The sequence below is a fragment of the Lynx rufus genome, unplaced genomic scaffold (genome assembly GCF_022079265.1).
Source record: "Lynx rufus isolate CCGP_SWC_20201006 ecotype Redwood Valley unplaced genomic scaffold, mLynRuf1.p SCAF_20, whole genome shotgun sequence".
NCBI lineage: Eukaryota > Metazoa > Chordata > Mammalia > Carnivora > Felidae > Lynx > Lynx rufus.
The window spans coordinates 24,298,919-24,371,007 of record NW_025814835.1 but is presented as its reverse complement, the minus strand read 5'-3'; the positions used below and the strand labels follow the sequence as shown (position 1 = coordinate 24,371,007).

The window sequence follows — 72,089 nt, the reverse complement described above, 5'->3', positions numbered from 1 at the left end:
GGGGAGGAAAGGAAACTGGGTGGGTGAGGAACGTATTCAAGGTCCCTAGCAAATGAGGGCAGAGATTAGATTTAGAACATTGCAAGGTTTAGGGAAATGTTTGTATTCAGTCCCTGGGGTATGGTTCTCTGAGCAGTTGGTGAGTCATCCATGAAGGTGCTGATTAATACACAATGAGATTTGACTAGCATCGCACACGCAATGCCAAAGAAAGTCATCTTGTGGACAGATGGCCGGCCTGTTAGTATGGTATGCAGAAGGGTGAGTTCTGGCCCAGCAGCCAGGATGGCCGGGTTTTAGCTGGTCCTGCCCACTGTGCATCCTCAAGGGACTCATCCACTCATCTGTTTAAGCCTCATTGCCACCTCCGAATAGTGATAAGCACATCAAACTTAGGGAACCATAAGGTCCTTTCTAGCTCTAAAGCTGTGATTTGGAGAAATTCATTCACTCAATGAGTAGACCTTCTGAGCAAGTGCCTTTGTTGCATCCCTAGGAAGTAAAAAAGAGCCTGAAGCCCAAATGGGAAGGGAAAAACTAACACATCTGAAAATAAAAATTAACATCCAAGTTGGGAGTAGAATAGGGAAGGAATAAAATAAGGCCAACTCATGGAGAGTCTGGGGAGTCAGGCTGTGAAATCCCACCTTGACACAGGAGAGGGAGAAGAGGAAGGAGAAAGAACAGAGAATATTGGACTTTGGATTTTTTTTTTAATTTTTTTTTTATTTTTATTTTTCAACGTTTATTTATTTTTGGGACAGAGAGAGACAGAGCATGAACGGGGGAGGGGCAGAGAGAGAGGGAGACACAGAATCGGAAGCAGGCTCCAGGCTCCGAGCCATCAGCCCAGAGCCTGACGCGGGCTCGAACTCACGGACCGCGAGATCGTGACCTGGCTGAAGTTGGACGCTTAACCGACTGCGCCACCCAGGCGCCCCTGGACTTTGGATTTTATAGAACCTCCCTTTTGTCATCTGAGCCTCGTAGTACCCTGAGAGTTGTATGAGATACAGGGACAGAGCAGGCTCATCTAGACATGAATAAAATATTTTAGGACCCCCCCCCCGCCCCTAACAATAATGTCCTGGCTACAAATCTTGATAGGGGATAGATTCTAGGTCCCTTTCTGGACCATTAGACATTCTGGACCATCCTGAAACTCATCCTGACTTTTCACTAGTGCTGGTTTCACACTGCACCTCCCCAGATTCCAGCAGATCAAGAACCTAAAATGAGAGAATTAAATGCTTGTTAGACTCTTTATTTTTTAAGTTCTATTTTATTTTTGAGAGGGTAGGAGCAAGAGAGCATGTGTGTGAGCACAGAGGGAGAGGGAGAATCCCAAGGAGGCTCAGAGCTGTCAGCGCAGTGTGAGGTCATGACCTGAACCGAAATCAAGAGTCAGACACTCAACTGCCTGAGTCACCCAGGTGTTCCTGAAGTTCATTGCTTCTTTCCACTACCCTGACACAGGGGCATGATATGATAACAATGCTGTTTTTGAAAGAGAAGTCAGGCGGCCATTGGTAAGAATGATGAGCACTGGGAAGAGGAGGGAGACAAAAATGTGAACAGTTAGCAGGGGCAGCAATTCATAAGGGCCAGGGAAGGGTCTTGGTGATACATTCAATACGGGGGATGAAGGAAGAAATCATATTCAGATTCCACTGTTATCTATTGAGCATTTATTAGATTTCTAATTGTATACTTGGGTGCTTTGACACGCCCATTTAATATGGACTTTAGAACAACCATGCAGAGGTACGTTTTATAAGAGTCATTGAGAGAACCACCTGTGGTCTCTGGCTAACAGGTGCTAGTGTGGAATTTGAATCCAGCTGTCCTAACTCCCAGTCCCATGTTTTCTTCATGACATTATGGATCTAGAGACGTGGCATTTACATCTGTGTGTCACATTTGCACAGGGGCCGTGCTAATCTCTGTATCATTCCAATTTTAGTATGTGTGCTGCTGAAGCCAGCACTAGAGATGTGGCATTTGCAGTTGAAAGGAGTGGCTCACAGAGGGTTTGACTTTTGGACCCACAAATAGGAGTCATAGTGAGACATCCATCCAGTTGGAGATGTTCTGTACTGACCTGGCTCAGTCTTGCCTTCCATCCTAACTCATAAACACAGTCTCTCCACGGGCCTGTGACCTTCAGTGCGTTTCTCCTCCTGGATTGCGCTGATCCTACCGTCTCTGACAAATGCTCCACTCCACGTCCCACTTTCTGCCTGTGACTCCCCAGTTCCCCAGGTTTCCAGTTCTCTTACTCCCATTACAAATGCCTTTGACTTTTTGGAAACATTGGCCTCTTGATCTGTTTCTTTTCTTCCAACCTTTTATTACTTCCTCCAGGTTTCTCCATCTCCCCAAATGACCCTAGACTCCATGGCCGATCCTCTAGATCCTGCTCTTACCAGCACCTTTGATTCCCTTGCACCCCATCCCTCTGTAGCATCTCTCTGACAACACCCCAAGCTTAGCTTAATGTTGTAATCCACCTTCATGCTGACCTAATTGCCAGAAAACAATTTCTCGGCCTTGCAGAGAATACTGTGATCTCCAACGTCAACTGGGCCCTCAGTACCCCGCTCAATCCTTTCCCTGCCTAGAGCCCCTCTCTGTTGCCTCCTACCTCATAGAGAAAACCCCCAGATCACCACGCATGCTCTCCCCATCGCCCTGCTATCTGTAAATCTGTCAGTACATACCCCTCCTCCCTGCTTGTCCTCCCACAACAGAAAATCAGCCATCCCTTCTGCCCAAGGCCAGGCCCCAGCCTCTGCTGCTCCCTCAGGACTCTGCTTCTTCACAGCACCATATGTCACTTCTCCAACTCTGCTGGCCCCTTTCAGCTTCTAAACCTTCTCCCTCTCTCCTCCTTGACCTCCTTGACCTCACCATCGTCTTAGCCTTTGTCCAACTTCTCTTCCCCTGCTTGTCCAAACTTCTCAGAGGAGTCAGTCTCTACATCCTTACCTCGCACTTGCTCCTCAACCCACTGGATTCTGACTTCCACATCCAACTAGCTAATAAAACTACATTCCTATAGAGCTTAAATGCCCTCCTAATTGGTACATATAATTTTAATCTTCCTGGACCTCTCTGCTCAACTGAGCCACCCAGGTGCCCCTGTCTTAACCATTTTTAAGGGTAAGTTCAAGAGTGTTAAGTATATTCACATTGTTAGGTAACCATCTTACAAAATTGAACCTCTGTACCCACTGAACAAGTCTACATTCTCCTCTGTCCCTAGAAGACACCTTCCACTTTCCATGAGTTTGACTACTCTAGATGCCTCTTGTCTTTTTGTGACTAGCTCACTTCACTGAGCATAATGTCCTCAAGGTTCATCCATGCTGTCGCAGGTGTCCGAATTTCCTTCCTTGCTAAAGCTGAATCGTATTCCACTGTATGGACAGACCACATTTTGTTTATCCATTCATATGTTAATGGACATCTGGGTTGCTTCCACCTTTGACTAATTGTGTGCTATGGACATAGGTGTACAAATACTTCTTTGGGACCCTGTTTTCATCTCTTTCACATACCTACACAGAAGCAGTATTGCTGGATCATATCATCTCCTCCATTTTTTAAAGTTTATCATTTCTTCCTTCCTGAAGCTCTCTGCTACACTGTTTCCATGAGACACTGTCCTCACTCTCACTCTCCATTCTTTTTGTGGCCTTCCTTCTCCTTCCTTCCCCATCTCCTTTGAGACCCTTTCAGGGTCTCCCTGTATCCATTTAGAAAAACAAAAACCACCTTTCAAAGACAGAGCGTTCGATACAGATTGTTGGTTCCACAAACACTGGAAAGCTGAAAGAATAAGAAGGGGAATGGTGGGGTCCAGCATTCCGCCCAAGTCAGTAACAGAGGGATCAGTAATTCCCACTTGCACCAAATGGCTGAGGAACAAAGGAGAGGTGAGGTTGTCCTTCACCACCAAGGCTGGGGGCCAGAAGTTCTCGGAAACCCCTGCTCTGTGGCGTGGTACTCAGACCCTTGTCTGTGCTGCTCAGCTGACTGATGCTAGGAGCTCTGAGTGAGGCACCTCGGCTGGGGCTGGGAGTGAATGAAGAAGGCTGAAACTGGCACTGTGGCCGTCCTCTGTGACTTTTGTGACTTGGGTGACTGCGATAACGATTAGAAGCAGGAAGAAAGTCCATTCTGCCTTCTTCATGCCTTCCTGTTTCCCTTTAGTGGCTCTACAGGCAGAAGTCAGTGGGAATTCATCTGGCAAGGAAGGCTGGCCGTAGCCTGGAAGCACAGTAGAAGGGTGAACGGGGAGCTGAGAGACAGTGCACAAATGACCAGCCTGGGGCTCTAACCTGGGTCCACTGTACTCACTAAGTATACTTCCTAAGTGGCCTAAGCTTTCTAGGTGTAAGCTCTCCCAGTTGCCATGGCTACTTGCGTGTAGGGACATCCAGACCCACCCATCCGATGCTCACCTCTATACTGTACAGAACTTCAGATGCATTGCTTCTTCAGTGGCCTTCCAGAAATCTCCACCCTTGTGGCTTTTGAATTAAACAGGCTAAAAACTGGACTTACTGTCTTTCCTCCTCGGTCTGCTTCTACTCCTCTGTTCTCTGTCTCAGCTGGTGGCCCCACCTATGCCAGTGAGCTTCTCCAGAAGCCTGGGGGGGGGTCCCCCTCAGTTGGCTGGCTCCTTAGCCCCCCTGCCCTCTGCTCCATCTGCACCACTGTCCCAGCTCAGGCCTTCACTCAGTCCACCCGTCCACTCCACAACCTCCTCAGTGTTCAGCTGGGTTTTCTTCTTGCTTGGCTGACATACACACAGCTGCCTAAGTGATGGCCTCAAAAGCCCAAAATGGCCACGTCTCTCCCTCTATTAAATAAAACTGTTTGCTAACTCACTATAGTCCTTCCCTGGTCTGGCCCTGCCTTCTCTCCAGCATCACCTCTTGCCCCTCTCCACCCTGTCGCCCACTCTAGCAATTCTGAATTGCCTGAGCTATGCTATTTCTCCCATTCTGTTCCCTCTGCCTGGAAAAGCTTTCCTCCTCCACACTACCTCTGAGCTAACCCTACTCATCCTTTCAAACCCAGGTCAGATGCACCCCTCCTGCCCTGATAATCCTCCCCAACATGGAGATAAAAAATACTTAAGTCACAAGATATGGCAAGCTGTGAGGCATGCAGAGTGGTATCTCCAGGCAGCACCAGGGTCATAGCCACAGCTACCACTAGACTCCTTAATGGCCCGGTCCTGCTTCCTGGCCACATGCCACTTAGGCCCCCAACATCCCAGCACTTCTAGGCCATTGTCCCTCTACCTTCTTGTAAAAGCAGCTCCTCCTGTGAAGTTTCTATCTATACCTCTCCCTCACCACCGACATCCAATCACCAGGCCCCATAGTTTCTGCCTCCTACACATTTCTCAAATATGTCTGCTTCTCCCCATCTCTGTTGTGGCCCCCAAGACCAAGCCATCCCTAACTTCCATCTAGGACGTGGCTATAGATTCTCTCCTCATTGGCTCCTGCCCCCTCTCCAGTCTATTATCCCTCTGTAGCCAAACTGACCTTTTCTGAATGGAAATTTGATCTTGTCAGCTACCAATTTAAAAACTGTTGGATTATTGGCCTTTTTTTTTTTTTTTTAAGATAAAGACTAAACTATTTAACTGCAAGGCCCTGCAAATCACCGTGTGCCTACCCCTCTCAGCGCATCATCTTAGCCCTTTGGCAAAGCCCTTTGGCAAATTCAATCAGCCCTTTGGCAAATTCTCCTTCCTCTGAGTCATCATATACCTGACTACTCTTTCCTCACTTTGCCTATTTTCTACTCAGCTTCAAGCCTCATTGAAGTCTAGCTTAAGTGTCAGCTCAGGAAAGCCCTCGTCAATTTCTCAGTTTACTAGATCTCTCTATTAAACGCTCTCTGGCATTTTGTGCTTACCTCTTAGTAGTACCTGTCCCAATTGTAAAATTGCATGACCCATTTAATGTCTCTTTCTCCCACTTGGTAAGACTGTAGGCTCCATGAAGACAAGGACCAGGCTTGCCTTGCTCATTCTTACAGTCTTAGTACCTGGCTTTATTACTGATGCATAGTAGGCCCTTGCTACTATTTGTTGATTTAATGAATGTGAATGTTTGTTGAATTAAAATGAGTAAGTTCCCTCACCCCAATCCCAGATGGGGTAGGTGTCTCTTCTCCGCAACCCCGTTATACACTGTAATACTCATTTCTATTATTGCACTGACATAAGTATCTGTACAGGTGTCTGCTCCCACCTCTCTTCATTCTTCAGTCTTTCACCTGTTACCCACTCGGCCTCCTGAACACTCCCTCAGGGTAGAGACAATTAATTAATCAAGTGTTCATTTGAAAGCAAGTAGGCCCTCTAAAAGTGTTTCCTGAGTGAATGGAAGCTCGGGGAAGAAAGGCTAGGATCAAAGGTGAAAATTCACAGCAGAGGACACAGATACCATCACAGTGGATTGGTTTAGCTTTGAACCTCAGGGATCACCCTTCATAACGCGGCAGCAGGAAGAAGAGACAGCAAAGGTGAGGCCAACGATCCAGAGTATTATGCCCAAGAAGCCAAAGGAAGTGTTTCAAGAAGGAAGGGAAGGCCAGTTGGGTCAAATTTTGCCGAAACAATAAGGAAGTTGAGGACTAAAAAAAAAAAAAAAAGTTTGAATTTCACCGAAAAAAAAAAAAAGAGGATGTTTTGCACAGTTTTAATAAAGTTATGGAGAAGGAAGCCAGACTATAGGCTATAAGGAAGGGACTGGTTTCACAGGAGAGAGCAGAGCTGCAGGCTGTTTGTTAAAGGGCTTACCACCTCGGAGGCAAGTCAAGCTCTCCCATTTGGACAGAGTAAAATGAGCTCCAGAATGTTCCTTCTCACATTTTCTTCTCACTTCTCCTTTCCTCCCTAATAAGTACACACTGGGCTGAATTCATGACTGAACAGTTTGATTTCCCTTTTCTCATTGTTGGCATGTTTTTTGAATGTTATTTTCACAGCTGGCATGAAATAAAATTCTATTCCTTTTCCACACTTACGTAAGGATGACAGTTGCTTTTCATATCTTCTTCAGAAAATGTGAGTGAAATATAAAAATACGACACGTCGCTCTCTCCGCCATCTTGGAACCTGTGGAGGTGTGCGGGGGGCAGGACTCCTGAAATGACAAATATGTCTGGAAGGCTGTGGTCCAAAGCCATTTTTGCTGGCTATAAGTTGGAGTCTCTGGAACCAGAGGGAGCACACAGCTCTTCTTAAAACTGAAGGTGTTTATGTTCTAAATGACACTGGATTCTATCTAGGCAAGAGATGGGCTTGTGTGTACAAAGCAAAGAACAGCACAGTGACTCCTGGTGGCGAACTGAATAAAACCAGAGTGATCTGGAGAAAAGTAGCTAGTGCTCATGGAAACAGTGGGATGGTCCCAGCCCAGTTCTGAAGCAACCTTCCTGCTAAAGCCACTGGCCACAGAATCCGTGTGATGCTGTACACCTTAAGGATTTAAACTAACTGAAAAATAAATTAATAAAGGTGCAGAGTTGTTCTCTTGTATTTTTGTTTAAAAAAATGAACAAGTCATTTTTCTTCACAAAAGGAACTCGGATACATTCTTCTACCAAGAAAAAAATTGTAAAATGCATTTAAAAAAGTCATCACGGTAGGCTTTCAAAAATATATTCTAGAGCAATTACTCCAAGAGTAAGAATGTCAGTAATAAAATTACTTCCTTAATGTGTCTCACAATGTGTGCCTCTAGCACAAGGAAAGAGGTGAACAAATTCCTCTTAACAAGGGATAGTAGATGATAAGGGGAGTTTTCTAAGTCATCAACTTTGGATGCTGAAATCCAAACTGGATTCGGTGAAATCCAACTGGAAATGTGGCCAGTTTTCAACTTGAAGGCACCCTCTGCAATGCTGACCAGGCAAACCCACATTTGTTTCACCAGGCCACAGGAATGCCCGGGTAACACTGTCCAAAGGAACACTCAATAAATTGAAAGGGAGTAGAATTTACTGAAAGTCACAAAAGACCTGTTGACAGGGAATGTCTCCACATATCCTTGAAACTGGAGATCTGACAAAAGAAACTGCTACAGGAAACTGTTTCCCGGTATCAGAAGTTGAACTCATAAATTGCTGACTGATAGAAGGAAGTTCTTAGCTAAACTGAGATCAAAACAGCCCAGTACACAGGGTTCTTAGCCACAGGTGGTAGGTGAACTTGGATTGAGAAAAGTATACTTATCTTCGCTATCTCTTCACTGGAATTTAGCATTTTGTTTGTGGATGAAGATGACAAACTGCCAGGATTAACAGAAACCACAGATTTCTCATATCACCTTACAGCTGTTGCAGATACTTTGAAATATCATTTATATTCATCATTACTAGTTATTAGACCCACCATTAGATTTTTATTTAATGTATTATAAAGTAGCATATGTATTATTATACCAGAAATTTGGAGATAAAAAGTATTTTGAGGGGTACTTAGGTGACTCAGTCAGTTAAGTATCTGACTCTTGATTCTGGCTCAGGTCATGATCTCATGGTGACATTGAGCCCCAATTCAGGCTCTGCACTGATAGCACGGAACCTGCTTGGGATTCTCTCTCTCCCTCTCTGCCCCTCCCTCGCTCGCTCTCTCTCAAAATAAATGTTTTTTAAAAAAGAAATAAATATTTCTAAAAAAATCCAGGTATAATTTTTGGAAGGTTGTGTCATTCTGGACTAACCTCTTATTCTATATTCTTCTGTGCAATATAATTTTGGTTCAAGTATAATGAAGGAAAGACATTCTACTTCACTTTGGATGCCTATTAAAACAGAATGCTCTAGGGCACCTGGGTGGCTCAGTTGGTTAAATGTCTGACTCTTGATTTCAGCTCAGGTCGTGATCTCACAGTTCATGAAATCTAGCCCTGAGTCAGGCCCTGGGCCAACGTGGATCCTGCTTGGGATTCTCTCTCTCTCCCTCTCTTTCTGCCCCTCTCCTGCTTACGCGCACACACACTCTGTCGCTCTCTCTCAAAATAAATAAACTAATTAATTAAAAAAAAAACCCAGAATGCTCCAATTAATTGCTGAAATTGGTGCAGACCCCAAGATGATCACATTCTAATATGAACCATCAGTATTGAGTCAAACCTCCAGGGAGGTGTTGGGTTCCCCAGACATTCATGAGATAGCCAGTGACCATGGTAAGGATATCTGGAAGAATTCCCAGCCCAGGAGTGCAGCTTGGTGTGGAGGGTGACTCACTTTTGAGAAACATTTCAGAATGCTAACAAGTCTAAAGCAAACAGTAATGGAAGGAAAGGCACGCCTAGGAGATTTCTTTTATGGTTAGACCACATCTAATTGATCTAACAGATATGACATATTCAATTTAACAACATCAAAGCTGTTTTTAGGATTCTGATATCTCTTGTGCCAAAGAACCCACCATTTATTGCTTAGTAGTAAAATACATTGACTAGGATTAGGAGTAAAATAACTTAAGCCCAAGTTATTAATTCATGTTTTTTCTTAAATTACTGTTATCTATTATAGCTACTCTTTTGGCCACAGAAATCTTGAAAACTTTATAGAAAAGTGTCCCTGTAATGCCTCCAAGAGATAGAATCTCAGAGGTACCTTTTCATCCCACGTAGTCTAAGAACCATGAAGCATGTGGGGTCTATTAAGGACTGCATGTAAAGTTATGCTCAAGATACCAGGAACATTTTTTTGAATAATAAAGGCAAACATTTCTGGGATTTTTTTCCCTGACATCAGCCAGAGACTTTGCATACATTCTATTTGGTGCAAACGTTCTACCTGGTGCCTAGATCATAACTACCCATCTGATGAATGAACAATAAAATCGTACTGCTTGTGGTTTAAGCATAACATATTCTCATTGTGGGAAGGAAAGAACTGCTTTTGCCTTGGCACAGCAACTTCTTGAAGGTAAAGAAAGTGTCATGGGTTTCTCATTATCCCATATCTAGATATAAAAATTCATTCACAGCAGCATGAGTTCACAGAATCTAGAACTTCAGGGGTCCTCCATGCTTCCCAAATGCTAATGTGCATGACCATGTTGGATTCTGATGCAGTAGGTCTGGGGTGGGGATATAGATTTCATTTTTCTAACAATCTTTCGATGCCAATCTAGCCGCTCCTCCAGTCCTCTCTTAAAGGCTTATTAGATAATCATGAAGAGAGACTAGGATTTAGAATGAATAACACCAAACAACCAGGAAAATTTTAGAGGTGGCATTAGTAAGACTGAATCACCTTCATAAAAGAAGGAAGATATTGGGGCACCTGGGTGGCTCAGTCGGTTAAGTGTCTGACTTCAGTTCAGGTCATGATCTTGTGGTTCATGAGTTTGAGTCCCGTGTCAGGCTCTGTGCTGACGGAAGGAAGAAAGAAAGAAAGAAAAAAAGAGAAAGAAAGAAGGTTGTGCCACAATGACGTGATGCTAGCAAATTTAACTTTACTCTCTTCAGGTTACCTAAGTTCTAGATAAAAATCAAGAGGTAAAATATTATCCACAAACACCAAAGTGTTATTTTTCTTTAAGGAGTAGAGGTTCTTCTATTGTTAATAAGCCTATGATATTACCTTCTTTGTGCTTCACAAAAGTTTCTAGAACTCTCCTTAAGAATATTTTGGTAATGAAGGTATGGCTTATTATGGTATTAATTACTGCTTAGTTACAGTAGTAGTTTAGTCTTTTAGATATGCTGAAAAGTTACATTATTTTAATTATATAAAAAATGGTTAGTACTTTTTTAAGTGGCAATTACCATCATTGGCACTTCATTGTATTTTATTTAAAAAACATTTAATGTTTATTTTTGAGAGAGAGAGAGCATGTGCAGGGAAGGGGCAAAGAGGGAGACAGCAGAAGATCTGAAGTGGGTGCCAATGCGGGGCTGGAACTCACAAGCTGTGAACTGCAAGATCATGACCTGATCTGTAGGACGTCCAACAGAATGAGCCACCCAGGCGCCCTGGCACTTCATTGTACTTTAAAACACATTGTTTTGGGGGCCCTTGGGTAGCTCAGTCAGTTAAGCCTTCGACTTCAGCTCAGGTTATATCTCATGGTTCATGGTTTCGAGCCCTGCATCGGGCTGTGTGCTGACAGCTCAGAGCCTGGAGCCTGCTTTGGATTCTGTGTCTCCCTCTCTTTGCCCCTCCCCTGCTCATGCTCTCTCTCTCTCTCTCTCTCTCTCTCAGGAATCAATAAACATTAAAAAAACACACATTTTTTTTTTAATGATAGCACCTACACCAAATGTCTGTCTGTCTTTCTTTCTTTCTTTCTTTTCTTTCTTTCTTTCTCTTTCTTTTTAACCTCAAATGCTTTTATGTCTCACTTCCAAACCAGGCTGACTGAACACAAATGCCTTTAGATATACAGTTTACTTTCTCTTTCATTTTTAAAGAGTTTGCATTTTTAATGACCCTAATTTATTGAAGGATAATTCCCAGTGGTGCAGTCAGTATTCATTATTAATGTTTTCTATTCTAAGGCAGATGGAGTTGTGTAAATCTAAACACGTGATTAGCACAATCTATCTACTTTTGCTATAGATGATGTGCCAACCTAAAACCAATGACCCTACTACATATATTCTCATTATAAGGAGAATAACCGTCCATAATTCTCTGAAAACTCAATAATATGGATTTTCCTTAAGGAAACACACTTGGTGCTTAGATGAAATAAAGCTACTCTATTTTCATGGCAACTGGTACAGAAGTTTCTCTAAGCATCTTCCTTTAATTTTTAGGAAGATGGGCAAGAGTGTGCCCATCTTGAGATAACTGGCATACCTTCCACTTTAAGCTGCCTATTGAAGGGTTTTTAGGGAAGTCGCCTGGCCAAGTGTGCCCTGGAAGCCTGCCCCTTTAAGGCTCCTCCTACTTCACAAGTGGACTAGCCAACCTGAAGACAAACTGAAATAGCAGCTTCAGCTCACAACAGTGCAAGACTTATACAAACTTATCCATACCTATGCCCTTCCCTTAGTTTAGTGACCAAGCCCTATACCTATTTCTTCCTCCTACTTTCCTGTTAATTTGGGCCTTGGCACTTTGTTTTACCAGATGTCCTGCTTTGTAATCCCTCCTTTCTGGAAGAGCTTGTACCTTCTTTCTAGGCTTGTATTGTCTGCACGGTCATTTTGACAACTCTACAGGGCCCAGTGAGCTACACTCTGGACAGTCAGGAATGGTCCCTCACTTTTTCTAAGAGGTCCAGTGGAGGTTACCAAGGAAGAAGCCTAAAATGAAGGTACTGGATCTTCAACAGGGGGCATTTACTCCAAAAGAAACAGCAATGCACAATGCAAAAGGTTTATTTTGTATTGGTTGGGGTAGAGATAAAATTCATGCATTGAAGTGTATAAGTACCTCACTCAAGTGTGATGAATTTTAACATATGTACACATATGTAGTCATCGTCCAGACTGAGATATAGAATGTTCCCTTGTCTCTTTTCGGCCAACCCCCCATTAAAGCTAACCACTTTATTGACTTCTAGCATCAAAAATTTCTCCTTAAAAGCTAAGTTCTTATAACTTACCCTATCAGTCATTTCTGTGCTCACAGCGCCAAGTAAAATTTAGCTTGAGTATTATAATAAGCAATATTTAAGTAATAAATTATCTGCTTAATTCCAGCAAAATTGAAATTGAGGACTATACATAGCCTTCCCCTAATTTATTGTACCATAAGGATTGCACTTCTGGATCATACAAACAGATGAAGCCCTTGGAGCCAACTTGAGAATTTAGAAAATTCTGGATTTGAGAAGACATTAAAGGAACATATCCTATAAGTTATATATTACCTTCAGTGAGATCTGGGGCACTCAGTCCATATGACTGAAAACAGATATGTGGAAAATCTATTATTATCATTACTACTACTAGTGCTCCTACTACTTTAGATTTGATATCCTCACTTTGAGTTATGAGCTATTTTTTTTGAGTTATGAACTATTCTAAAGAAGTATATAACTAAGATACTATGGCAAGGAACACGATTTTCGTGCATGTTAATAGTAATTGTTAGTAATTATTTTTAGCTCCAAACAACAGAAAACCGTATTTGAGTTGATTTATACAAACAGAGGCTTATTTTTCACAAAGTAAGAAATATGGGGCTAGGAACCATGGTGGAATGTGGCTCAATAATACTATCAGGGATCCAAGTTCTTTAATCCTGCCAATACCCTTAGAGTGTAAGCCTTCATCCATTCGTTTGTCATCTTATGGTGCAATGATGGCTGCCATGCCTCCAAACATTTCTGGTAAGAAGTGGAATGAAGCAAAAAAGCCAAAGGCATATACCAGTCGAGCTTATTTTTTAAACGGCTTTCCAGAAGTCTCACCCAGCAGCTTCCATGTATGTGACTCTAACAGGGTCCTCTTGGACTAATACTATTCAATGGAAATATATGCAAGCCACAAATGGGACCTACATATATAATTTTACATTTTTTTTTCCAACGTTTATTTATTTTTGGGACAGAGAGAGACAGAGCATGAACAGGGGAGGGGCAGAGAGAGAGGGAGACACAGAATCGGAAACAGGCTCCAGGCTCTGAGCCATCAGCCCAGAGCCCGACGCGGGGCTCAAACTCACGGACCGCGAGATCGTGACCTGGCTGAAGTCGGACGCTTAACCGACTGCGCCACCCAGGCGCCCCTACATTTTCTAGTAGTCACATGAAAAAGGTAAAAAGAGAGGAAAGTAATTTTAATAATAAATTTCATTTAACCAAAATTCTCCAAAGATTTTGACGTGTGATCAATATTTTAAAAAATCAAGAGGGGTGCATGGGTGGCTCAGTCAGTTAAGCGTCTGACTCTTGGTTTCAGCTCATGTCATGATCTCGTGGTTCGTGGGTTCCAGGACCATGTGCTGTCAGCACAGAGTCTGCTTGGGATTCTCTCTCACACCATCTCTTTCTCTCTATCCCTCATCTCCCTCAGAAGAAATAAACATTTAAAAAAATCAACATACATGGTTTTACATTTTTTTGTACTGTTTTCATACTCAGTGTGTATCTCAATTTAGACTAGCCACATTTCAGGTACTCAATAGCCATATGCTGTCTTGAATAAGAAGCCTCAGACCAGTCACCAAAGGGATTCGGGAGGAAAAATGTATTGGGGTGGGCCACCAAACAGTAGTGTGTGCCTCATTGACATTAACAAGTATTTCATTTAAGGAATGAAATGACCTCAATTTAACAAAAATAAGTCCCATCCATGGGTTATTCTAATGTAGGACGAACTGTCTTTCAAAGACAAAACAACTTTACCTCTATTAATGGAGCATTTATGACTTTTGTAATTTTTGAAGTTTCTCTCATTCCGATTGATATTCTTGACAATTCCTTGCGAGCAGGGTTATTTTTAGGTGATGGTTACTCATAGTCCTTCTTTTACTGAGATGGTTACTATAGCAGCCATATCTATCATTTATCAACTACGGCGTTTCCAAGCATGCCCCACCCTTCCATCTCATAGTGGCCGGCTGCTCCAGATTTCACGTAATTGTAAGTTTAAGAATGGATAACTCACTTTTCTCAACTTCCGCTCAATTTTCTCTACCTTACATTTCCATCACTCAGTTTTCTTATTCCATCTTCCTTGACTTTTTTTACCCTTCACACTTTCACTTTAAAATTATCATTACCATACTTCAAAAGTAAACTCAGTCACAGCCAAGAAGTTTTGGTTATAAGACTTTCTGAAAAAAAGTGAAGAAATAGCCTCCAATGTCATAACCGTGAGTGAGTGAACATGTATTAAGGTGCAGTCCCTGCCGCTTTCAAGATGACAATGTAGGGTTCCAGTGCTCTTCTGAGAGAACATTGAACTATTTATGGTGACTGTGACGGTAGGGATTGGTAAATTCCTCGCGGGCCAGTAACTGTGCTAACAGGCGTGGAGAGCAGCAAAGAATTCTGCAAAAGAGCGAGGAGACACAAAAATAGCTCAGAAACAGAAGTCGCCCCTAAAGTGCGGAGGCCTCGCATTTCCTGGGTTCCCCTTCTTCTGCTTCTCCAGTCTCCTGACCTGTATCCAGCTCTTAATCTCTCCTTCATCCTCTGCCTGCCTCCATGGGCTGTTCAGGATGGACCCAAACTCCCAGCCTTTCTCTCGCCTCCTGGGGACTGGGAAGACTGGTACCCGCCGACATCCCCCGGCCCGCCCGCGCCTGCGCAAAGCCTCTTCTCGCGCGAACGCGCAGCCATCAACTCGAGTATCCCCGCAGCCCCAGGGATGCGAGGTCCGCCGTACACCAGCCTCCGTTCCTTTCGTGGAACGACGGGCGTCGCCTGTATCTCCGGACTCCTATTCCACACCGCCCCTCTCGCATTCCCCGGGATCGAGTGCACACGGGTGCGCGCCCGGCCTCAAAACAGAAACCTCAAAGAAACAGACCCAGGAAAGCGCCCAGGGGAAGGAACCCCGGCGCGCGGGCCGCGAAGCCTCAGCTACAGCTCCGCCCTCCGGGGCCGGCTTTCTGCCTCCGCATTGGCCCGCGCGCCCGTCAGTTTCCGCTCCAGGCCGCGCCAGCCGGCCTCCCGACTCCCTTGCTCATTACGCCGCCGTACTTAGGCTGCCTTGCCGGCTGTTGGCCGCCCATGCCAGTCAGAGCCTGAGCTAGCGCCGGCTCCGCGAAGCTCGGGAAGGGGAGGGCCAGACTCGGCCGCAGCTGAGCATCGCCTGGGTGGGCGGCAGGGCCGCGGCCTCTCCGCCGGCAGCACCACCTGTCGCGGGGCGAGACTTGGGGTAAGGCTTCGCGTGGCGCGCCGTCGCGGGAGGCTTGGCACTGCGGGGCCAGGGCGGGAGTTCCTAGAGGGGAGCGGGCGCCGGCCTCCTCCTGTCCGGCCAGTGAAGCCGTTTGCGGACCTGCGGCCGGCTTCCGTGTGTGCGGCCGGCATGGACCCGTTTAGCGGATGGGCGGGGCGAGGCAATGGGAAGGGGTTCTTGGGGTCGGGGCTGAGGGCGGGGGAGTGGTCAGGTTGAAGCGGTCCCGAGTTCCAGCGTCCGCGGCTCTTCACCGGACACGGTTTTGGGGCGCGACTTCCCCGTTTCTAGACTTGCTGGTCCCAGGGTGGCCCCCTTCGCGCCCCGGAGTGAGATCCTGTGGCCTCCAGAACCCGAGCATCGCTCCCTTCCGCGCCCTTTGAACACCCGATTTTGTGGCTAGACACCTATTACCAATGTCTTTCTGCAGGGATGAATTAATGACAGGAGTTAGGCGCTGTGTGTGTGTGTGTGTGTGTGTGTGTGTGTGTGTATGTGTGTGCGCGCGCGCTCGTTCGTGTGTGTGTGTGTGTGTGTGTGTGTGTGTGTGTGTTAGTTCGTTCCTCGCTTTAAAGGAAGTTTGTTAGGAGCTAGAAAGTTCTAAGATTGGAACAGTTCTGTCAGGCAAAATGTCATAAGTAGACCAGGACTGGCAGGTGTTCCTTTGACGCTGGTGGTAACCACTTCTGCTTGTGTGGTGGTGTTACATTTTCGATCCTGGAATTGACTTTCTTTCTTACGAAAATAATTCCAGAAAGCTTGTTGCCTTTTAATGAGAAGCATAATCAAAACAATACATTTTTTTTTTCGAAATAAAAATCTTAACAGTAGTGCTTCCTTACAAAACGTAGTGTTACCTCCTATCAGATTTACCTTCCTGATGCTTGTGGCAATCACTTCTGGCAAAATAATAGCATTGTTGTTTCTTTTAGTGTTGCTATTGGTAGCAATGGAAGCACTATTGATTGTCAGTTACGGTCTGGACACTACTCTCTACGTGAGTCATTTCAAAATAACTTTGAGGTTGGTACTGTTATTTCCCCTTTACAAATGAATAAACTCAGGCTTAAGAAGGTTAAGTAACTTGCGCAAGATCCTGGGTTTTAGGTAGCAAAGCCTGGATTTGAACTCAAGCAGAATCAGGCAATTTACCATAACAGCTCCAGCCCCCTCTTAACCTTGCCTTGTATGCTTCTTAAGCATTGTTCATGTTGTTGAGCTAGTTGCAAAGTTGTACTCATGAATTTTAATTTTAAAATTTATTCTTCACTCATAAATTTATTCTTTAGTTTCCAGGCATTCTGGAAGTTAGAGAAGAAATGGTTGCCCACATTTACCCCTCCTCAACTGCCCTTGTATTGTATGAGTGTGTGTGTGTGTGTGTGTGTGTGTGTGTGTGTGTATATATATATATACACTAATTCTAGTAGTTATACAAAATATAGATAAGTATAGAATCTACTGTGTAATTACTAAAACTAATTGAGTTACATGTTACTATGTTACATGGTTTGCAGAAATATAGAAAAAAACAGTTTAACTCTTGGCTTCTAATATTGAACCTTTAATTAGGTTTGAACTCTGACTTGTAACCTGTATCTGACTCTTTTATGGTAGTTATAAAGACTTAATGAGAAGTTAGGCATAACGGCCAGATATGCTGCTATAACCTTTATCATAGGTTAATCGGGAATATTGGGCTATGCTTTTGTAGAAGTTTTTCATTCTCTTGAGAATTAAATATACCCTTGCTCAGTAGTTATTCCTGAGAAAGAAGCGTTTACAGATTTCACCCTTAGAAGGTGTTTATGTGTAATGTTTTTTCTTTCATACATTTGTTATGAAAACATGTTAAAAAATTCATAAAAGAAAAACTCATTTACCATTTGAGAATTTCTTTTGTAAATTAATTTCTATAATGCCATAAACTATATTTAATTTCCTATAAAAATAAGCTCTTCTCAACTATATTAAAATTTATGTTAAGTTAAACTAAAATTCTAATTTATGTTGGTGAATTTTTTGACAAACTTAATATTTTAAAACAAGTAATGTTGAAACCTGTAATAGTTTACTGAGGATTAATTTTAGAGGGAGGACAAAATTCGTACTAAATGTCAAAATCACTCTAACATATGATTTTCTAAAAACCTATTTTATTAAAAGTTAACTTTTATTTTAAAGTCACCATTTTGATTGTATGGCTGCATATCATTTCTGTTGATCAACATGTACAAATTTCAAAAGTAATGAAAAATACTATATTGATTCTGTAGATGTTGTTTAGGATGACATTTGATGTTGCCTGGACGTGTATGCCATCCACATTCTCATTATTGACCTAGAGATTTCATTTGAAGTCGTATAAATAAATGCTAACCATGATCATCCTTACAGCCTCTTAGTAAGGATTTCACACCAGAAGATGTTGATGCAGAAACTCACAGGCATTCGGGAGGCACCTTCTGACCACCTTAGTCTCTTACTACCACTAATAGTGCTTAGGTAACTAACATTGAAGCACTTGGAGGGCACTGTGATAAGCATCTTACATGGATTACCTAATTTAAATCTTAAAATGGTACTGTTTAGTAGGTGCTGTTGTTTTTCATCCCCACTTGAGTGATGAGAAGACTGCAACAGACTTACTCAAAATCACAGAGCTAGCACTGGCCAACCCTGGATTTAAATCTGGTAATTGAACCCAGAGCTTGTCTTTGACTACTGCTGACCTGCCTGGATATGGATTTTATTGAATAAACCTTCACGTCAAGTAGTCAGGCTCTTAATAATGATGATAAAGCTCTAATTGCTTGACACTTTATAAATACCTGATTACTACACACAGCTCTGCCCAATAGAGTTTGCCCTCTGCTAGTTCATTGATAAGAGAAGTAAGACTTGTAAGGCGGTGGTTCCCAGACTTTGGGACTTCTTGGGCAGGCATGCACAGGGGGACAGTTGGGACCAGACATAGACTGCCAACTTTTAATTCTGTCAAGGTTAAGGACCTTTTTAAAAACTACCACAGTCTACAATGCCCGTCTTTTCATAAAAGAAAGGACATTTTTTTTTATCACTAAAAAGGTATGAAGATCGTAATTAGAACACAAAAACAAAGACCATAAGTTTTGTTTTATGAAAGACTATATTGCATTGTCCCAATTTTTCTCATTTGGCCACAGACCCGTGAAAAACGTGTCCCAGATGAACACCAATTCAGAGACCATTTGGGAATGCCTGGGTGACACCACTGATTGCAAAATGGTGATGAGCCGAGTCCAGATTCAGACTTGGGTCTGACTACAAAACTTGTCCTCGTTGCCCCCAGTCATGACCTCTGTCTAATTTCGGTCTCCTTTGCATTGCTTCCTTTGACCCCAAGTAAGAGGCTAAGGTGAGTAGTCTCCCGCAGCCAGTGACCTAGCAGTTTCTGTCCCAGTCCAGTTTGTAAACAGCAGAGAGTAAGTTCCAGGGCAAGGCCATGTGAATGACACACCAGGGGAGAAACCACAGGCGTATCTCAGTATCCCAGAAACTCACATAAGCAGGCAGCTTGATTTTGCATGTTGATTAAAAATTGGAAGCCCTGCCTTTTGGTTCCTTTTTTTACTTCACTCTCCTTGTATCACATCTGCGTAACGTAACATTTTATCTTGTTGCCTCCCCAGATGATATTAAGGCTACCTGTCTCTTAGTCCTTGGTTCTAATTTTGGCAGAATTTTTTCCCCTTAAGTTTGTTTGTTTTTTACTCATGCCTGCTGTTTTAAAGACACTGTTAAAATTACTTTTATATTTTATTTTACTATCACTTACTAATAAAGTAAGTGATATAACATCTATATATTTTTTGGATATATTCTCTCATTTGATCATCAAAATTATCTGTAAGGTAGATTTGACAGGTGGTATTATCTTTATTAAACAGACTAAATTCAGTGTTTGATAGCAAAACTTTAACCAGGAGTTGAAAGTAGATTTCATGTATTAGAGTGCTGATCTTAACTTCTGAAAGGAAAAACTAATTCTCCTTACTTGCAGACTCAATTCTTCTGGCCACCAAACATGGGATTTTTTCCCCCCACACCCAGCAATTCACCAGTTCTCAGCAGATGCTGACTGGGTGTCCTTTAATTTAACCTCATTCTGACGCTGTCCAAATGCAGATAGCGTCACATCCCACAGGTTAAGAGTTCAGTCGCAAAAGATGTCCCTACTTCAGATGCCAATTGGAAGTCCAGGTTGTGACCTGTACTTCTGACCTATAAACTGAGGCTTCCCACAAACCCCTCCTCAAATTGGATGATTTTATAATGGCACATTGAACTCAGAGAGATACTTTACTTGCCTGTACCGGTTTATTATAGAAGGATGCAACTCAGGAACAGATGGAAGAGATCCGTAGAACTGGGTATCGATGGGAGTCGGGGGAGGATGTGGGGCTTCCCTGCCTTCCCTGAGTGTGCCAACCCCCAGCACCTAGGTGTGTTCACCAACCTGAAAGCTTGGCAGATCTCCTTCTTCACGAGTCTGTAGCCCCTGCCCACTTCCCTTTTCTGGAGGTTCCGGAGTGGGGCTGAAAATTCCTGCTCTCTAATCGCTTGGTGTTTCTGGTGACCAGCTCTTCCCTGAGGCTTTGTAGTGGTCCACCCTGGGTCACCTCAAAATGGGTGGCTTATGAATAACAGAAAATATTCCTATCATGCAGGAAATTCCAAAGACTTTTAGGAACTCTGTTCCAGAAACTGGGGACAAAAACCAAATACACTTCATATTATACAACAAGTGCTGATTACAAAATGCTTTTTTTTTTTTTTTCAGATTTTCTTTGATTTAAAGTAAAAAGTATTCCGTATTATTTTAGATGTGCCTACCTCACCAATATACTGCAAATACTAGTTCAGTCTTCTGGTACTAAAATTTTAATCGTGACACATAATGCTGTCTCTCCTGGAAGAGCCACACAAACACATGATCAATGCTACCATTTCAATTTCTGTCTCTTTAAAATTTATTTTGAAATAACTTGAAAGGCTTTGGTTGCATACATCATACTTCTTGGCCCCTTAATAGTTCACTGTGTGTTTTTGAAACACAGGTGTCTCTTACATATGGTTATCAAATTCAGGAAATTTAAAATTTTACAAAACTTTTATGTAAGCTATGGTACATGTTTCAGTTTTGCCAGTTGTCCCAATAAATGTCCTTTATAGCATTTTTTTTTTTGATTTAGGTTTTGCATCTAGTTGTCATATGTTTAGTCTTCTTTAAATTGCAGTAATTCCTTAGTGTTTGTCTTTCAGGACATTAACTTTTTAAAGTGGCCCAATTATTTTGTTGTATATCTCTTGTAATTCTTTATTACTATTATTATTGAAGTATATTTGACATAAAACACTGTATAAAGTTAAGATGTACAACATGTTAATTTGATATATTTATATATTGTAGTATGATTGCCATTGTAGTGATATTTATTGCTTCTAATGTTATATAATTTCTCTTTGGTGGTTGAAACAATTAAGATGTAGTCTCCTAGCAAGTTTGTTGATTATAATACAGCATTGTTGTCTATATTCACTATATCATGTATTAGATCTCTAGGAGTTACTATCTCTTAAGGCTCTCACTGCAGGTTTGTACCTTTAAACATCTGTCCTAGCCTCCCATCCCCCCATCCCCATCTCTCATGATTTTTGATGTTCTTACAATCATATAGATTTCTTGTTTTGTGGCCGTACTTATACACTACATTTATATGAAATACCCAGAATAGGTAAATCCATAAAGACAGTAAGCAGATTGGTGGTTTATGGGCACTGGGGGAGGGGAAAAGCTGCTTAATGGGTACAGTGTTTTCTGCTGGGATAGTGATGATATTTTGGAACTAGATGTGGGTTGCACAACATTATAGCTTTTCTAAATCCCTCCAAATTATTCACTTGAAAATGGCAAGTTTTGTTATGTGAATTTCACTTCACTTAAAAAATAATCCCAATATAAACGGTTTGCTGCACCCCCCATACAAACCCTTGATTTCTCAAAAACTACAAATTCCAGGGGCGCCTGGGTGGCTCAGTCGGTTAAGCGGCCGACTTCGGCTCAGGTCATGATCTCGCGGTCCGTGAGTTCGAGCCCCACGTCGGGCTCTGTGCTGACAGCTCGGAGCCTGGAGCCTGTTTCAGATTCTGTGTCTCCCTCTCTCTGACCCTCCCCCGTTCATACTCTGTCTCTCTCTCTGTCTCAAATAAAAAAACAAAAAAAACCAAAAAACTACAAATTCCACTAAGAACTTATTGCGGGATCATTGCAATGATTTGTAATAATTACAATACATGGGCATTGCAGCTTGATTTTTGGTGGGAGAATTGATATGCAGAAGAATCTATTACATTCCTATCATTTAATGTTTAATGTATTATGTAGAATTTTCCATTTTGAAAAATTCCTATGTGTTTGTGATGGACAGGAAAGGGTAAAAGCATGTTTTCTAGCCAATTTGCATGTTTTTCTATGTTAAATAACAGGGTTTTTGAAAACAAAATATTTAGTACATTACATAATCCATAACACATAATATATAATTATTACATAAAAATAAGTATAGTATTATACTAATATTATATTAGTACATTAAAGTCCTACATCTAGGTTAAGAATTTGTTTGTTTTTTGGTTTATTTTTTTTGTTTTTTTAAATGTTTATTTTTTAGAGAGAGAGTGTGTGTGAGCAGGGGAGGGGCAGAGAGAAAGGGAGGCACAGAATCCGAAGCAGACTCCAGGCTCTGAGCTTTCAGCACAGAGCCCGAGGAGGGGCTCAAACTCATGTACTGCAAGATCACGACCTGAGCCTAGCAGAAGTAGGCCTCATAACCGACAGAGCCACCCAGGTGCCCCTAGGTTAAGAATTTGAATAGCTTCTCTTCCTCTAAATGTTTACGCTCCAGGCTTTTCTGTTACTTAACTTTTCCACCTTCAGCCTAGACTCCCACACCCATTTACATGTTTACTAGATGTTACCTTGTTTCTTAATCTCTCCATTTTTTGGTCCCATAAATGGGAGATACATTCCTTGTCACACTTGGGTAGATTAGAAAAAGAATAAGTGTTTAGCACATTTTGTAGTGTGCCATATATACAAAATGGCAATGATGAGTAACCAGGGTCAGTCTTTGTCTTCACCCAACTATTACTCTTTTACAACCGTTGCAACCTGTAGAAACATAAATGTACTTTGAAAAAGCTTTATCAAGTGTGGAAAATTAGGCTTTCTATATCTGCTTTTGAAAACTGATACCTGATGTGCATGCAGTTCTCTGAAAAGTTTATTTGCTTCTTTTTTCCCAGGTGAAAGGAAAGATGTTGTCCCGGATCAGAGTAGTTGCTGCTCCTTGTACTCGGGCATGTCGTCATTTGCACATAAAAGAGAAAGGCAAGCCACTCATGTTGAACCCAAGAACAAACAAGGCTAGTAACTTTAATACTAACATCACATTTTCTCTCTTCCTGGAAAAGGTTTGATATATTTCAGACTGATAAAGCATGAACTTTTTGTATTTTGTAGCTTTATCCTAAAAGTATTCAGAGGTATTTGCTTTTTCTGCATGACTTTTCCCTTTTCTCCATGTGGCAAGAATCGTGGCTGCATTATGGCTCCCAGTTTCACCCCTCACAACTTCTACCACCAGAAAAAGATTGACTTTATTTCTTAGTTTCAGCTCAAAAAAATCCCTAGAATAGCAGTTAGCCAGGATTTTTAGCCAGGGTGGGATATTTAGATTTACCCAGCTCAAATCAGGTACTTACCCTGGACCAATCTAATTGAGCCCTTGGAAGATGGAGTCAAAATTGTAAAATAAAATTTCATCTAATGTCCACCCCTACCGTACCTCCAACCAGCTTTTTGGACACAAATCATTGTGTACAAGTGCTTTTGCCCAGCAATCTCATAGTGCTACTTCAACGTTTATTTATTTTTGGGACAGAGAGAGACAGAGCATGAACGGGGGAGGGGCAGAGAGAGAGGGAGACACAGAATCGGAAACAGGCTCCAGGCTCTGAGCCATCAGCCCAGAGCCTGACGCGGGGCTCGAACTCACGGACCGCGAGATCGTGACCTGGCTGAAGTCGGACGCTTAACCGACTGCGCCACCCAGGCGCCCCCTCATAGTGCTACTTCAAAGTGGGGAGACTTCTGACCCTCTTTACAACTCTTGGGGCAGAAGTGGCAGGCATTATTGATACCTAGTCTTGCCTTAATTCTGTACCCAAAGTGTGTTCAGTGGGCAAGTCCCTCTCTATTTTTTAGTGGTGATATTAATTAGGAAATACACATAGTTCTGAAAAAAGATTTCTTACAGAAAGCTTGTAAGAGGATACATTGGATTTATTGTAATATGGAGAGTTACCTCTTGGGAAGGGTGCATGCAGATTAAGTTGTGATTTATTTTAAAACAATGGTCATCAGAAATTTGCCAGTCCTGTTTTTTCCTCTGGTGGGGGTTGGGCATAATTAATTGTACAGTATATGTTTTGAAGGATTTCAGGCCTGCAAGAGGAAGTTTGATCAAGGGTCACGCAGAGTGCCTTATCTTTGCATTTTTGGTACCTTGCACAGAAATGAGAATTCTGTAGGCAGTGGTGAATTAAATGAAGCTTAATGAGGGATGTTCTGATTCTCTTTTTTTTTTTTTTTTTGCCTCACTTCCCCAAATCTTGCTTGCTCTCCAAGATGCAACTCACTCAAATCCAGTTCTCCTGTAGAGCCTTTTCATACCACCATAGACTGGAATAATCTCTCCTTTCTCTGAAACCCTGTAGCGGTTTTTATCTTCCTGTTCCTGTGGCAAGTAATCAATATATGTTGCTGTGTGCTTCCTTTCATCTCTTAAGCTGTCCTTGAAGTAGTTGATGGTAGTTGCGTTTTCATGAATTTATATTCCTAACTATATTTCAGGTTCCTTTGGGGATAGGGACCATTCAAAATTTCTTAAATTTTTTACAATGCCATGAGTACAGTAAACAGTTGCTAAGTATGTTGGTTTTATTTTATTTTTATCCTTACAGAAACTATTTAAAATGTACTGTGAGGAGATTATAAGAAATTTATAAAATACATTAAGTGGCAAATTAATTTTAAGGAGGAGGGTAGTCTAAAATGCATTACAGTACTTCTGTACAGAAAACAAAATCTAATGCTCTGGCCCTCTGAAATCTCTAAGGTTGGATAGCATCTGTATGGTTATCTCATTGAAAGATCACTTTTGGAAGCCCTGTAAGCATCAGAAAGAGTTATTTTGTCGTGCGTGTTTAAGAAGGAACATAGACTGTGATTCCCAATTTGAGGGTCATGAAGTCCTTGGGGACTTAAAAGAAATCAGGTATGTGCTTCAAACATTGTAGACTAAACGTCTTAAGAGTATGTTGCTGCTGCGATTAATAAAATAGTAATATAAGGCAGTACTGAATTCTTTTAAGATTGTAATCTTTTAACACATCCCAGCGGGGCGCCTGAGTGACTCAGTTAACCATCAAACTTCAGCTCAGGTCACAAAATCAGGGTTCATGGGTTTGAATCCTGCATTGGGCCCTGCACTAAGTCCAGAGCCTGCTTTGAATTCTCTCTCTCTTTCTGTCTCTCTCTCTCTCTCTCTCAAAATAAATAAATAAACTTAAAAAAAAAAAACACATCCCAGAAATTGAAAGGATGAATTGGACAATTAAAAAAATAAATCAAAAAAGATTGTAATCTTTTAAGATGTCTGGAATCACTGTCTACTAAAAGCATACCTGTTATTATGTCTGTAAGACTTTTTCATTGTGGTAAATAGTATACAATTTACAGTTTTAACCATTTAAAATTGACAGGTCAGTCACATTAAGTACATTCAGAGTCATGCATCCTTCACCGGAAATGGAAACCCAGAACCCATTCAGCAGTCACTCCCCATTTCCCCTTTCCCCTCCTCAGCCCTGGCAGCCACTAATCTGTTTTCTCTTCCTATAGATTTGCCTATTCTGGTATGAATATGAAATTCTTTATGAAATTTTTTAAAGTCCTTATACTTAAAACAATTTTTTTATGTTTTTATTTATTTTTGAGAAGAGAGAGACAGAGCATGAGCAGGGAAGGGGTAGAGAGAAAGAGGGAGACACAGAATCGGAAGCAGGCTCCAGGCTCTGAGCTGTCAGCGCAGAGCCCGACGTGGGGCTTGAACTCACAAGCCGTGAGATCATGACCTGAGCTGAAGTTGGAAGCCCAACCAACTGAGCCACCCGGGCGCCCCAAAGTCCTTATACTTTAAAGGACAGTGAACGTCACTGTGCTAGGTTATAAGCAGGACTTCAGGTGTTAATTTGAATTTGGTAGCCATGAATCTTTGGCTCTTCACTTAACCTCTCCAGACCCAAGTCTTCACCCTTAAATCATTAGGTAATATAGCATTTTGAAATGTTCAGAAAGCATTACAAATTTTTTTCACCATGACCAAGTGGGATTTATACCTGGGATGCAGGGCTGGTTCAATATCCTGAAACGTTCAAAAGGTTGTGCAAGTTTAAGATTGGATGTCTCCTTCCATCCTTATGTTCATTTGGCTATTTATTTACTTATTTATTTTTTAAATTTTACTTGAGAGAGAGAGAGAGAGAGAGAGAGAGAGAGATTCACAAGCAGGGGAGGGGCAGAGGGAGAAGGAGAGAGAATCCCAAGCAGATTTCATGCTGTGAGCTCAGAGCCTGACAGGCGGCTCATTCCACGGACTGCAAATTCATGATCTGAGCCAAATGCAAGAGTCAGATGCTTAACTGACTGATTGGCTAACTTTCTAGATAATTTTTTGAAACTCATCTCTGTATCCTTTGTTGTAGGAAGTTTGCACTTCCCAGTTTTGTACCTGGAGCTCTGGCTTTATGGTTATTAGTTCTGTGAGGGTTTTTGTTTGTTTTTATTTTAACTTCCCCTGGCTATATGTCTAATAGGTAAACTAATTCAAATTTTTATTGTTTGTGTAAATAATAATCATATTATGACTAATGAAAAATTGCATTCTTACTACCCCAGTACATCATCTGTTTTTATTTTGCCAAATCCCCTTAAAAGTATATTTACCTTTAAGATTGTAGTATACAATTTTATATGCCATTTTACTACTGGGAAGAGTGTATTATAAATAATCTCCATGATGCTTCGTAAGCCTTTTATATATGGCTGCATCATAATTTAGTAGATAGATTTGGAATCATTAAGACTAAAGAGAGACCCCCTTGACTCTTACATGCTGTGTTACCTTCGGTGTAAGGTTATACCTACAGTTTCTTTATCTAGACTGCTGTGGAGAAAAAGGAAAATTCTAAAGCTACTTTAGGCACTGTAAATGCTTTATAAGTGTGAGTTACCCCCTCCAGGGGATGTTTTGTAATTTAGTTAGCCATGACCCTATTATTGAATATAATTTTCAATTTTGACATTATGAATCATTAGTTACTAGTTATCAGTTTTATAAGTAGGTATTTGGTAATTTCCTAATCCCTAGCAGATTATTCTGATTGTATTTGGAAGGAAAGATATAGAAGGGGCCTTTTATGTCTCCCCAGTGTTTACTTGCAACACTCAAGTCTAGTTAACAGATTTTTATCAATATTGACTTATGTGAGAAAACTAGGTGTGTCTAAAGGAAAAAGCTCAGGGGATCTTTCAGGATTGGTCAAAGGAGGTACACTTCTACTGTGTTAATTGGCAGGGTATTGCTGTTGCATAGATGAGAAAAGGGCAGACTTGGTGGAACAGGTGGCATTGAGGAATGGAGAGGGAGAGGCTGACTGTTAAAGAACTAATCAAGGCATTCATTTTAAGCTAATGTCATCTTTGCAGACTTGCTTCACTTATTAATACCAGGCTAGAAAATTTAGGCATTTGATCAACTATTAACGTAAATACTCAACATATAAAAATGTTTTAAATCATTTTAACTTCGACCTTGCATTATAAATAAAATGTTTTTGAGTGTCCCTTAAACCTAGATAGGAGATAGGCAGCGACATCTTGTATAGCCAACTCATTTGTCTTTGGCACTAGGATAGGCACTTTTAAGTGAACTCATTAATTCATTTAAATCTAAAGTTTAGGGTCGGCTAAAGTTTAGGGGAGCCGACTAGCTGGCTCAGTCGGTGGAGCATGTGACTCTTGATCTTGGGATCATGAGTTCGAGCTTCACGCTGGGTGCAGATTACTTACTTAAATAAATAAATAATTTTCAAAATAAAGTTTAGCTTTTCCACTTTTGTCTTGTACTAGAGTTGGAAAAGAAAGTAAGAGTGATAGTTTGGGTTTTACATCTTTTATATTTCCCAGCCTTAGGTGAAATCTTATAAGGAGAAACATGAGTTGCAAAGGATTTAGTGATTTAAGTCTTCTCCCTTTTCTCTTTTTCCAATATAGCTGAAGCTTTGTCAGTTTTATAGATCTTTTTAAAGAGCCAACCTTTGGGTTAACTGATTTATTTTTCCAGTTGTTTTTTCTACTTTCTATTTCACTTATTTTTGCTCTAATCTTTAATACTTCCTTCCTCCTTGCTTCAGGTTTAGTTTGCTCTTTCTCTCCCCCCTAGTTTCTTAAGGTAGAAGCTTAGATGATGGATTTGAGATCTTTCTGCCTTTTTAATGTGGGTGTTTACAGCTCTAAATTTCCCTCTAAACATTGCTTTTGCTGCATTCCCTAAGTCCTAAGTTTTGGTGTGTGTGGTTGTTTGGTTTGCTTTGGTATATGTGTTCTAATTCATCTCAGAATATCTTCTAATTTCCTTTGTGATTTCTTCTTTGATCAGTTAGTCATTTATGAGTTTGTTGTTTAAAATCCAAATATTTGTGAATTCCCCAAATTTCCTTTTATTATTGATTTTTAATCTCATTGCATTATGGTTGGAGATCAGACTTTGGATGATTTCATAAATCCTTTAAAATTTATGGAGACTTATAGTTTAACATACAGTCCTGGAGAATATTCCATGTGCACTTGTTTTGAAGAATGTGTATCTTGCTGCTGTTGTGTGGAGGGTTCCATACATATCTGTCAGGTCTAGTTGCTTTATAGTGTTATTCAGGTCTTATATTTTCTTGGCCGATTTTCTGTGTAGGTGTTTTCTCCATTATTGGAAGCGAGGTATTAAAGTCTCCAACTTGTCTTTCTTCCTTGGATCCTGTCAGTTTTTCCTTCAAGTATTCTGGACCTCTTTTACAAATGTATATATGTTTGTAATTGTTATATCTTCTTAATGGATTGACCCTTTTGTCATTATAAAATGTCCTTCTCTAGTAACAGTGTTTATTTCAAAATCTGTTTGGGTTATTGTTTACATGGTATATCGTGTTCCATCTTTTTACTTTCTACCTAATTGTATTTTTGCTATAGACAGCATAAAGTTGCCAATCCCTGCCTTTTTATTGTAGATTTTAATCCATTTACATTATCTAATGGTTGATAAGATACAGTTTAGTCTGCCATTTTGCTATTTGTTTTCTAAATGTCTTTTTTGTTCCTCTGTTCTGCCATTGTTCCCTTCCTTTGTGGTAAATTGATATTTTCAAGTATACCAATCTAATTCCCTTGTCATTTCTTCTACTGCCTTTTCCTGAGTTGTTTTCTTAGTGGTTTGCCCTGGGGATCACAATTATCATCTTTATAACAACTTAGTTCAGTTTGATTCCAACTTAATTTTAATAGTACACAAAAGCTGTTGCTGTATAGTTCTGTCCTTTCCTTCAGTGCTGGTTTGTCATACAAAGCATGTGCTTATGCATTGTGTGATCATCAATACAGATTTATATTTATTTCTTTTTTTAAAACATTTTTAAAATTTTATTTTAGAGAGCACGAGGAAGAGGGGCAGAGAGGGAGAGAGAGAGAGAGAGAGAGAGAGAGAGAGAGAATCCTAAGCAGGCTCCAAGTTCAGTGCAGAGCCCAGTGTGGGGCTCAGTCCCACGACCATGAGATCAGGACCTGAACCGAAATCAAGAGTTGGATGGTCAACTGACTGAGCCACCCAGGAGCCCCTATGTTGACTTTTATATTTACCTGTATGATTATCTTACCCATGTTCCTTATTTCTTCAAGTAGATTTAAGTTACTGTCTAGTGTCTTCATTTTAGCTTAAAGGACTGTCTTTGGTATTTCTTGTGAGACAGGCCTGCTAGCAATGAGTTCTCTATTTTTATTTGAAAATATCTTAATTTTTCCTTCAGTTTTGGATAATTTTGTAAAGACTTAGAAATTCTTGGTTGACACGTTTTTGTTTTGTATTTTTTCTTTCAGCACTTTGAATATGTCATCCTACTGCCTTATGGCCTCTGTGGATTCTGATAAGAAATTAGCTGTTCCTCTTTTTAAGGATCCCCTGTACATGATGAGTCACTTCTCTGTGCTTTCAAGTTTCTTCTTTTGTCCTTGTCTTTCAACAGTTTGAATATGTGTGGCTAGGTATAGATCTCTTTGAGTTTTTTCTGATTGGAGCTGTTGAGTTTCTAGGATATGTGTTTCTTCTAGGGTTCGTGTTTCTCATCAAATTTGAGAAGCTTTTGGCCATTATTTCTTCAAATATCCTTTTGTCCTTTTCTTTCCTTGCCTTCTGGGACTCCTGTTATGCATATGTTGGCACACTTAATAGTGTCCCACCAGTCTCTGAAGCTCTGTTCATATTTACTCATTGATTTTTCTTTGTTTCTCAACTGGAGAATCTCAATTGACTTATCTTTAAGTTGACTGATTCTTTCTTCCACCTGCTCAAATCTGCTGCTTAACCCCTCTAAACTTTATTTTAGTTATTGTACTTCCAATTCCAGAACTTCTATGTTTGGTTCTTTTTTATAGTTTCTATTTTTTCAGTGATATTCTGTAGTTAGTGAGGTATCATTCTCTTACTTCCCTTTACTTCTTTAGATGTGGTGTCCTTTAGTTCTTTGAATATATTCAAAATAACTAGAGTCTTTTTTAATTAGTACAATGTTTGAGCTTCCTCAGGGACAGTTTCTATTAGGTACCCTTTTTCCTGTGTATGAGCCAGACTTTGTCTTTGTGTATGCCTTATAATTTTTGTTGAAAACTGGACATATTAAAGAATGTGGCTGCTCTGGAAACCAGATATTCCTCCCAGGGCTTGTTATGTTGCTGTTGTCTATTTAGTGACATTTCTGAACTAATTTTTTTTCTGCGTGTGAAATATAATTGAACTACTTCTTTAAAGTCCTTATTCTTGTTTGTTAGGCCCACTAAAGTCTGCATCATTAGCTAAGTAGTCAGCTCATGATTAGACAGAGACTTAAATACCTAAGGGCTCAGTGTACATGTTGGAGTGTGTCTTTACTGTTCAGGCAGGTTACAACTACACATTAGCCTTTATTTCCTGCTTACATGGAGCCTCCAGGTTAGCCAGAGATGGGAGCTAAGGGCCTTCTCAGATCCTTCCTGGACTTGCCTACAGTTTGTGCATGATGACCTTCTAGATTCTTAGGAATATGTCAAGCTTTTCAACCACTGCCCCCACTCCCACCCCATGGACATTTTGTTCTTCAGCTTCTCCTTTTCAGTTTTTTGGTTAGCCTGTTGTTTCCTCAGCTGTTATCTACTGCCTTAGGCAGCCGCCATGTTAAATAATTGCCTCAGATTGTTTTCAGGACACTCTTCTGGAGAAAAAGCTGTTCACACTGGGTGAGCTCCATATAAGGTTAAATAAAGACAGATTTGCAAGTGGGGTCTTCCACTGAAATAATGGCAGCTTTCCTGGGGATGGGGCTGTAGAAAAATCTCCAACCGCTAGACTCTATTTTTCAAAGCGATTATTTCATAGTGATTGCTGTTTTCTAGGCTTCTGTGGAGCTGGGGAGGGAAACATAGGAATAAGGCAAATAAAAATGTCATGAATCCTGCTTTTCTTATGAAAATTCAGCTGCTTCTCTTGAATAAAATGTTCCCTGATTGCTGAGGCCTTTGATTAGTTTCCAGAATTCTGAAAAAGTTTATTCTGGTCATTTGGCCAGTATTCTTGTTGCTTTTATGGAGGAAAAGATTTTTGGAAGTCCTTACTCTGGCGTTTTTATAGACATCACTTTGATAAAAAGAAGTTAACACACAGCTGAATATCAGAAATTGAAAAAGATTTTCATATGACATAGGTTAATTTTTTCCTAAGTATCATTCCCTGCTTGCTCTTTGTCAACTCAGCCTCACTGCTTTCTAGTGGAAGGAGTTTCTGTTATCAGTTTGGTTTGTGTTCTTTTAAGCTGTATTCTGTTAATTTCATTTCTAATGTATGTATGGATCTGTGTATATGATTTATTTTATGGGGGGTTTCTGAATATAACAGTTAACAGTAAATGTGTTTGATTTGAAACTTGCTTTTTTTTTTCTTAACTATGGGTCTGGGAGATACTTGTACTACATAATTGGAGATCTGTGTTTTCCACACCAGGAAATACCATAAGTTCCTTAACCGTTCCATAATTCATGGGCTTTTAGTTAGTTTGTAATAGTCAAGAGAACTAGAAACAGTACTATAACTAATCTTTTTTATATGTCTCTTTATGTATGACTATTTCTCTACGATGGCTGTCTAGAAGTAGAATTGCTCTCTTGTAGAGTATGTGCATTAAAATTTAAGAATGTTTTTTTTTAAAAAAATTTTTTTTTCAACGTTTATTTATTTTTGGGACAGAGAGAGACAGAGCATGAATGGGGGAGGGGCAGAGAGAGAGGGAGACACAGAATCGGAAACAGCCTCCAGGCTCTGAGCCATCAGCCCAGAGCCTGACGCGGGGCTCGAACTCACAGACCACGAGATTGTGACCTGGCTAAAGTCAGACGCTTAACCGACTGCGCCACCCAGGCGCCCCTTAAGAATGTTTTTAAGTTGTCTTCTAAAAAGCTTAAACCTGTTTACATTTCTAGCAATGGTATGTGAGAATAACTCTTACCACACCCTCACTGATACTAGAGATGATCAATCTTAAATACTTAATGACAGTCTGGGCAAAATGGTATCTTACTTATTTTTTAAAAATTTACATTGAAATTACATTTTGTTGGATAGATAGCACCATTGCAACCTCAGTAAGCAATAATTTTTAATCCTTTTCTCCTTTGTAGGGAATGGCGTTTACATTACAAGAACGACAAATGCTTGGTCTCCAAGGACTTCTACCTCCCAAAATAGAGACACAAGATATTCAAGCTTTACGATTTCATAAAAACGTGAAAAAATTGAATAGTCCTTTGGAAAAGTAAGAGTTGATTAGATGTTTCATTTTTTTTTTAAAGGAGATAATTGTTTTAAGTTTATTTTATTATGAGAGAAAGCACAAGCGGGGGAGGGGCAGAAAGCCAGGAGAGAGCGAGAATCCCAAGCAGGTTCCACACCATCAGTGCTGAGCCTGATGCGGGGCTCAAACCCACGAACTGTGAGATCATGACCTGAGCCAAAGTCGGATGCTTAACTGACTGAGCCACCCAGGTGCCTCAGATGTTTGGCTTTTTTATTGATGTCCTGATCAGAAAAATTGGGAGCATTATGGTTATTATTGCATATGGAATATATGTAGTCTCAAGATGAAGTTTGCATTTTAGTCAGTTAACTATTATTTTTATAATGATTATGTTTCCTTTATTTCACTGAATGTTTGTGTTTGCTAGTGTAAAATTTAGCAGAAATCTATTTTTAAGCTTAAAATCACAGAGCATTTCAGACTTGAATGGAATGTTAGAAACAAAAGCTATTATCTGACTTGTATCCTTTCTATTCAACAACTTTTATTAATCATCTACTTTGTGTTTGCCACTGTACTGGCCACTGAGAGTGTAAAGTAGGTAAAAGGTAGGTGACCATATAATATATCATCCAGTCCAGAGGAGTAACTGAAACTGTCCCAGGAAAACTAGAATGTATTGTCACTCCAGTAATACACAGCCCTGCCTTCTAGGAGCTCATCAATAGATATTATACTGTGACGGTCATTGTACTCTATACTACTGTGTGCAGGACAGTGAGAAAAAGGTACATGCAGAGAACATTCTGAAAGCACAAAATAGGGACTCCTAGCTGGATTTGGGGAATCCATTAAAGTTTTCTGGAGGAAGTGATTCCTGAGCTGTGTTTTAAACAGTATATTACACGTGGCAGGCAAAATGAGAAAGAAGGGCAAAATATTATGGGTAGAGGGATCAGTCTGAATGCTGAATTAAAAATATCTTCTGGGTTTGTTAAGTACAGGAGATTATTGTTTGATGACTGGTGAGAGTGGTTTCTCACCAGTAAGTAAAGCAGGACTTGGGGTTAAGCAGGTATATTTCAAGCTAGAAGGAAGTTGAAGGTGCTCACGCTGTGAGGAATGAGCCCAGAAGAAAGGGTAATTGATAGAACAAGATCCCAGAGAACTGAAAGGGGCATAGAGTCAAGTGCAAAGATGGAGAGCATGGGACTGAGTGCAGAGGTAGAAGGCATAAGGTCGAGGACAGAGGTGGAGGCTGACCTTGCACAAGAAAAGTACAGAGGTAGAGGGAATAGGGTCAAGTACAAAGAGAACAGTGGGTTGAGTGCAGAGGTAGAGGGTGTAGGGTCAAGGGCAGAGGTAGAGGCTGGCCTTGGACAAGAAAAAAGAACAGGTCATTTTCTGGGGCAAGAGCAAAGATAAATACAGGTACAATACGGATAAGCTATGCAGGTGGTAGGACAGAGGTTGTGAGATCTCATCCTGCCTTGTTGACCTTGATTTTCTCTATGATGTCAAATATGGAGGTTGTGGCTAAGATTTAAAAGGGCCAAGGTTGAATAGAATTGGTGAGGAAAGTGATAAATGTTTAGAATAGCCATTTAGCCAAAGAGTGTAGCTGAACAAGGACAGATTAAAGGGATGGGAAAGCCCTGAAGACTTAGTGGCTTAATCTTGTTTGTATTGATGTCATTCTGCCCAGCAATGTTATTTTTACATGGAAAAGGTGAAATGTAACTTAATTCAGGTTTGGGGTTTGCTGGGCTGGCAAAGATGCTACATTAATTTATTCAGCTAGTATTCATTCAGGGCTGTTATGTGTCAGGCATTGTTTTAAGCTCTAGAACTACAGGAATGAGAAATTCCACCCTTTCCTTCAGGGAGTCCATGGCTGGAAAAGACAGACACTGTGGAAGGGGAGTGCAGTGATAAAGGTACAGGGGTGTTCCAAAATGGTGAAGATTTGTTCAGAGTGAGAGGCTTGATCATGGGATCCAGAGTGGGGAAAGAAGAGGAGCCAGGGAGGAGCTAATAGAGCGGGAGAAAACAGAGGGATCCAGGAGCCAGAGATCTCTCAAAGAACTGGAAAGTGGGGGCAATAGATAGCTAGCCACAGGGGAGAGGGTTGCCTTAGTGGTAATCAGAATTTCTGAGCTGTAGTAGTCCTAGGTGAGGACAAGATCCAGCATGGAGCACTCAGAGGAGGGACCAAACTTAGATGGAGGTGAAAGTGAATCACAAGTGCCTGATAGGTCTCTGCTGTCTGTTTCACAGAGCTACTCAGTCTTGTCTGTTTTCTCCCTTGGACTGAGGAGCAATCTCCTTCCCTTTAACTTCTACCTATGGGTATTATTTCTGCCTGTGGTAGCTGCATAGAAAATACTATTCCTCTTCTAAATAGAATCACTTCTCCCTGATTATTCACCAAATATTTGCACACCAGTTATATTCCACTTACTTTGCTAGTTACTGGAGATACAGAGGTATATAAAGCAATAGTCCCTAACTCATGATACCATCCAGGCTGGAGGGAAGACAGAGTCAGGAAGTAGAGTGAGAGTTGCAGAGGAGGGAGTAGGGTATTAAGGGATCTGAAAAGAGGAAAATCTGTGTCTGTGTGGTGGGGGAGGGGAACGGGCACCAAGGGAGAGAGTGCCACCTGAGCTGCATTCGGGGAGAGTAAGTAGGGACTATGCATGCATAGGGGGTGTTCAGAAGTTGCATTGTATGTAGCAACACCAAGGTAAGACATGGGTGTATTTGAGAAACTGAAGTAAGTTCAGTATGAACATGTGGCTGGAAAGTAGGCGCAGGTGTTGCTAACTAGTTTAGAAGCATTAGCCTATTTAATGGGTGTTTGGAAAGCATTCAAAGAGAATAGAAATAATAAGAGTTATTTTTTTTTAAGAGAAGACTAGATTGGAGCAGGGGAGCAAAACCGTGTGTATACAGACCAGTTAAGAAAGTTCTTGAGGTAGCCCAGGTGAGAAATGATGCTAGCTTGGATGGGGTGAGGGTGGAGAGGGGGAAATAGATGTATTTGTAAGTTATTTAGTAGGTGGACTCTGTAGGACTGTTGCTTTATTAGACTAGGGTAAGGTAGAGTGAGAGAAGGAGAAATCAAGAATGGGATCTTGGATTCCCATTTGGTCAGGTGATAACAGGAAGAGGAACAAGTTTGAGTAAAAAGTAATGCGTCTGTTTTACACATATTTAATTCAGGGTGACCACTGTTTTTTTTTTTTTAATAATAAAAGCATCTATGACTTAATATTTTTAAGTTTATTTTTTATAGTAATCTCTACACCCAACATGGGGCTCAAATTCATGACCCCAAGATCAAGAGTTGCATGCTCTTCTGACTGAGCGAGATGCCCCATTGCTGGTTTCTTTTTTTTTTTTTCAGGCCAACATTTTCCAGTTTTCTAAACTTTATTCTTGAAAAGCCATTGTTTATATGTGTATATGAGTTGACCATTGCCTTTATGCTACCTCTATGCTTTATATAGACCTGATAATGCCATTAAGCCTATTGGATTATAACTCCACAAGGACAGAGGTCACTTCTTACATCCTGGGAGTCCAAAATAGTTCCTGGCACATAGTATTTAGTAAATATTTGAATGAATGCCACTTTATTTTGCTTCCGTATTTACATGTTAGTCACTTTGAACATTAGTTCCATAAGGATAGTCTTTGCATTTCTAGTTCCTGGTATAGAGCCTGACTCTCAGTAAGCGTTCAGTAAATGTTAGCTGTTGTTTCTGCTGTTCTCCTCCTCTTCTCCTTTGTCATCATCAGCATCTATAATTTAAGTGCATTTTTACTTTTGTTAATCTTTGTCCTGGGTGTTAAACAGTGATAATTCAGGGTTTTGTTTTCTGGCAGGGAAGGGAGTCCTCAGTTTTCGATGTTTGCATATGACTTTCAAAGGCCAGAACTCTAAGTATAAATGCTGACTGATGTAGACATTATTTACTGTGCTTAATTTCAGATACATCTACATAATGGGAATACAGGAAAGAAATGAAAAATTGTTTTATAGAATTCTGCAAGATGATATCGAAAGTCTGATGCCAATTGTATACACACCAACAGTCGGTCTTGCCTGCTCCCAATATGGACACATCTTTAGAAGACCTAAGTAAGGCTTATTTTTATAACTATATTTGCAAAGATTATTGTATAGGGAAAATTGCACCCCCTAACCCCTCTTACATTTCTCTTTTATATATGCAGTCTTAGGTCAACCACCTTCCCACCTCACAAAAGCTTAATTTGGACAAAAAGGGATTAATAAAAATCCAGCATATTGATATCTTTTGTTTTTGTAGAAATAGCAACATTCATTCCTAACCTTCTGTAACTTATTTTGGTTGTTAGAACTGTGCATTTCTGTACCAAAAAAAGGGGGATGTAATCTTAATTTTCGTGGCAGATTCTCCAGAATTATCATGAATATCATTTTGATGATCTGCCCAAATTAAGAGATTCTTTCTCTCTCTCTCTTTTTTTTTTTAATTTGTGGTGTTTGTTTTTTCTTTTAGAATTTGTACGAATTTTAATTTCAAATAGTTGTGGCACCTCAGCTATTTTAAGTAGAAAGAGTACTGGAATGGGCATCTACTTAAGTCTTTCAATAAGTCACTTTCTCCTTCTGAATCTGTTTTCATATGAAATAGGGATCCTAGCACCTCTCAGAGAGCAGCTGAGAAGGTCAGATGAGGAACTCATGGGACAATTCTTTACAAATTTTTGATTAATTTGTGTTTTCTTGTCATGTTCCTCTAACCTGTCCTTTTCTTCAGTCCTCACACCTTTCCCATGTCCTGCTTACACGTTGATACAAATGTACAAATGCAGACAGTGCAGGATAGCATTGACCTTCACTCTCCCCTCATCTAGCCTAGTGGCGTTCAGACCTTAATGTGCATACAGAACACCTGTGGGACTTAAAATGTTGATCCATGCCAACCTTCCTCTCCTTCCCGTTCCCAAGATTCTGCTGACAAAGAGAAAGGTCTGGAGGTCTGGATTTTAATGACCGTGGTTGGCGATGGTGCTTCAGGTATTCCCTGGAAGACCCTTGGAGAACAAACACATTGTCCTGTTCTGTCCTATGTGCTGCCATCAGTTAATGAGTCTTAAGCATTTCTTTTTTTTCTTTTTCTTTTTACATTTATTATTTTTGAGAGACCGAGAGAGACAGAGCACTAGTCAGGGAGGGATAGAGAGAGAGGGAGACACAGAATCTGAAGCAGGCTCCAGGCTCTGAGCCGTCAGCACAGAGCCCAACGCGGGGCTCAAACTCACAAACCGTGAGATCATGACCCGAGCTGAAGTCAGATGCTTAACTGACTGAGCCATCCAGGCGCCCCAAGTCTTAAGCATTTCTTATGTTAACCCAGCTGTTCAGCTCTTTTACATTTCTTTTTCATTTAGAATAGTGTTTCTCAATCCAGATTAAAGGATTAAGATAAAGTTAAAAAATACTGATGCCTAGGCCCCACCCTAGAGATTCTGATTCATTCAATCTGGAGTTGGGCCTCTGTGTAGGTATTTCATAAAAGCTCTTGCTGTGGTTCTGATGTGTACCCCGCACTCAGAATGGACTCGAAGCATAAAGAGCATGGTTTTTGGGTGAGGACAGGTACTGTGTGTCCATTATGCAGTATAGTGCTGCAGGGGTGTTTTTTTGTTTTTTGTTTTTGCATTGAAGATCATCAGTAAATCTTGGTTGTTTAATTGACCTAAACTCCAGGCCAGTTAAATCAGGATCTCTGGAGGTGGGACCCCTGGCATTTTTTTAAAAAGTTCATCAGACAACTCTGTTAAGCAGCTGTAGTTGAGAAACTGTTTAAACTGATTTGAGATGGGATAATAATGCCATAATAAAGCTGAGATAGGTACCAATGAGAAAGTTAAGTGTAAGAACCAGTTTGAAGGCACTGGGGACCTGTTGACCCTCACATCTGCCAGACTCATTTTCTACAACCTATGTTTCTCCCCCATCCCCTTCTCCCTACCTCTCTTCCTTTTTAAAAATCTGGATTATTTATCTCAATTGGATAACAATACACTGTGTGTTTAAAATAACTTCACTTTTTCCTAATGCTTCAAGGACATCCTCTTTTGTGTGAAGTTATTTACTGTAGTTTTCTTCTCTCCCTTCCTGCTGCTTCATATTTGAAATTTTCAGTTTTAGTGAGTTTGAATCAGAGTGTATGTAGCTTTATTATGCTCTCCTGCATTAGTGGTTTATTTTTGTACTGCCTTTTACTGGAGGTGTCTGGAGTTTATTTGAATATGAGATGTGGAAACATTCCTTCTTGGGTAACACCATCACATCATATAATAATCATCTTTGTTGCAGCTACTGTGTGAGCAATGCAATTATAGTTTGAAATAGTTGAAAATGTTTGAAAATAATCCAGTGTGATTTAGCAAAATCTGCTTGGAAATGATACTGTGTCTTGATGTTTTATTACAATATCTAAATATTCCAATTATGAACAAAAACTTAGTAGAAAGCAAAAAACTGTTGTGAAATGCAAAGGTGTTTTTGTTCTGTTGCAGGGGATTATTTATTTCAATCTCAGACAGAGGTCATGTTAGATCAATTGTGGATAACTGGCCAGAAAATCATGTTAAGGTACTAATAGCACAACCTTCCTCTTCACAATGTATTTTCTTTCTTTGTAAGTTATCTGAATTTCCAAGAACAGTTTTCATTGTTGCTCTGATTTACTTTGCATTTACATACATGCAGATTTAGTGCCCTGAGGAGATCAGGATAGTAATACTTACAAAATGGGTGACCAGTACGGAGTTTACCCTGGGAAAGAAATTGGAACTAGTTCACACTGTGAACCTGTCACTACCACTGGTGTTTCTTGCCTTCTTTTTATTCCTTTTCTGTTTCAATTAATGTTATTGCCGGTAGAGAAAATACATTAAATGCCATAAAAAACTTTCATTTTGGTGGGTGGTGAGAGGATTTATTACGCCTGTTTTCTTCTAAATCCCAGGTAGATTTAGATCCGTAGCAAATATAAAACTCTTTGAGTTTCAATTGTAATAGATATAAATTTTCATCAGTCTGGCTGTCTTTCATAAAACAAAATCTGATGACTTATTAAGATCTTTTGGTAGGCTTTAGTGCTTATTATAGGCAGTAACCTTACTTGCCTTTATAACATGTCTTCCTCACCAAAATAATCTTTAATGAATAATTATTAGTTGTAGTAATCTAGAAAAAATTTGGTCAGATAATTACAGTATCCTCTTAAAACTTGGTAGGTATATTTTGTATTCTGGATCTCCCCTCAGCCCCCCACACACTGTTGCTAAGGTTTTTCTTGTTTGGCCTACGTTATTATGTGGGAGTAGCATGTTGTTCATTTCTAAACTTGATTTTCTCTTCTGGTTAATCTCTGTCCGAAGTTTGCCTGCCTGTCCCTGGTTTAGTCTTTGTGAAGATATATAAGTTGACTCTCCAGTCAGAAGCATTCTGTTCCTAAACCAAAGATAGAGGAAAATCAGACCTAGTTCATTCTCATTTTTATACCTAGATTCTAAAGTCCTACAGTTTTAAGTATGCTTGGTTGGTTTATGTTGGAAGTTAATCAAGAAACAATTTTGTTTTTAAAAGAGTGAAAATATACGAAGAGACTCTTTTTTTCAAATGCTTTAGTACCCCATTTTTGGCAACTTTTAATTTATATGTATTTTTTGTAATTAAGGCCGTTGTGGTGACTGATGGAGAGAGAATTCTGGGTCTTGGAGATCTGGGTGTGTATGGAATGGGGATCCCAGTAGGAAAACTCTGTTTGTATACAGCTTGTGCTGGAATACGGCCTGATAGATGCCTGCCTGTGTGTATTGATGTAGGAACTGATAATCCAGTGAGTAAAACAATTTTTCCCCTTTGATCTTTCTCTCATATTTAAAAAACAAAAGTTTTATTATATTCTTCTTTTGAAGATAATATAAGATGGGAAAATGTTGTGATTAAAGCTAGTCTGTCTTGAACTGTGCTTTTGATATTTATACAGATAACAGTAAATTAAGCCTATTAAGAGATTCTTGAAGAAAATGTAATGAATTTTTAAAAATTACGATAGTAATTTTTTTATTTTGCAATTTTTGCTTTATAGAGTATGTTTAAACTGGTGATGTAACAAAATGATTTTATTTTTACATTTGGTCTATTTTGTAGGCACTCTTAAAAGATCCGTTTTACATGGGCTTATATCAGAAAAGAGATCGATCACAGCGCTATGATGACCTGATTGATGAGTTTATGAAAGCCATTACTGACAGGTATTTTTTAAAAGGTTGAGTAAATGGAAGAATCTTTAATTAATAAAAGAAAGGAACCACAGTTTTCTTTTCCTTTATCTCTTTTGAAGATGGGTACAAGGAGATTAAATATTTGAGAATTTGGGTTCTGTTCTGCCTGCTTAGATTCTGATGCTGGTGACACCCTTTATACTCTGCCTTGCTTTCCTGAGTTATTGGACCTGCTGTAGGAAGTCTGTATTCCCTGCTTCTGCCAGACCCTCCTGTCCAGTTCTCCCACCCCTTGGCCTCCGGGCTCACTTGCACTATTCCTGGGACTCTCGTGCAGCTTTTGTGTTTTAAACTTGCTGATCTGGGGTGCGGGTGGCTCAGCCAGTTGAGCATCAGACTTCAGCTCAGGACATGATCTCGTGGTTGACGAGTTTGAGCCCTGGGTCGGGCTCTGTGCTGACAACTCAGAACCTGGAGCCTGCTTCGGATTCTGTGTCTCCCTCTCTCTCTGCCCCAACCCTGCTCATTCTCTCTCTCAAAAATAAATAAACGTTAAAAAAATTTTAAAAATAATTTGCTGATAATTGGGGCTCCTGGGTGGCTCAGTCCGTTAAGCACTTGACTTCAGCTCAAGTCATGATCTCATGGTTCATGAGTTCGGGCCCAGCATCTGGCTCTCTGCTGTCAGATCTTCTGTCTGCCTCTCTCTCTGCCCCTCCCCTACTTGCGCGCTCTCTCTCCCTCTCTTTCCCTCTCAAATAAATAAACATTAAAAAAAGAGTAATAAATTTGCTGACCATTGCTCCTCCTGTCTCTCCACCTCTGCAGCATCTGACCAGGTTTTCTACTCCTTCATCTTTGAAATTCTCTCTTCTCTCGATTACTGAAAGGCTTTCCTAACTTGGTCTTTCTCTCACCTCTTTCTGTCTTTTGTCATCTGTACTGGTTCTTCTTGCTCTCTGCTATTAAGTGGGGATACATTCATAGTTCTTTTCTCTTTGAGTCATGGAAGCCATGACCTTCAGGCATGTGACTCCTGAACTTACCTCTAGTCCCACCTCTCTCTGAGGCCTGCATTTCTTTTTTTTTTTTTCTTTTTTTTTTTTTTTAATTTTTTTTTTTTTACGTTTATTTATTTTTGAGACAGAGAGAGACAGAGCATGAGCGGGGGAGGGGCAGAGAGAGAGGGAGACACAGAATCGGAAGCAGGCTCCAGGCTCTGAGCCATCGGCCCAGAGCCTGACGCGGGGCTCGAACTCACAGACCGCGAGATCGTGACCTGGCTGAAGTCGGACGCTTAACCGACTGCGCCACCCAGGCGCCCCGTGGCCTGCATTTCTAACATCCCATCTAGACATTTTGTTGCTACTTCATATTTGTGTCCAAAATCACTCCTTCCCTTAGCAAGCTGCCTGTCTTCTCTTTAGCCAGCTTCTATTAATGGCAGCAACGTTTACCCTCTGGCCAAAACTTAGCTTTTGCTCCTATCTTTGACTCTTCCCTCCTTCTCCATCAGCCCTCTATAGTGTCTGTCAGTCCTCAGACCCAGGTGGTACTACCACGTAAATGCCTCAGAGATACGTCTCCTCTTTTCCATTGCCACAGCCTTTCTGCACATCCTCATCTTTCTCCGGGAGGCTTCTAAACCTTCCTTCAGTTTCTCTCCTCTCCATTTCATCTCCACCTTATCTCTCTGCTACTCTTTTATTATTATTTTTTTTAATTTTTTTTTTTTTTAATTTTTGAGAGAGAGAAAGACAGAGTACAAGGAGGGGAGGGGCAGAGAGAGAGGGAGACACAGAATCTGAAGCAGGCTCCAGGCTCCGAGCTGTCAGCATAGGGCCCAACGTGGGACTCGAACCCACCAGCCTGGAGATCATAACCTGAGCCGAAGTTGGCCGCTTAACTGACTGAGCCACCCAGGCTCCCTCTGCTAATCTTTTAAAAATGTGCACTTCATCATGTCATTCTTTTGCTTGAAATCTCTCAGTAGTTTCCTGTTGTTTGGGGGTAAAGTTCAAACTCTTTATGATACTAGCCCTGCCCTACCTTTTAAATTGCTAGTACATAGAAGATACTAAAAATTAATGCCTTTCCCTAGTCAAAGTTGACATATCTAAAACTAAACGTTTCATCTTCCCGGAAATTGCCACCTCCTCCCCGTCTCCTCACTTCCCTACCTTGGACAATAAATAGTACCTTCATAGTCATCCAGATTGCTTTGGCATTTTAATGGCGTTTCCCTGACTTCCCAGGTGGCCCTTATCAAGTTCTTTTTGCTCATTCTAATGTCTTAAAATTGTCCCTTTAACTTCCCGTGGTTTTTCCTTCAGATTCTCTTGTCCTTATACCATATTAGCCTCCTGGCTGCTTCCTGCGTCTCCACACACCAGTGTGTGTTACACGTCACTGGCAGGTCTGTCCTTCCTAACAGGGGTCTTCCCTTCCCTGCAGCCTTCCGTGATTTTACCTTGGATCCACAACAAAGTCCCATTCTCTGATTGTGCATTTAGGATTCTCCCTTATCTGGCCCCAGCCTACCTTAACCAACTTCTCCTTATTCTTTCATATAAACCCTGAAATATATAGCCTGATTGTTGACAATTCAGGTTCACCAAAACACACCTTGTTTTTCTTCCTACTTCTTTACTTTTTGTTCTTTCAGGGCCCAAATGAAGTCTCCTCGCCTCTTCAAGCCTTCCCTTACCCCACCTCACCAAGATGATTGATGTCTTTTTTTTTGAATGCCAGTGAACTCGTACAGAAATTATTTTTTAATTTCTTATTTAATATAAACTCTTCCTTAATATACTCTCCTGTGTTGCTGTTTAACTGCTAGTACAGTGAGAATATACATGTCAAATAGATACTTTATGAGACTCAGAGGTAAAATCCCTTTCTTTTTTGGAAGTTATTTCATGCTTGTATGTGCTTAGTAACACTTGGATATAGTTTATGCCAGTGCCTATCCCATAGGTCCACCTCATAAATTTTTCTGAATGAGTAGTAGATTTCTACATTTCGACTCCAGTTTTTCACAGGCTCTCTGAAAATTGCCAGGTGCCCATTTAAGGGATACATTGTTTTTAAATGGGATGATAAAGAATATTAGAAAAGCTATCTAATGGTGGTATTTTCAACACAGCCATTATGGGTTTCGCTGTTTTTAGATATGGACAGAACACACTTATTCAGTTTGAAGACTTTGGAAATCATAATGCATTCAGATTCTTGAGAAAATATCGAGAAAAGTATTGCACCTTCAATGATGATATTCAAGGTAAAGCAAAAAAGAAAACCTTAGGTTTTTGACCCCCTACTTTCTTTAAAGGTTTTTAACATGCCCCTTTTTTATTCTAAGAAATCTTTCTTTTCCGCACAGGGACGGCTGCAGTAGCTTTAGCAGGTCTTCTCGCAGCACAAAAAGTTATTGGGAAGTCGTTCTCAGAACACAAAATCTTATTTCTTGGAGCAGGAGAGGTAAGTTTTTGTAAGCTTTTAGAGTTTAAAATCAACATCGTCCTTTAGAATTGGCAAATGAGGCATAATGAACTTTTCATTTTGTTGAGATCTTGTGTGAATTGAAGATCTCTATTATAAAGTAGATCATTTAAAATATGATTAGAGAGAATATTATAGCAAATCAACTTTTGTGTGGTTTATTAGAGAAGAATAAACCAAATATTCCTCATAACACATAATCCTCATATATAAAGTAACTCAAGCATTGTGCCTTACCCTCATCTTTAATTTTAAAATTTATATTTTGTTGCACAGGCTGCTCTTGGAATTGCAAATCTCATCGTTATGGCCATGGTAGAAAATGGCCTCTCAGAAGAAGAGGCACAAAAGAAAATTTGGATGGTTGACAAGTTTGGTTTATTATTTAAGGTAAGGTAATTAAATCTTGGAGAAGCAAAAGAATGTTGTTACAATAGTGTTTTTAGTTTGATTTTTAAAATATTACCAATTCTTAAAATACTGTATTGCACTGAACTGTCCAGATTGTACCAGTTGGGGACCTTCCAGTATATTCTCAACAGAAATCCTCCCATGTTTTTTTGTTTTTAAGTTTATTTATTTTGAGAGAGGGAAAGAGAGTGCATGCTCATGAGTGGGGGGAGTACAGAGAGAGAGAGAGAGAGAGGGAGAGAATCCCAAGCAGGCTCTACACTGTCAGCATGGAGCCCAACGTGGGGCTTGATCCCAGGAACTGTGAGATTGTGACCTAAGCTGAAATCAAGATTTGGATGTTTGACTGAGCCACCCAGGTGCCTCTAGTCTACTTTTTGTCTTTTATAAAGACTCTTGCTTTTTATTTAAATCATAATCTCCATGTTGGCACGGACATTTTCTTTCTTGCTTTGTTCTCTGAGTCTTAAGAAAGCAAGTAGCCATACAAATAAGATTGTACTTGACCTTTCTAAAACTAGGCTTTATATGGGAACTCAGAAGTTTCTAATTAAATTGTTAGCAGGACATCTGACATTTGAGCAGAAATTCTTTAACCATTTGGAGATCATAATCCCTTGTAGCAGTCTAACAGATGTCCACGGACGTTTTCTTGAAGCCAGTTCATGGATAATAAGAAGCTTTTATCCCAGATTAATTTAGTATCCTTTGGACCTGCCTGCCTTCCTAGCATTGATTGCCATTTTTAGTAGCTTAAGAAATGCCTTGTATCTTATACTGTGTAACACATTATAATGTAGGTAAACTGTTTCATAGTTGAACCTTTGTGTCCAGTACACAATGCTGTCCAGTACACAACACAGTACGTTGTGTCCAGTACACAATGCTATTGTATTTTTCTTATATATAATGACATACCTCAGTTACTTGAAATACATATCTTTGGAGCAAGTTTATTTCCGTGTGCTTTGTTTCAGTTCTGAAATCTTGCCTTCTTAATTAGTGGTCACAACTATTCGTATGAAATCTTGCCTTCTTAATTAGTGCTCACAACTATTTGTACAAAAAATAAAATGAAGAAGTGTATGAATGAAAAGTTTTGAGTGCTTAAATTATACATAATTTAAAATAGTAGTTTAAAATGCAGCAGACGTTGTGGGTAAGACTCTACAGGTATTATGTCATTTAATCTTCTCAAAAATTCTGTGAAATTTTACAGATGAGGAAACTGCGGTTTGAAAGGGCAGGTGACTTTTCCAAGGTCATCAATTTAAGTTGTGTGTAAGAGTCGCATCCGAGCAGCCTGTGAGGCCTGTGCTCTTAACCATTGGATTGTGCTGCCTCCCAAGTGAGCTGTAGCCACCGTATTTGCTTACATATCAAATACAAGGATTATAAACCTTGTGCCTTTAGAAAGCTGTTGGCAGAATACATATTTTTACTGGTACCCAGTTTGATGCTTCTTTTTGTGGTGTTGGTTTTCACAGATGTTTTGTGATTCTCTTTAATAAACAAGTCAGCTCAAGAATGAATATGGTATTGGTTAGCACCAGTGAGAATCCCTCTATATCCACAAGTTCAAAGTCTATTTTTCTTTTAGGGTGTGTGGATAGTTTGACCTATGTGTAAAACACATAGGTGTCCAGTCTCTCTTGGTGACCCAAACACCGCCCTCCTTATTGAGACCTTGAGAGTTTCCTGTTGAACCCCCATAGTGGGGAGCAAGCACAGGAAGCCACTGTTCTGAAAACCTGGATCTGTTGAGGCTAGATGTCAGTCCTTTAATTAACTTCCCAGCCAACCGATGGCGGTGTGTTGCTTTTCCCAAACCTTGCTAGTTCTTCTCTGGGGCTATTCTGGAATTCTGATGCAAAGTTTCACCTCTGCGGCAGGGTCTTCTCTTTTGCCAAAATAAGGGTATGGATTTCTCAGCCTGGTTGGTTTTTGCGTTCTATGTGTTTTTGCCTGCTTTCGATACTGAGAAATTCTTCAATGTTCTGGTTTGTCAGTGGTACCTCTGGTGGCCTTGTAATACTACTAAGGATTTCATTGTTCTAGTTTTTGGCCTGGGATTCGTGGAGGAAAGCATGTTCTTAATTCAGCCGTCTTGAGCCAGAATTCCCTGTTCCTCTTGCTTCAGAACTCTTGTTAGTACAACTAGTCCATGATGTCTAGATTCCTAAAAGCTCTGAAACCCCAAAGTTTTTTCTGAAATTGGTAACAGATCTGACTGACTTGAACTTACCTGGTAGCAAAACCAGAGAGGGTATTGGTAGTACTATTCATAAGTGTTGTTCACTTTGGGGTGTCCACGGTGGGAAGATTTGCAATATTTGCTATATTACCATAATACGTTTCTAAAATGTGAAAAATTCTGAATTCCAAAATGCGTCTAACCCGGATAGGGTATTATAAGCCTTTGTGCCATATTGGATTTAGAAGCACTTAACAAAGTAAATGAGTTTTTGAGAGGGACTAGAAAGTTTCTGATTATGACAAGATTGGATTTATGTTTTATATGTGGGTTTTGCGGACACTGCAAAGATAGAATTGCAAGATAGAGGTTGAAGAGGAAAGTAAATGAGAATGAAAAGACATTCGTATTATAGAAACAATATGTGACTCATAATGATGTCTTTTCGATTAATTCTCGGTAAGCATTTACTAAAAAATACTGTATTTTTCCCAAAAATTTAGGGACGAAAAGCTAAAATCGAGAGTCATCAGGAGCCCTTTGCTCACTCAGCCCCAGAGCATATACCTGATACTTTTGAAGATGCAGTAAACATACTCAAGCCTTCAGCTATAATTGGTAAGTGGAGTTGTTGACAAATCATTGTATCACTTAACTCTATGTTGCTGGTCTTAACTATCATGCAAGAGCACTAAAAATGAAATGACCCATTTTATTTAGCTTTTAGCATATAATGTTTTTTTTTCTGTGGTAGCCTTTTGGTCATAGTGTGTAAAGTTCAGTTAACAGATGTTGCTTGTACTTTTAAGTGCTCGAAGCTGTGCGATTTATCATGCTTTGCTTTTAGAGTTGGTGTGACTGACCGCTGCACTCAAAACCTGAAAAAAGACCAAGGTCACCTGACAGACTGAACCAAGAAAGTCCTATGCAGAGTCAAAGCTTTGCATTGGCAACAAAGCAGAAAGCTTTGGTACGTTTTGAAAGTCAGGCATTGCATAGCTGACATCCGACTATGCCGGAATGGCACTGAGTTCATAGCAGAAAATGTAAAAGTCTTTTTTTTTTTTAAGTTTATTTATTTATTTTGAGAGAGAGACAGAGAGAGAAAACACGAGGGGTTGGGGCAGAGAGAGAGAGAGAGATTGACAGTATCCCAAGCAGGCTCCACGCCATCTGTGCAGAGCCTGACTTGGGGCTCAAACTCATGAACTGTGAGATCATGGCCTGAGCCAAGATCAAGAGTCGGATGCTTAACTGACTGAACCACCCAGGTGCCCCGAAAATGTAAAAGTTTTTAAAAGAGGAGCAATTTCATTTCGTATACAGCTGTAAGATTTGAATCTATAATTTTTAAATAATTTTATCACTTTCTTGAAGAGGCCCTGTAGAATTTTAAATAGTAAACCAGTCACAAACAGTAAGTTTCTATGGCCATTAGCTTCTTCGTTGATTAGAACTCATAATTGTTTTAGAGCAAGAGGACATCTTGAAGATCATCCAACTTCTCTCAAAACCCTATATGGAAACCTAAGAATCTGTCCATTCAGTCTATCTCTGGAGGGTCAAGAAAACAAAAATTTTAAAGGTTTAATTATTTTAGAACTCACGGACTCCTAAAAATATGTTCACACACTTCCACATGGAGAAACACTGAATATAAATTCCTATTGTACATAGGAAAAACAAGCACGGAGATGTTAAACAACCTGCCCAAGATTTGTGAATATTTCACATATCCAGGAGTGACAGAGCAGGTGCTAAAACTTTGGTCTCCAGATCAGTATTTCTCTTTATTACATATCAGTTTATAAAACAGAATTGAAAATTAATTATTTTGACTATTGAAGTCTCTTTACTGGATGAACTGGAAGAGTACTCAGCTGAGGCACTGCTTGGTCATCCCCAGCGTCCTGTCATGGGCCGGGTCCTCCTCTTAACACTGCATACTTGTTGGCACCTGTTACAGGTTTTCTCATTTTCTCTTTACTTGTTTTTTTTCTCAATTATAAGCAGCGTTATACTCATTTTTATATCCCAGAGGCCTAATACAGTATAGGAGCTTAATAAAAAGGCCATTAAATTCCATCAGGAAAATAGATTGCTTTAGTCAAGATGATTTGGTATCCCTTCTGAATTTTTGGTATTTTGTAATGAATACCAGAGTTTGAAAGTTTAACATTTGAGATGCAAGTTTTTATCTTTTTAAAATTCATTTGTGACTGCGGTAAAATACACGTAATGTAAAATTTGCCATCATAACCATTTTTAAACGTACAGTTGGATATGTTAGGTGCATTCACGTTGCTGTGCAGCCAGGCTCCAGAACTCTGCGTCTTGCAAAACTGAAACTCCATACCCATTAAACAAATACTTGCCCCCAGCCCCTGGCAATCACCGTTCTACTTTTTGTATTGATGAATTTGACTACTCTAGGTACCTCATGTAAGTGGAATCCTACAGTGTTTGTCCTTTTGTGACTGGCTTATTTTACTTAGCATAATGTCCTCAGGGTTCCTCCATGTTGTAGCAAGTTTTATCTTCTTAATTAGAGTTGGAGGTACTCTCATACTCTTCTTTTTTTTCCTGCAATTCACTATTTTTGGGGCAAACTGAGTATTTCAGTGAAAGCTTTTAGAATTTTATTGTTGTTTTCAGATTCAAGATTTTGTTCCCATGGCATTTTCTCAGCTATACAAAATCTGTCTTTGTGATGGGAGTTTACCTGTGCTTTTGTTGTATTAAACCTATTGTAGAAATGATGTTGATAAGAATTGTTTTATTTTAACTATAATGAAATTTCTTCCCCCCCCCCCCCTTATATGTCATAGGAGTTGCAGGAGCTGGCCGGCTTTTCACCCCTGATGTAATCAAAGCCATGGCTGATATCAACGAAAGGCCTGTAATATTTGCATTGAGCAATCCTACAGCAAAGGCTGAATGCACAGCTGAAGAAGCATATACACTTACAGAGGTACTGATGACAACTGCATGAATTGGTCTTGTCTATGATTTTCCCCCTAGTAGCCTGTTAGTTATACATTGTTGTGTAATTCTTTTCATGGTTACTCTAGAGATTCCAGTATGCACCCATGGATTTTCAAATTCTGATATTATTGCTTGTTTGAATTCTTGAAAGCAATTACCTTATATTTCCATTTTAATACCCTCATGTCTTGTGGGTCTTGTTGTGTGTTTTATTTATTATTTTTTTTAATGTTTATTTATTTATTTTGAGAGAGAGGGAGTAAGAGAATCCCAAGCAGGTTCAGAGCCCAACTGAATGCAGAGCCTGTTGCAGGGCTCAATCTCAAAATGGTGAGTACACAACCTGGGCCGATATTAAGAGTCAGATGCTTAACGAACTGAGCCATTCAGGGGCCCCATTGTTGTGCATTTTAACTCTCTCTATGTTTTAAACTCCAAAAGACATTATGATTCTAAACACAAAATATTCATTTCGATACATTTTGATATCTTCTGTTGCCATTTTGTCCTTCCTGTATGTGTGTGCTTTTATCTTGGATCATTTTCCTTCTACCAGAAGAACTTCCCTTGAGTGTAGGTCTGATGAATTCTCTTGATAATTGCTTTATTTTGCCTTCATTTTGAAGGATATTTTCACTGTGCATAGAAGTAAAAGTTGACAGGGACTTTATGTTAGCACTTTGAAGGTATTATTCTCTTGTTTTCTGATTTGTTTTCCTTTTGATATACCATTTTGTCTTGGGTTTTACCACATTGGGCATGGGTGTGTTTTTCTTTGTATTTATTCCCCCTGGGACTATGAGCTCTTTATCTTGATGCTGCCCTCTCTTGTGGTCTCTTTTGGCAGTATCTCTGTGATTTGGCTGCCTTCTCTCTCTCTTCTTGTGGGACTCCAGTTGTGTGATTGTCAGACCTTTTCACCATATCTCTTATATCTACTACATTAGTTTATACACCATCCTGTCTGCATACTGTGTTTTAATCTGGTGATTTTCTTTGACTTTATCTTCCAGTTGGCATATTCTTTTTTTAGCTATGCTAATCTGTTGTTAGATTCTTAATTTTATTGTATTTTTCCTTTGTAGAATTTCTATTTGATTATTTTTCTAATTATTTAGTGACATAGACGTACAAAGATGTATTATAGAAATAGTCAATTCATAAATAAATTCTGCTTTCTTGCCCTCACGTTTCATAAAACAATTCTTTTTACCCTCTTCAAACGCATCTTCACTGTCAGTGTTTGTCTTTATGAGGGCCATTGTTCTCAGTCATCTGACAGCTGTCGGGAACAAATTTTTACTTTCATCCAAATTGTTTAAGATTTAGTTCTTTTGAATTCTTTAACACTGCCACACGGTTATATTCCCAGTTACAAGTATCTGCTCATATGATCCAAAGGGTCAAATTCTTGAGTGTTAAATCTGAGGATCCACTATACTTCAAAGGATAATCATTACACCATTGGTATAACGGTATAATACACATTTTTAGATCTAGAGAAAAGAAGACAATAGCGTTGTCTAAACGCTTCTTATTCTGCCCAGTGTTCAGGTGCCATGTCAGTTTGTCCATCCTACTGTGTGGAGATAGTTTAGTTTTCTATAAATCTCCTTTTCTTTAATCCAAGTAGCTGATTAAACATGATCTACTTTAGTCATACCTCAAGTATTCCAAGATAGATTATCATTGTTTGTTTTGTTTTGTTTTTTTGCCAAGGAGGAGTGGGGCAGGTAAGATTTGGCACAGGGAAATGATATTTAAAGGATTTACAAATTTACTTTCAGGTGCTCTTCAATTTCATGGGCATCTAATTCTCTCTTAGAAATAGTGAATATTCAGGGTGCCTGGGTGGCCCAGTCAGTTGAGCGTCTGATGTTGGCTCAGGTCATGATCTCACGGTTTGTGGGTTTGAGCCCTGCGTTAGAGTGCTGACAGCTCAGAGCCTGGAGCCTGCTTCAGATTCTGTGTCTCCCTTTCACTCCCTGCCCCTTCTCCTCCCCACCCCCTCAAAAATAAACAAACATTTAAAAAAATTTTTTAAAGAAATATTGAATATGCTAGTAACATTGTATACCATTGTTGAGCATAGTACTAGAAGTGACACAACAAATTTGGAGATTTATTTTTCTTCAACAAGGCAACATGCCATATTTTTCTGGGGTAATAGTGTGGGTATACCATACACCTTTGTGTGAACTGCATAATTCGGGCATTACAGCAGAATGGAAAGACCATGGGCTTTAGAGTTATAAAAAAAAAAAAGTCTGGATTCAAATGTAACTGCTGCAGTTGTGATGCGTGACTTTTTACAAAGCACTTGGACATCTAAGCCATAGTTTTATGAGATTTTTTTTTTATATATCAGTGAGATGGAGATGATAATCCCAGAAGGTTTCTTACACGGGCTATACTGAGTTAACTCATAGAAAGCACCTGGAACAGAGCCAAAAAACAGCAGATGGACAGTCAGTGGTCACAATTTAATTTTTGATGTGCTCCACTTCATTCACAGGTGTTTACAGCAATCTTTATTATTCAGGATAGCATTTGTTGGCCCATCTACATTTTAAAAGGAAAAAGAAGTGTCAGGATTTTTAGTTTATTAATGGGCAGTTTTCAACTTTATTTGAATGTGTGTGATGCATAAAACCTCATTCTAGGGGCGCCTGGGTGGCTCAGTCGGTTGAGTGTCTGACTCTTGATTTTGTCTCAGGTCATGATCCCAGAGTCATGGGATCAAACCGCAATGTCAAGCCTGCTTCAGATTCCCTCTCTCCCTCTGCCGTCTCCCCTACTTGTGGTCTTTCTCTCTCTGCCTCTCTCTAACATTAAAAAAAAAAAACACATCATTCTAATAAGAATTTTTTAAATATTTATTTATTTATTTATTTATTTATTTATTTATTTATTGAGAGAGAGAGAGAGAGAGAGAGAGAGAGAGAGAGCGAGCAAGCAGGAGGAGGGGCAGAGAGAAAGGGAAAGAGACAATCCCAAGCAACCTCTGCACTGTCATCACAGACCCCTATGCGGGGCGCGATCCTGTGAACTATGAGATCATGACCTGAACCAAAATCAAGAGTCAGACGCTTAACCAGCTGAGCCACCCAGGCACCCATCTAATAAGAATTTTAGTGGAAGTATTTTGTTATATAATAAATTATGTCTGTTCACAAAGAATTTATTGGTCTGTTTTAGTACAGGATTTAACTTTGTTTTGATTCGTTGTTTTGATTCACCTCAATATTTTAGTCCAAATGAAGTTACAAATTGAAGTTGTTTTATTTCTTAACAGGGAAGGTGTTTGTTTGCCAGTGGCAGTCCATTTGAGCCAGTGAAACTCAATGACGGGCAAGTATTTACACCAGGCCAAGGAAACAATGTATATATTTTTCCAGGTAAATGCCACCATTATTTATGTTAAAGATCAATAGTTAATTACATTAACTAGTTCTCCAAATTCCTTAGAATTTAAGAATAAAATGAACAATAGTGTTTACAGAATTTTGGTATGTTTGTACAGGTAAATTCAAGGAATTCAGCAAATCCAACTTGCTTTATTTACCCTATAAATGTATTCATATTGTTCATTAAATTTGTTTTTATTACAGAAATAATGTACTACATGGTATATAAAAATGCAGAAGGAACAGAATGTTTTAAAATTATTTAAGCCTCTTTGTCTCCCTTTGGTACCTCCTTTTTTTTTTTTTTTAAAGTTTTTATCTAAATTGCACTTAACATGCAGTGTAATATTAGTTTCAGGTGTGCAATATAGTGATTGAACACTTCCATACAACACCGGGTACCCATCATGACATGTGCCCTCCCTAATCCCCATCACCTATTTAACCCATCCCTCTACTCACCTCCCTTCTGGTAACCATCAGTTTGTTCTCTATGGTTAAGAGTCTGTTTCTTGGTTTGCCTCTCTCTCTCTTTTTTCCCCTTTGCTCATTTGTTTTGTTTCTTGAATTCCACAAATGAGTGAAATCATATGGTGTTTGTCTTTCTCTAACTGACTTATTTTGCTTAGCATAATTCTAGTTCCATCCATGTTGTTGGCAAATGGCAAGATTTCATTTCTTTTTTATGGCTGAGTAATATTCCAGTGTGTGTGTGTGTGTGTGTGTGTGTGTGTGTGTGTGTGTGTGTATCACATCATCTTTATCCATTCATCAGTCAATAGGCAACTTATGGAATAGGAGAAGATATTTGCAAATGACATATCTGATAAAGGGTTAGAATCCAAAATATGTAAAGAATGTATAAAACCCAACACCCAAAAAACAACCCAACTTAAAAATGGACATGAATAGATACTTTTCAAAAGAAGATGGCCAATGTATACATGAAAAGATGCTCAACATCACTGATCATCAGGAAAAGACAAGTCAAAACCACAATGAGATATCACCTCACACCTGTCAGAATGGCTGAAATCAACAACACAAGAAACAATAGATGTTGGTGAGAATATGGAGAAAAGGGAACCCCATTGCACCACTGGTAGGAATGCAAACTGGTAGAGCCACTCTGGAAAGCACTGTGGAGGTTCCTCAAAAAGTAGAAAATAAAACTACCCTACGGTCCAGCAGTTGTACTACTAGTATTTACCCAAAGAATGCAAAAATACTAATTCAAAGGGATTCGTGCACCCCGGTGTTTATAACAGCATTATCAACAACAGCCAAATTATGGAAAGAGCCCATGTGTTCTCTTGGTGCCTCGTTATCATACTTCTCAGCTATAACCGCTGTCAGTGGTTTGCTTTGAGTTTTTCTGATGGTTACCATCATCACTGATACACTTCTCTTCCCTTATCTTGATTCCAGCTGTAGACAGTATGTATGAACTTCCCAACTGTAAAATATAGTAGTGTCCACATACCTCCTAATACCTTGCTGCTTCTCTATACCTCTGAATTTGTATTACTATTTTTAGTTTTTAGAGTAGTTACCTTTATTTTTATAGAACATATTTAAAGACCTTTTGATAACAACTGAAGACTTTTTTTTTTTTTAATTTTTTAATGTTTATCTTAGAGAGACAGAGGCAGAAGTGTGGGTGGGAAAGGGGCAGAGAGAGAAGGAGACAGAGAATCTGAAGCAGGCTCCAGGCTCTGAGCTGTCAGCACAGAGCCTGACATGGGGCTTGAACTCAAGAATCACTAGATCATGACCTGAGTCAAAGTTGGACATTTAACTTTGACTGAGCCACCCAGCCACCCCAAGACCGTTTTTATTAGTTTGCCACAGTTGAAAAATCTGGTACTTAGCTTTCTTATCTGTTCTTATTCCATCTCTCAATTTTGGTCAGTTAGTATTTCTACACTGTAGAGAGGGTTTTTGGACCTTTACATTGTGTTCTGTTGTTTTCTGTGCTTTGTCTATGGATTGATTCTAAAATTACATGATTATAGATCATTTATGTCTAAACAAGTATGATTTGAATACATAATTCTATATTACAAAATGTTTGAAACTCAAAAGTCTTTCAGGTGTCAAGTATAGTGAATCTTTCTTTAATTTCCTGTTAGCTTTCTTCGTTTCTCCTAGATCCTACTCCACAGTTGACTACTTCTTGTGCCCCATGTTATTGTCCTCTCTCATACGCATGTGTCCTATTTCTGTCTTGGTCTCACTTTTTGGAATGCATTTTTGAGTGTTTTTATTGAGCATGGATGAAATGTTCCCGAGTTTTTACATATCTTAAAATGTCTTTATTTTGTCTTCTCACTTGATAGTTTGGTTGGGTAGAGATTTGTAGACTGAAAGTCCATTCTCTCAGATCTTTGAAAATATTTCTCCTTTTAGTGGCCAGTGTTGCTGTTGAGAAATTTGATGTCATTAAGATTCTCATTTCTTCATGCAATACTAGCTTTTTCTTCCTAAAAATATTTAAAATTTTCTCTTTGGATTTCTGAAAGCTTACCAGGATGCATCCAGGTTTAGGCTTAATTTCCATTTATTATGCATGTATGTGTGTGGGCCAGTTCACTATATCTTTTCCAAAGGATTTTTTGTAACTTTTTGTTTCTTTCTCATTTTTCCCTTCCATTGTTGCTGTTTTCCTCTTACAGAACTTATGTTAGACTGGGGTCAAATCCCTCTATTGTTCTTGAGTTGTAAATTTTATTTCACATATTCACCTCTGCCTTTTTTATTCTGTAATGTGGGGGATTTCTGTGGCATTCACTCATTCATCTGTTTTTTAGCACTTTTAGTGTATGTTTCAAGTCTTTTTTTGTGGGGCATCTGGCTGGCTCAGTCAGTAGAGCATGCACCTCTTGATCTCAGGGTCGTGAGTCCAAGCCCCACATGGGGTGTGGAGCCTGCTTAAGATAAAATAACACAATAACAATATAAAATAAATATTATATATAACCAAATATATAACAAAATAAAAATAACCAAAAAACCCCAAAATCTTTTTTATTATAAGAATTTTCAAACATACACAAAAGCAGAGGGAAGAACAAAGTTCCATGCTCCAGTCTCCCACACCTCAGCAGTTATCAACAGGTAACCATATATTCCCACCCGTGCGTTCCTCACTGGGTTATTTTAAAGCAAATCAGAGATGTTATATAATTTTGTTCATAACTACTTCAGTATATATCTCTGAAAAAGTAATTTTTTAATTTAAATATCACCATAGTACTAGTATCATAACCACATGAAATTAACAGTGTTTAATAGCAAATGTCATCAGTTTAGTAGGTTCAAATACCTTTTTTATTCCCAATATCTTTTTCTTGTCCTAAAATCACTCTTTTTTTTAATATCCACTTTTATTTTTTTTTTAAAGGTTGCAGTATCCCTTCAAATGTCTCCTAAGGGCTAAGATTCTTTTAAATATTTCTTCTTTTGTGCTGTTCATTTTCTATAAATTCCTGGTGATCCTTAGTTCATTCATTTTAATGAGAGACTATGTTTAGTAAAATAGGGATTTGATCTGAATTTCCCTTGTACGTGTGTCTTTCTCCTTGTGGGCCTCTCCCTGAAGAGCTGAGAGCAGGCTCTAAGATTTCATGACAGGTAGGTTTTTAGTGTACATGGGCTGGCATCAAGCAAGCATGTTACAACTGTTGTCAAAGACTTTTAGCCTGTGAATATCCCAGCGCTTTTCCTCCTTTTCCTTCCATGTGGCAGTTTTATGTCTAGAGGTCTACCCTGCTTATCTCTGGAGACCTAGTATCTGTAGTAGAAACTCTCCCATCACCAGTGATCTCTTTCTCGAACTTGATAATATTCAAAATCAATCTGTTCTATCCAACAATATTTCTGTGGCATAAAAGCATAAGAACATGGAAAAGAATACCTTTCTGTTCATTTTAACAAAGTCATTTTCTGTATCTTATTTAACTAGTAAGGAATTTGGCAATTGATTATTTTATACAGCACTACAAAGTCCTAACTTTATTAATAACCATTATTAGCACTATAAATATAGATGTAAAAATAAATTGGTAGTGGTGGTAAAAACGGGCTTTAAAACAAGAAGACGGGAGCCTGGGTGGCTTAGTTGGTTAAGCGTCCGACTTTGGCTCAGGTCACGATCTCAAGGTTTGTGAGTTCGAGCCCCATGTTGGGCTCTGTGCAGACCACTCAGAGCCTGGAACCTGCTTTGGATTCTCTGTCTCCCTCTCTCTCTGCCCTTCCCATGTTCATGCTCTATCTCTGTCTCTAAATAATAAACAAACATTAAAAAAAAAAAAAACTTGAAGTGGTGAGGACGGATGAGAAATAAAATGATTTAAAAAAAAAAAAGACAAAGTCTGTTTATAAAGCAAGTAAACATGTAAGGCTCCAATAATATTTGAATTACCTAGTCCAGTAATTATAACTGGATGAAATAACAACAAAAATAAAACCTGAAAATAGTCAAAAGGCTAACAAAATGTTGACTGTAATGTGAGGGATTTCTGTGGCATTCATTCATTCAAAAGTTGTTTTTTTTTTTTTTTTTTTGTGGGGCACCTGGCTAGCTCAGTCAGTAGAACATGCAACTCTTGATCTCAGGGGAATTCTGGGTCAAGATTAGGGAGAGAACTAGAGCTCAGAAAACCAGCATGTGAAGGAGTCTTACGCCGGAAGCACTCTCTGATCAGCAAGAAGGGGCTGAGCAGTAAAGCAGTACTTTCCACAAAGGGAAGACCAGCGTTCGCATCCGGCACCTGCCAAGGAAGGGATTCTAGTGAACCACTAGTGGGCCGAAACCCTAAAGCTGTACCTTGGAATAGGGGTATATTTGCACTATCACATGGATGATCTAGAAAACCTCAGGCCTTTATTCTGGCCTACCAGCGTCCACACGTGCCTGGCAGAAGCAAACAGAAATCTTCTGTGGAACAAGATAACACCACCCTAGTCTTCAAGTTCCTTTGACAAATTTTGAAATACACTCCCAGTTAAAAATTCATGTAAAGAGATAAGAGCACAAGGCAAAAGGAGCAGAAACAACAGGAAAACTCTGGAATTCTAGATATCAAACAGGTGCTCTGAAGCAAATATGCTTAGTATTAGTTTATGGAGATAAAACCAAATTCGAAAAATTCAACCAAGTAACACTAAATTCTAGCATTGAAAAATAAATTTTAAGAACTCAGTGAATGGGGCTTATAGCAGATTAGAGCAAAGAGAATTAAATGGTAAGATAGGCCAGAAGAAATGATCCAGAGACCAAACAAAGAGGAAAATATAGAAAAACAGATGCATATCTTTAATTGATGTGGTTTATTGAAGCCCTAGAAGATGGGCATGAGAATGAATCAGAGGCAATATTGGTAGGCTTCATGGCTGAGAATTTCTTAGAACCTGACGGATGATGTCAATACACATATTCAGGATGCGCCGTGAAACCCATGTGGGATAAATAAAAAGAAGGCCACATCCGGGAACATCATTGTGAGGCTTTAGCAGACAACAACAAAGTGAAGACTGAATGCAGCCAGAGGAAAAAGATTTACTTGAAAGGAGCAACAATAATACATAGCTTGTCGGTTAAGTAGAGTTAAACTGTTATGAGGGACTTGCCTCGTGTCAGGAGGGTAAATTAGAGATTGACGTAGAATTTTCATACGGGTGCATGTTATAAATTTTAGGATAATCACTAGAAGACTAGAAAAACTTCCCAGCTATGGTGAGACAACCTTTGAGGAGGAAATGAAATGATTTTTAAAAATCTGAGGGGAGCCTAGGTGGCTTAGTCAGTTAAGCGTCCAACTTTGGCTCAGGTCATGATCTCGCAGTTCATGAGTTTGAGCTCCGCGTGGGGCTCTGTGCTGACAGCTCAGAGCCTGGAGCCTGCTTCGGATTCTGAGTCTCCCTCTCTCTCTGTTCCTCCCCCGCTTGCACTCTCCCTCTCAAAAATAAATAAAATATTTTTAAAAAATTTTTTTAAAAATCTGAAAGTCCAGAATAAAGAGGAAAAAAAGGAATGTGGAATTGAAAAGAAAAATATAAGAAGACTATAGATCTTGCCCCAGATATTTAAGTAACAGCATTAACTGTAGATAGAACAAATGCTCTACTTTCTAAAATATATATATTATCTAGAGGCTGGATTAAATAAGGAAGCTATTAACCACCTGATTTTCTTCTCATCCTTGGGTAATTAGATAACTGTGCTTCCCCACTCTGGTGAAGACTGTTGGGATACCTTTTGAATAGTATAAAACTGAGAATTTCTAGACTGGAAGACGCCAGACACAGTTGAGGACAGAGGTGCCAGAAAGTAGGGTGATTAAAAGCCGAGCCACTGCAGTGATTCTCGGAGTGGGCAAACCCCATCCTTGCCTCAGAGCTACCATCATTCTAGTGCCTAACGCTCATATGAGAAACACTCAAAGATTACTAATCAGCTGAGGAAAATCTCTTATATGAACAATGTATTTCATAAAAGAGACCAAATAAACAAGAAAAAAAAAAGCCTTTTAGAAAGAAGCAGGGATTAGGTGGGGAGAAGGAAAGTTAAAAAACTATCAATGGAGACAAAAATATTATGTTCCAGAAACAAGACAGAATTTTATTTTTTTTAATTAGAAACAAAAATGAGTGCTTGAAAATGAAAAGTTTGATAGCAGAAGGATTATAAGAAAAAGCTAAGGGGGCTCCTGGGTGGCTCAGTTGGTTAAGTGTTTGACTCTTGATTTCGGCTCAGGTCATGATCTTACAGTTCATGAGTTCAAGCCCCATTTTGGGCTCTGTGCTGATAGGACAGAACCAGCTCAGGATTCTGGGTCTCTGTCTCTCTCTGCCTCTCTCCCACTTGCTCTCAAAAATAAATAAACATTAAAAAAAAGAAAGAAAGAAAAAGCTGAGGAAGTCACTTAGAAATAGAGCAAAGAACAAGGGGTGGAAAATAAAAGAAGATAATTAGCAGACTAGTCCCAGAAGTACAATATCAGAAAATAGAAATTTTAGAAAGACAACAGATAAATGGAGGGAAGAAAATTATGAAAAACTTCATGAACAGTTCCCCAAACTGAAAGATCCAAGTTTCTAGATAGGAAGGCCCTCCCACTGAGTGCCAAACGTGGTGTGTGAAAGTCATGAACCTCAAGGCACATCGCTGGGAAATTACAGAGCATTTGGTATGAAAAAAGATCCTGATACTTCCTGAGATGCAGCTAAAAGATAATTACTGAAAAGGATCAAGAATCAAATTGGCACTGATTTCTCAATCAGCTCAATCTAGCTGGCAGCTAGAAGGTGTTGGAATAATGCTTACAATTCTGATAGGAAATTATTTCCAAACTAGAATTGTAAACCCAAAGAAGCTATCAAATAAATAGAAAGTAGTAGAAAAAAGGAGGGGAGAGGAGAGGGAGCATCTTCAGAAAACTACAGGAGAATGTATCCTACCAAAAAGAGAAGTAACAAACAACTAGGAAGAAGTGGGATTTAGGAAGTGAACTCAGAAGCAAAGGGAGTCCCCATGAAAATCGGGGTTTTTCCAGGATGCCAACTCTGTGTCTGGGATGCATAGCAGCCATACCAGATGGGAGCTTCAGCACAGGTTTCTTCTAGAGGATGAAAGAAGAGACTATGTCCAGGAGCTGAAACACTTCATGATTTAGGCAGTTGAATGAGTGTTTCAGGATGAAGTGATTTTAAGTACAGAAAATCTAAAACAAGGAGAACAGCCGGACAGTAACTTCAGGGAAAACAAAAGGTTATGCAGGAGAGGAGAAATAATCATGACAGGGTGTTAATAATGGCTCAGCTGCAAGTAACACTTATGAAGTCCTAATAACATAAACAATATTGGTTCAGCCAAAGTTGTGCCCTAACCATGTGGGAAGAAGGGAGGAGGCTGGAAATGTGAAGGAAAGCCAACACACTTATTTCCTGCAGGAAGGAATCAGTGATCTCTAAAACTCAGAAGTCAGTCAGGAGAAATTCAAGCAAGCTGTTGAAGAGTGAGAGAGAGAAACATTAAAATAATCAACTAAAAGAATGGAAAGTAATTGCCTCTATAGAAGTCCATAGTAACGTCTAAGAAGTGGAAAGGTGTTTAGAGGTGGGCTGGGGATTGATGTTTCTTGTAACAAGTGTTGATGAATTGTATGCGTTGTAATTTTGCTAACTGTTAAATTGAGAAAAGCCATTTGCTATTTCTAAAATTGTTCTGGTAAATAAGAATTGTAACAGTTAACAAAGATCACTTGATTTTTAACTCTCAGATTTCTGTTTTCTCTTGGCTGCTTTGTTTTGGGGGTCCGTCTGGGGGAAGTGGGTTACCATTAATTTGCTTTAAGTGTGGGAATTTATTTGGCTCCTTTCGTAATTTGAAAAGTGACCTTACTAAATAAACTATTTATAATGTTTTCTAGGTGTGGCTTTAGCTGTTATTCTCTGTAATACCCGGCATATTAGTGACCATGTTTTCCTAGAAGCTGCAAAGGTAAATGCTTTAAATAGTGTTTGGCAGTGCTCACTTCGGCAGCACACATACTAAATATTGTTTGGCTGTTTTATAAAGGATGAGTTATAAAGATGAATGGATCCTAATTAAAATCAGAGAGATAGAGAATGGGTCAAATCCGCCTTATGAATGGAAAGGAAGTTCTTCATCTGTTGATTTTGTGACTTGCCCATCTACGTTTGCATAAAATTCATTTTTATCATGATGTTTTAGATGTTTGATTGCAAGTTACGAATCCTTTCATACTTGTGACATGTACTGTACCTGTATAGTACATGTATAGTATGTATATGTGTGTGTGTGTGTGTATGTGTAGTGAATATACATATATATGTAGTATATACATCTGAAGGTGATATACTATGGCACCTTCATTTTTTTAATGGACAAATACTGGTTTATTTGGAGTGTGCTGGCCTTTTGGAGCGCCAGACTGCAATATGAGTTTTGAAGAACTCGTGTTAATACAAATTTTAATGTCTGTTTTCATAGCAGCTGTTGTAATTATGCCAAACTTTGTATGTGTTAAGAAGAATTTGTCAATAAGCCTTTAAATCTGGTTATTTATTGTTTAGTGGTGAACAGTTTTAATTTCTGCAGTGCTTTAAGCATATTCCTGATAAAAGTAAGGAGAATTATGATACCTGTATGATTTACTGCTCCCCAAACCCCTTTCCCATTTTATTAGATCCTTATTCTGTGTTATTTAAACAAAAGTAAAATGCTGTCTTTCTCTTCAGGCACTGGCAAATCAATTGACAGATAAAGAGCTAGCTCAAGGGAGACTTTACCCACCACTTGCTGATATTCAGGAAGTTTCTATTAACATTGCTATTAAGGTAAGTATTAATTTATAGCTCCTCACATAAATTTTAATGGCGTATTCTTATGCAAGTAGCACAAGTTTACAGAGACAAGTTTGAAACATTTCAAGAGTACAAAGAAGAAATTTTAGGTGACCCATATTCTTTCTGCCAGGATGTAACCCACATTATTATTCTGGATTTGTTATCTTCTAGTCTTTCTTCTTCCCAAACACATGCATACATCTGCACACACATGCAGTCACCTGTAACTGTTTTTATAATTGGTTCTTCACTGCACTTTCTCCATTAAGTATATTGTAAACCTTTTCCCATGTAAATCAGTAGTAATTCTCCTATATGACTGTTAATAATGCTGCATGGTGTTCTCTTTGTTGGTATATCATAATTTGTTTAACCATTTCTGTATTTTTGGACTTTAAGCATTTCTCATTTTGTTAGAAATATTGTAATGAACATCCTTAGATAAATTTTTGCACACATTTGTGATTGTGTAAGATAAATGTCTAATCATAAGAACAAAAAGTATTACTATGCTAAGGCTTCTGATATGAATTACCATCATATATCTTCAGGAAAAAAGTATCAGTTTACATTGTACATATTAGATATGAAATACATCTGTTTTCCCACACTTTTGCCAATACTTAGTGTTTTTTTAATCATAGATACTTAATAGGTGGAGAATTATATCTCGTTGTTTTTAAAAACCTTTTTTAACGTTTATTTATTTTTGAGAGAGGGAGGGAGGGAGGAAGAGGCAGAGAGAGAGGGAGACACAAAATCCGAAGCAGATTCCAGGCTCCAGCCTGTCAGCACAGAGCCTGACACAGGGCTCGAACTCATGAACTGTGAGATCATAACCTGAGCCAAAGTCAGACGCTTAACCAACTCAGCCACCTAGTCACCTCGACTTTTGCTTGTTTTTATATTGTACTGGTTGTTTTCTTTCTAATACTAACTTATAAAGGCTCTGTATATATTAAGTGTCGTGATCCTCCTCTTGGCTGTGGTGCAGGTATTTTCCCGTTTGCCATTTATTTTAACTTGTGGAATGCCATATTTCAAAAGTTTTTTTTATGGAATGATGTGTCTACTCTGTGGATTGTTTCTTCACCCTTTATGGGTGTTAATGCCTTCCCCCACTCCCAAAATCATATAAATATCTACCTGCGTGTTTTAATGACATAAAACTTTTTAACCCCTCAGAATTATTTTAGAATATGATGTGAGAGAAACATTTTTTTCGGAGTAGTTAACCAGTTGCCCCAGCACCAATTAATGGAGAATGGTCCTTTTATTAACATACAGTCCTCATATCTTGAGAGTCTGTTGCTGACTGTATTGGCCTATTACTAGGCACTGTTAAAATTATTGTGGTATGTGGGGTGCCTGGCTGGCTCAGTCGGTAGAGCATGTGACTCCAGATCTGGCGGTTGTGAGTTTGAGCCCCACAGACTCTTGAGCTGGCAGTTGTGAGTTGGGCGTAGAGATTACTTAAAAACAGTCTTAAAACCTTAAGAAAAATAATTGTTATTGTGGCATATATAATATGTATTATTTTATACTATATAGTTCCTTCCCATCATTATGGTTTTTTAGGATTTGTTTAAACTGTGCATTTTTTGGATGAATTTTTCGATCAGTTTTTGAGTTCAAAGAAAACCCTGCAACTACGTATGAAACTATCATACTTATAAATTAAATTGGTACAGTTGTCTTTTAGTATTGACTCTTCTTCCCCATCAGTGTCTCTTTTCACTCACCACAATCTTTTTCTTTTTTTTAAGTCTTTCAATATCATTTTGTTGTTTTCTTCTATAAATGTGGTACATTGCTGAATACTTATTTTCCTGGATATTTAAATTTTTGGGTTCTTTATAACGAACAAAGTTTTTCTTTCCATATCTGTTTCCTTGCTAGTCATTTCTGCCATATAGGGGAGGTATTAATTTTTATGAATTTACTTGATAACTAGTCGGTTGAACAATCTTAATTCTTTTTTTTTTTTAAGTTTATTTATTCTGAGAGAGAGAGTCTGAGTCGGGGAAGGGCAGAGAGAGGAAGAGAGAGAATCCCAAATGGGCCCTGTGCTGCTCCATCTCACGAACTGGAGATAATGACTTGAGCTGAAATCAAGAGTCAGAAGTTTAACCTACCGAGCTACCCAGGCGTCCCCAGTTTTTATTCTTTTAATGGTCTCTTAATTAACTCTTTTGGAATTTTGAGTTTTAAATCAATTGCAAGCAATTGTATTATTAATTTATATGTATTGCTCTTTTTTTTTTTTACCCTTAAGATCAGTTTTAAGCAACTCAGTTGATAAGAACATCCTTATATTTTAATATTGAATGTGATACTAGCTTTTGGTTGAAATAAATATTCTTTCATCCTTTTAAAGAAGTAGGCTTCATTCCCAGATTACTAAAATTTTCTTAAACATCAAGATTAGATGCGGAATTTATCAACCACATTTTTGACTATATACTAATGATCCTAAGATTTTTACCCCTTTGACTATAAATGTTATTTTTGCATTATTTTAGTACTCATAAACTAAACAAAGGTTGGGAATTAGAGTAAAGGATGATATGTTTAAGAAATAACAGCCAATCCAGGGGCACCTGGCTGGCTCATTCGGTAGAGTGTGTGACTCTTGGTCTCAGAGTCATGAGTTCAAGCCCCATGGTTGTGTGTAGAAATTATTTAAAAATAAAATCCTAAAAAATAAAAACAGCCACTCCAGTTGAGCTGGAATCTAAAGTGTAGGTAGGAAAATGGCATAAGACAGGATTTGAAAGTTATCTTAAGGCCAGCTTGTACAGATACATGAATGCCAGACTAAAGAGTCTGAATACCTTACTGTTGCAAAACAACTGAGGATTTTAGAGCCCAGAACTAGGATGGCAAGAGTTCAGCTTTAGAATTCATAGAATGATATTACACGTGGGAAAGATTTGGGAACGTATCAGTCAGTCAAGAGGTTACCGTCGTGCCCAGATGGAAGGTCGTATGAAATAGGAGATACCTGTGTTTAGGAGTTGGCACAGGAGTACAGCCCCCAGATCATGTCTCTTCCCCTTCCCTAGAGTAGAGAATTTTCTCCTTCACTGAGGCTTCCCTTTTTAAGAACAAGGGATCAGGAGACTAGGCAGTGCTTTGTTTCTGTCCCCCACCCCAACCCACAGCCACTGAGCATCTCTTTATAGCTACCAGTCACCTACTGCATGCCTACCTGACCAAGGAGAACTCACTCTGATCTCCTGCCTTGCCCCGGTCTTTTCCGTGGGTACAAATATGTTTCTTACAATAGACCAGAAAATAATTGAAACATATTTTCATCACAAAATACAGGAAGGTTGAGCCCCTGGGATGAAAGCTTATTTTTAATAACCTTCCGTTTTTGTTAAGTTTTTTTCTTAGAGAGCTGAAATAAACTTCAATAATGATCACCATTTAGAATGGGAACTAGACTAGGAGGAGAAAGGCATAATTGTTTAAGTATTTTTTTACTCTTTGCCACTACATTGTTTTTTAAGTTAAAATGAAACCCTGACTTGAGAATTGACTATTTCACAGGCACTGTGCTATATCCTGTGAGGAAGCTTTTTGTACTACCTCATTTTACATCAAAATTGAGGCTCAGAGCGTTTATCCTCATCACCAGTCATGGTGTGTGACTTGGTTACAAATACCAGAAATCCATTCAAGCCAAGTGACGTGGGAGGTAATCTAGCTTAACCGTATAGGACCTGGGATCTATAATCAGAATGCTTTGGGTTTAAAACTCAGCTCTCTTTTAACTGTCTTGGGCAAGTTACTTAAACTCCTCATACTTCAGTGTCCTCATATGTAAAATGAAAATAATACTATCAGTACTTACCTCCTAGGATTCTTGTGAGGATTAAATGAAATGTCCATGTAAAGCACATAGAACATGGTTGGCACTCCATGATGGTGGTAGTGAGTTTCCATGTGTAAGTCCCAGCCCTAACTTTACTTGACCTTACAGTTCAGTGCCCAACACCTGATTTATAATAATTTCTGTGTCTCTTAATCCAGATTCTAGAGCAAAAACTACCTGGCTCATTGTGGGTTAGGTTTTCACTGGAGTCCAGTCACCTGTGGGTAGGAAATAGAGTCTCCTACACCCCATTTGAAAATAGGGAGAAGGACATGGGCTGGGCAGGCCACCCAAGTAGGTCGACTTGACTGACACAGAGTAGAGCTTAAAACTATTTGTTAGATTGAAGTATGAAGGAAATGCCAATAATTGGGGAGGGGGGTGACTTTAAAACACATCAGACTTACAGTGAGATTGGAGATAATTTTTATTTCATCTTTTAAGCTTTTAATAGTTTCCAAATGTTTGAAATGAGTCAAAGTAATGTTGTTTTGTTATTTTGAAAAAAGAAAAACGTCACTCTTCTAAATTCATTTCTCTGTGTTTGAATAGTACCTTTTCTCTCAATCAGGTTGATATTCAGAGCCTACACAGTAATCTTACTTATTTTTCAGGTTACAGAATACCTGTATGCTAACAAAATGGCTTTTCGATACCCAGAACCTGAGGACAAGGCCAAGTACATTAGAGAAAGAATATGGCGAAGTGAATATGATTCGTTGCTGCCAGATGTTTATGATTGGCCAGAATCTGCATTAAGCCCTCCCCTGATAACAGAATAGAAGCATACCCACTGAGAAATACTTTCCATGCTTCAGGGAACCTGTTTTTTTCAGACAAAAAGAGAGAATGTTCTCAAATTTATGGTTTTTTCCTGTGTTTTATTCTCCCCCACCGCTTTGCTTGACTTACTCTTTTCATGAATTTATACTTCTGTAGAAGGTAGATGTGTTGGCTATATTGTTAATGCCCACCAGGACCCTGCAATCAAATAACCATAATGCTTTCATTCTGATTTGTAGCTCATACCACATCAAAGAGATGTTCCAAATGTATTTATCAATGTCTTCACTTGTGCTCTTATTCTTGCTTGCCAAAGTATTCGCTATTTACTATTATAATAATGATCTTCTCTCCCCAGCCCTAGAATCGAAATTTACTTCTGTAGATAGGAGTATAGAATTTGAAGAAGCCAAATTTAACCAAATTCTGAGGACAAACTGTCAGTATCTGCAAGTCTTCTTTTTGTCTGCCTCATTTTATCTTTATGCTCTGAAATCCCTTTCGAGTTGATAAATCTAGAGAAATGTGAAAAATCTACCCTGTTATTTATTTTCTGGACCTAATTTGAAGCTTTAACATCATAAGAGAGAAGTGGGAAGTATTGCTGCCTTTAGACAAATAAACAAAATAGTCATTGTTTTCAATAGTGTATAAAAATCATAGTGTAACTTTTTTATTTAATAAAGGTAATACCCTAAATTTAATTTGCTTCAATGATGCGATTTTATTGCCCACTAGAAATTTAGGTTTGCTTATGATGAAAAATACCTGTTTTCATTTTATTTATTTCTAGATGATTGAAAGGAAGGGATATAATGCATAAATTATAAGTGACATCATGTGATCCTTAACAAATTAGTCATATGTTTCACATCCAAAGGAAGCATACTTAACTGGAGAAGCTGTATCCCCTATTCCAGTATGGTGCTCTTTATCACTTAGATAATTTTGGAATGTTTCTGTGATACATTCCTTTGAATACCGTTAGTGACAGCTCTCTCTACTGAAGATGGAATTAATTTTTTAATTAATTTAATTAGTTTAGATCTAAGTGGGGATAAATAAGGTTGGTGTTCTTACCAGGAAATGCCATTTTTAATCCCAATTAAAATGGGTAACAATTGGCTAGTGAAGCCAGTTTTCTTATGTGGCGTATTGGAGAGGTGTTTGTTGTTTTTTGGTTTTTTAAATTTGTTTGTTTATTTTGGGAGACAGTGAGCAGGGTAGGGTCAGAGAGGGAGGGAGAAAGAGGGAATTCCAAGCAGACTCTGCTTTGTCAGTGCGGACATGGGACTCGAACTCATGAAGCCTGAGATCATGACCTGAGTGGAAATCAAGAGTTGGACACTTAACCAACTGAGCCACCCAGGTGCCCCTGTATTGGAGAGATCTAAAGCAAAACCCAAAAGCATTTTGAGAATTAGTAGTATTACTTTATGTGTGCCTAACATAGTTGCTTTGAAGGAACTTTTAAATGCTCATTCTAGAATATTAACTACAAAAAGTTATTCATAGCTTTGTATAAGGCTGGACATTATTTGGTATTTCTCTCCACGGTCCTTGGAAAAAAGGGCTTAATTATTATGCTCATATTTCCTTCTATCTATAGGTAGAGATTGATTGATACTAATTTTGAATATAATTCAACATTTTAAGAATGCTTGAAATGGCATTGCCATTTGGAGTATGGAAAAATGCAATTGATTAATCCATTTAACAGGTGAGTGAAGTCAGAAGTGTGTTAAATAAATCTGTTTTCTAAAATAAGCAACCAGGTCACAATTTGTTTCTGTTAGTTAAAGATGAAAGGTTTATGTTTTTCTTGTTACCTTTGTCAAAACAAAATCACCCCCCAAAATACTATCTTGAGTTTAACATTACAAGCATAATAATTACAAATCCTGTTTTTTGCCTAGTGCTTATTGAAGGTAGGACCATATGCCGAATTAAAGTAATTTTACGAAGCTTAGTAAATATGTCTAGTATAGTCTTTTTTTTTTCTAGTATAGTCTTCATGGAAATTATACTTCAAGGAAAAAACAAGGCCAACTGGTATATAGCCTGCTTATTTAAAAGAGAAATTATATACATATAACCAGTAAAATAGTGGTTGGTAACACATGAGAACAGGTTGCTTTTAATAAATACACGTTGGAATATATATTAAAAGCAACCTATTCTCATGTAGTATTTACCAACAAAGTAACAATTACTGGATGTACTTTGAAGAAAAAATTTTAAGAATCTAGGCAGGAGCTATTAGGATAGTGGAAGGGGGTTGGTGGCATTATGGCATCAAATTGGAAAAGAAACAAACATTCAGACCTTCTATGGAATCTGTTACCTAACAAGAAGGTAATTATTTTTAAAACCTCAGTGGAGAGTCATTTTCATTCTTTTGAATAGAGAAGAAATTCTGTAAGCTTAGTCTGTCAGACACTACCTAGTAGGGGAAAGTGAGAACACAGTCTCTAATCTGGCACCAGCACCCATGGTATGAAACAGCCTGCGTAAATAGTATGGGTATAATGATGAACATGTTCGAGATTTGGTTAAAATCTTTTTAAAGGATGATGTCTTAACCAGGAAGCTGCTTCAGAATCACCCTGAAGCTTTTTTGTTTGTTTGTTTGTGTGTTTAAGTTTTTATTTAAGTAATCGCTACACCCAACGTGGGGCTTGAACTAATGGCCCTGAGATCAAGAGTGGCACACGCCTCCGACCGAGCCAGCCAGGCACCTCCACCCTGAAGCTTCTTTACAATACATATGCCTCTGCCCCTTCCTTCCAGGTCCCCTGGACCACCAGGGACAGCCTTGGCAGGTGTATTTTCAGCACGTCCCCAGGGGATTCTGGCACACATGTGTCCTGCCTCCCAACCGTTGTCTTCAAGTGTACATCTGAATTATCTGGAGAGCTAACTGATGGCTCCCGCTGATGCAGTGGCTCTGGGGTGGGGTCTGAGAGTCTGTATTTCTTACCATCTCCCAGGTGATGTCTAGGCTGCTGGCACAGAGAAGGCATTGAGTGGCTTTCTTCCAGAGTTTTGAGTGTGATGTGCAGTTTGTTTAGTGCTCATATAGTACATACTTTATATAAAAAAAGGTAACTGGAATTGTGTCCTTCCATGTAATTGTTTTCATCCACTTATGTGGAGTTTTTGTGGGATGTTTATAAGGACAGGAATTAATATAGAACTTTTAAACAGATTTTTCTGAAAATATATAAGTAGAATACTGTTCAATTCTGAAGTATAGTTTTTTTTTCTAAGTTTTAGAAAAAGTCCTAATGTTTGTTTATTTTTGAGAGAGAGTGAGAGCGAGCAGGGGAGGGGCAGAGAGAGAGGAAGACAGAAAATGTGAAGCAGGCTCAACGTTGTCACCGCAAAGCCCGACACAGGGCTTGAACTTACAAACTGTTAGATCATGACCTGAGCTGAAGTCAGACGCTTAACCAACTGACCCGCCCAGGTAACCCTGAAGTATAGTTTTTATTTTTTATTTTTTATTTTTTTTAATTTTTTTTTTTTTCAACGTTTATTTATTTTTGGGACAGACAGAGGCAGAGCATGAACGGGGGAGGGGCAGAGAGAGAGGGAGACACAGAATCGGAAACAGGCTCCAGGCTCTGAGCCATCAGCCCAGAGCCTGACGCGGGGCTCGAACTCACGGACCGCGAGATCGTGACCTGGCTGAAGTCGGACGCTTAACCGACTGCGCCACCCAGGCGCCCCTGAAGTATAGTTTTTAAATGCACTTGTTAAGTAAAACCTAGCAGCCAGTTTTCACTTATGAAGATTAGCTATCTGGGGCCCCTAGGTAGCTCAGTCGGGTAAGCATCCAACTTCGGCTCAGGTCATGATCTCACGGTTTGTGAGTTTGAGCCCCACATCGGGCTCTGTGCTGACAGCTCAGAGCCTGGAGCCTGCTTCCGATTCTGTGTCTCCCTCTCTCTCTACCCCTCCCCTGCTCACGCTCTGTCTCTCTCACTCTCAAAAATAATAAATGTTAAAAAAAATTTTTTTTAAGATTAGCAATGAAATGGGTAATTGTTTCTTCTCTGTTGGTTGCCTTATGATACGACTTATCCTTTGTCTTTTCTTTCCTTAAATTATGAGCTTCTGCAGAAATAAGATTCTGCATTCTCCTTTTTGCAAAGAAGTTG

At 39.3% G+C, this 72,089-nt stretch overlaps 1 protein-coding gene and 2 pseudogenes across 3 annotated transcripts; 2 read left to right on the top strand and 1 right to left on the bottom strand.

Moving 5' to 3' along the window:
- Positions 1-1,888: 1,888 nt before the first annotated feature.
- On the bottom strand, positions 1,889-1,987 carry LOC124517184 (uncharacterized; annotated as a pseudogene).
- Positions 1,988-7,189: 5,202 nt separating this feature from the next.
- Positions 7,190-7,523, top strand: LOC124516967 (60S ribosomal protein L35a-like; annotated as a pseudogene).
- An 8,190-nt stretch (positions 7,524-15,713) lies between these two features.
- Positions 15,714-68,630, top strand: ME2 (malic enzyme 2). Of its 3 annotated transcripts, none has more exons than XM_047086188.1 (16): positions 15,714-15,830; positions 23,196-23,315; positions 32,983-33,116; positions 37,096-37,245; positions 39,678-39,753; positions 40,844-41,005; positions 41,320-41,423; positions 44,564-44,673; positions 44,776-44,873; positions 45,171-45,284; positions 48,003-48,117; positions 50,328-50,470; positions 53,780-53,882; positions 62,324-62,394; positions 63,156-63,254; positions 67,758-68,630. In XM_047086188.1, exons 2-16 carry the CDS (start codon positions 23,208-23,210, stop codon positions 67,923-67,925), a joined length of 1,755 nt encoding a protein of 584 aa, XP_046942144.1. In that variant the 5' UTR covers positions 15,714-15,830; positions 23,196-23,207; the 3' UTR covers positions 67,926-68,630. The 3 variants fall into 3 exon arrangements, with proteins under 3 accessions (XP_046942144.1, XP_046942145.1, XP_046942146.1); XM_047086189.1 differs by lacking the exon at positions 15,714-15,830 and adding an exon at positions 19,148-19,245; XM_047086190.1 differs by lacking the exons at positions 15,714-15,830; positions 23,196-23,315 and adding an exon at positions 24,913-25,228.
- Positions 68,631-72,089: the final 3,459 nt, after the last annotated feature.

What these genes read in the sequence shown, in the direction of transcription:
- ME2 (XM_047086188.1), top strand. Translation starts at nt 23,208, where the DNA reads ATGTTGTCCCGGATCAGAGTAGTTGCTGCTCCTTGTACTCGGGCATGT. An exon ending in TGAACCCAAGAACAAACAAG is followed by an intron (nt 23,316 to 32,982) that starts GCTAGTAACTTT and finishes TCTCCTTTGTAG; the next exon opens with GGAATGGCGTTTACATTACA. An exon ending in TTTTCCTAGAAGCTGCAAAG is followed by an intron (nt 62,395 to 63,155) that starts GTAAATGCTTTA and finishes CTTTCTCTTCAG; the next exon opens with GCACTGGCAAATCAATTGAC.